At 34.6% G+C, this 67,425-nt stretch overlaps 1 long non-coding RNA gene across 1 annotated transcript; it reads left to right on the top strand.

Moving 5' to 3' along the window:
• Nucleotides 1–9,780: 9,780 nt before the first annotated feature.
• LOC143663653 (uncharacterized) lies at nt 9,781–29,572 on the top strand. The gene is made up of 4 exons (XR_013166093.1): nt 9,781–9,877; nt 12,034–12,118; nt 14,543–14,612; nt 29,393–29,572. It is a non-coding gene; the product is annotated as an uncharacterized LOC143663653 (long non-coding RNA).
• Nucleotides 29,573–67,425: the final 37,853 nt, after the last annotated feature.

Here is a 67,425-nt window from a genome sequence, read left to right as displayed (position 1 = left end):
TGAATACTGGCACAACCATTTACTTGCTGTAATTTTGGGCCGTAAGCATAAACTTTCTGGAACCCAGTTCTCACATCTGTGGGGAAAACACATGTTTATAATAATGACAATGGGTCTTGTGGGATTGTTCAGATGATAAATTCCTTCATAAATGTGCTTAGCTTCCTAGGGCTGCCATGACAAAGTATCACAAACTGGATGACTTGAAAAGCAGAAATTTATTGTGTCACAGTTCTGGAGGTTGAAAGTCCAAAATCTGTAGGGGAGAATCCTTCCTTGCCTCTGTCTAGCTTCTAGTGGTTTGCTGGTAATCCTTGGTTTCTGGCTGCATGGATTTTTGTGGTTCCATGGCTCTGTAATGGCTCTCTCCAAAATAGTTCCTCTTTTAAAGGAGTCCAGTAAATTAATCAAGAACCAACTGGAATGGGTGGAATTACATCTCCCTCTAATCAAAGGTTTATTTCCACAATTAGGCATTCACATCTCTGTGGAGATAATCTAATCAAGTTTCCAACCTACGGTGCTGAATATAGATTAGAAGAAATGGTTGCCTCCACAAAATGGATGAGGATTATAACCTGGTTTTTCTAGGGCACATAATCCTTTCAAAACAGCACGCATCCTTTTGGTCTTTCTTTTGCTAAAGATGACCTGGACTCATTTTCTTTGTGCTGTATTGTTTTGATCTTTCAGTGGTGTGTGACAAATATGAAACTGTGCTAAATACTGTATCCAAAAAAAAAATGGTAATAGTGAAAAAGGCCCAGTATTTGAACCATTGCTGCTGCTGAAGATAAGGTAAGACTCTGTCCAGAAAATATTAAAAAGGAATCTCACTGGGGAATCTAAAGTATGTGTGATTTTACTTGTGGAGATATGGCATTACATATTCAAAATCTAAGGTGAAAAAAAAAAAAACAGCCTAGGCCTGAGTTATTTCTTCTGGGGACCTAAAAATATTCATAAATGTAAAGAACTCATAATAGGGGAAAAATGGAAATCTTGCTATGCAAGACATTTCTCTTGTTATTTTTTAATTGCTCACATTTGGAAATTTTGCTAGTCTAAATGTGTATCACATGCATTCATCAGGCTTGTGTTTTGACAAACAGAAGCCATGAAATTCTATTTGTCTCATTCTTCAGTTTCAGGAATTTGAGTCTGGAATCTACTGGCTCTGTCTGGCAGTATGGAGGTTCTGATCTGTAGTGGTGGGCTAGGAAAATATTCATATATCTGCTGGGAAGCAGGATTTGAGCCAGAGCAACTGCTTGAAAGCAACTGACTTTTTTGTCAACACAGACCAACCAGTTATCTTGGCTCCCACACATAGAATTCTGTGAACAAAGGCAGAGAGGGGAGTATTGAGTGGCATGTGGCCTCTTATTTACCAGGAAGGGACTGTGCAATTTACTGGCATTTCCAAAAATCTAGCTGTGTTACTCTGCAGATGTATGAGCAGAAATGGGTATAAAACTGAGCTAATGGGCAACAATGTGAGAAAAGTAATTCCAACATCTTTCAGAGTTGGCTGAAGTAGATACAGAGGCCTCTATATGAAGCAGATGATAAGAGGATTCAGTAAAGGAAGAAAACTAGTGTCAAATCCAAAAAGTTCAAAAGGAATGTAATGTACAATCTTTGAATATGCTGATACATTTTTAAAGCAATAAGCTTCACAGAAGTGCTCCTAGTATGATTTCATCTGGAATAAAGTTTTCCTTTACATTATCTTGCAATCAAGTTGCTTGTTTTAACTGAAATCAGACTTAAATGCTTAATGTATACAGATTTACACTCTTAAATGAAAATTTTAGGATAATTTTTTGATTGCCAGACATGGTCCTATGTGAGTTACTTGTCAGTACATTAGCTAGTGGTAAGGAGTACTTTTACTTCAGCCTAAAAAAATAATGTAAATGTTGAAAAATTAAGTATTTAATGTTGGGGATAGAAAGGGCTTTAGAACCTTCCTATTCCTTTGGTTACATTTAAGAAGTTGAGGATCAAAATAGTGGGTTGAATTCATAATCCATTGTGTTGATAATACATTCAAAAACATTTGTTCAGTGATTCCTGTGTGTCAAATACTTTACTGGCTCTAGAATTACTGCTGCGTAATGTTTGGTGTTTTGCCTGGAAAATATTTTAAAACATGATTGGCGGAACCAACAATAAGCAAGTAATCATGAAAAATTATAGCTACTCAGCCTCTGGCAGAGGCATCAAGCATACATACACAGGCTGTCAGATGGCTGGGCCTCGAATTCGGCTCCCGATGCTTACAAGGTGCTTTGGTAAGTTTCCCCATCTTTAAACTTAAATTTCCTCTCTTTCAAATAGAAATAATATTAGTTCCTATTCCATGGTGTGGTTGTGTGCATCACATAAATCAATCCTTGTGAGATGTGTAACAGAATCTAGCACATAGTAAGCTCTTATTATGTATATATATATATATAATATATACATAAATATTTTAGATACCCATCTCAGTAGTTGGAAAATACCATAATAATCCTGATTTCCCACAAAATTCTGTGCATAATAACCCCACCCATGCATTTATCTCATTGAATTATCTAAGACATGGTAATGAAGCCTGTATTCGTTCCAAATATTCACCTATTCCATGCCTTTGAACAGCATTTCTGGGCTATTTATTATCTCCAGGCTCTAGCTTTGGCCTTAAATCCTGACTGGTATCTAACTTAAATACTCAACAGTTTTCCACTTACATGTTTTCTTTATAATTAGGATTAATTTGTCTCCCATGACAGAAAACCTCACATAAATACATAAACATGATAGAGTTTATTTTTCTTTGAAGTGAGACAAATGAAGGGGTAGGATACCCAAGGCTGGTATGATCAAGGAACCAGGCTCTTTTTGACATTTTCCTCTATTCTTAAGAGATAGCTTCCTTCCTCCTCCTCCAAGATGCCTCCTCATGCATCAGCTACATGTCTATATCCCAGCAATGGGGAAGGAGCAAGAGATTAAAAAGCATTTGGTGAGGAAATATCTCTCATCATAAGAATGGTTCTTATATTTTTTTGATGTTAGCTTAAGCACATGGCCATACCTAACTCCAAGAGAAGCTGGGGAGTGTGGTCATTATCCAAAGCATCCTCATATGAAATTAAGGGTGGAAGTCTTCTCTTAAGAAAGCAGTAGAGAAGGAGTATTGAGTAGATTTGATGCCTAAGAAGAAAAATCATGGATTCCAGAGTTGACTGTCACCTACTGGTTAGGCGACCTTAGGCAAGATGATTTATTTCTCTATAATTTGCTTATCAGGAACACGGGTATGTTTTGAGAACACAAGAATTAGTGTATGCAAGCACATTCTTAAATGCTATGTATATAGTAAGTATTTATTTCAGTGTACATAAATGATTGGAGAAGATTGAGTAGTAGGATATTGTCATCTGACCAAAGTATTAAAATAATCACTTCAGCTGATATTTGGAAAATATACCAAAAGAGAAATGCAGATGTAGGAAATAGAGTTATGAGACTACTGGAGTAGAATTAGTGATGATGCAACAGGATGACATCAGTGAAGTTGAAAGGAGTAGTTGTATTTAGGATAACTTTGATGGTGAGTCAACAGTATTTGTTGATGTGAGTTGTGAGTTAGGAGTCAAAGATACTACCAAAAAGTTTGACCTGAGCAGAAATTTTTAATTGTTTTTTTTCACTATGCTATAGTAATGTCATCTCTCCTCTTACACCATAATATATCACCACAGAATCTTCCATATCATAGGGGCTACATAAACGCAGTAATCAATTGAATTGGAAAGTTGATTCCCCTAATTATTTTGAGGTTTTCATATTCATTCTCAGACACATATTGATTTATACAATGATCACAAAATTATGATAATATAAAGTATAATGAAAGCCCGTCTAATGAATATACAAAAGAAATTAAGTGATCTAAATGAATCAAGTTTTAAATAAAGATACAATTACATCCAGGAGCTTAAAATCACTGTTTTAGTTTTTGTCTCGGTACCATGCTTTCAATACAAATTATAAGCAGATAATATTGCTGTTAATCTCAGAGTCAGTATGCTGGCAAGAATAAGATTTATAATTAGGTTGACTAAAATTCAAATACCAGCTCAAACATTACGGTTTTCAGAGTTTACTTTGAGTTTTCCTTCTAAATGTGTTTCAATTTCTGTTCTCCGAATGTGACATCCTCTGACAGCTGGTATGTCTGAGATTTGTTTTTTTGTGTGTGTGTGATTGTTGTTCCCTCCCTTTAAGTTATAATTAGGTTGAATATCAAATTATTAACTCAATATTATTTTCCTTTAAATGATTTAGAAATATTACACTGTCATCTTGTATCCAATGATGTAGATTTGTAGATGATTTACTCTTTCTGCAAGCTTATACAATTTTTTTCTTGTCTTTGGTGTTTTTATATTTTACCTTGACTATTAACTTTGTCAATTGATGAATTGTTTAAATTTGGGATTTTTCATGATTTATCTCTTTGTTTTGATGTTTTTTTCATTTCTTGGGACTCCTATTATTTGATATTGGCATATTTATATATTTCTGACATATCTATTTATTCCTTCATGAATTTGACCTTCTAACTCACTAATTTGCTTTGAAGCAGGTTCTATTCTATTGCTTATCCAATATATTGTGTTGTTTCAACTCATTTTTCTTCTTTTTGATTTGTTATTGTGATTTCTTTCTGATTTAATTTCACTCACTCATATATCTTCTAAGTATAAATGATACTTTTCAATCATTTATGTGTCTGTTTCAGTAGCGCTGCTTTGGATAATACATTGTTCATTTGATATTTTTCATCTGAGGTAGCTAAACAACTCAGGGGTCCAGTTACTTTGATTTGTTTGTATGTGCTCCTCTAGGGAGCGTAGTCTGTAATAGGTATTGGGCAGGCACTAGGGAGAAATGTACAGTGAATGAGAGAAGGAGGACCACAGGTCTACATGCCAAGGAACTTCCTGCTGCTCTAAACCCTTAAAGAGAAGTTTGGGGGAGCTAGTATTTTCAGGCTATAATCCAACCATCCTGTGGATGTGAAAAGGGAATAGTAGAAGAGTGAATTCTCATTGTCCCTTGGTTAGTTCTCTCCTCTCTCCCTCAGCTCTTCAACTCAGCTGGGAGCAGGGCTTTTGAGTACTTGATAATTCTCCCATGTATGCTTGTATTTGGTTCTAGACTGTTACTGCTTACTGCTGTGGTATAAGAGCTCAGTTTGCCTGAGGGATGTCTTAGGCGGGGCAAGAAAGGAATGTAGACTACTGTTCCAAACTTCTTCCTGCCACCTTTTTTTTTTTTTTTTTTAAGGGAGGAAGGGAAGGAAAGACAGAGAGAAGGAAGGAAGGATGGAAGGAAGGAAGGGAGGAAGAAAGGAAAACATCTTTAAACATTTTCTTGTTTTATTATATTTTGTTTGTTTGTTTGTTTTTTACATGGGCTGGGGCCGGGAATCGAACCGGGGTCCTCCGGCATAGCAGGCAAGCACTCTTGCCCGCTGAGCCACCGCGGCCCGCCCTTCCTGCCACCTTTGACTGCTCTAAATCCTAAATTTGATCAATTCTTCCTGCATCTAGCACACAACAGTTTGGATACATGGTTTGTTTTCCTAGGAGTTGTGATTCTGTCATTGCTGCTGTTTTGTTAATTTCTGAAATCCACGTTTCTCTCTGGCTTCTGTTGTTCTCCAAGTTGATTGCATAAGCATGTAGTTCACACCAGTTCATTAACTTTTATGATCCTTTAATCTTTGGCATATTCAGGGCATGCCTTCTAAATTGAACATGTCTGTTTGTAACAACGTAATCTTTCATTTTCATATATTTAGATTCTGATTTTATTTTTTCAATTTGGCAAAATACAACACAAAGTTTTTTCTCACTTTTAAAAAAATTATGGGTAGTCAGAAGTATGTGATGTTTGCTTATAAAACTGCCCATATTTTGACAGCTCTAAAAAAAAAGATGAACTTTCTAAATTATAAACTACATTTCTGTTGTCACAGTTGTGGGATGATAAAACAATAGTCCTACAATGTAATGCATTATATTTAGATTTTATTTGTCTTTATTGCCATAGTCTTGCAAAAACAAATACTTCACCAACACCTAAAGTACACAGAATAGATTGGTTACAGAAATATTGCAAATAAATTTAGATAATGACAGTTCTCTGCTTTTCCACTGTGAAAACAATTGCTATGAGAGGAAATTTTTTCCCTCTCTGTACATCTACTTTTTCCTCTTTCTTGAATTCAAAATGGGCTATTGCTTGGTTATGAAATGGCATATATTTCAGCAAACTAAAAAAACTGATGCAGAAGACCAGGCACTTAAAGATTCATTTAATGTGGGTTTTTTAGCTTCAGGAATCCAAATACATTCATTAATGCGCTTCTCTAGATGATGTTAATGGATATGTTTAATTAATATCTAAAGAAGTAAATTAAATAATAATGGGATTTCTTAAGTATTAGGAAACATCATGGATTCTATTAGAAAGAGAGAAACAAATCCATGTCAGCTTTGTAGGCTAGCTCCTTGCTCTGCTATATAATTTGGAAGTTAACCTGGCATATTCTGCAGTTGTTTAAAACAGCTTATCGAATGTTTTACAATTATGTGTTTTGCCTGTTTGCTTGAGTAGGTGACCTTTGGTTCAGTTTCTGTGTATGTACACAATTTAATTGAGGCTTTTAGAGAGTTCTAAGGGGATGGAATTAGTTTTCAAGATGTTGTCTCTTGGAGAAATCTAACCAGGAGGCGTGAAGGTTCTGAGGTTAAATAGCTGCCTATGTAATGGTAGGACTATATCATTTATTTTCTCTATTCTATTTTCTTTTATTATTTCCTCACACCATATACTATGTTTTTCTCTCATTGGTATATATGGATTGTGAGATAACTAAAAACCAGGATTAAAAGAAATGATTAGACAGTATGTCAATATTACCTCATCAAATCAGTTCGAGATTATTTGTATGTTAAGGCAAATATATTCATATTACATTTTACAGATAATACAAGCACAAGGTATGGTATAATCAAATAAAGCTGGTTTCAAAAAGTCGCAGAACAAAATATACATGTAGGAATTGTTTCCAAAGAAAATGTTATTTTTAAAAAAATCCTAACTTGGTGGATAATCATTTTTGTGATATGTATTGGAATTTTTTTAGAAATGCCAAAGTTATTCAAAATAAAACTTGATAATATAATGATGAAGATTTATTGTCTTATTGGCAATAACAATACTTAATATTATTTCTAATCGTTTTATAACCTCAGTAAAGAACAAGTAAATGTAAACTTAAAGAGAACGATTTTTGCAGTCTGTGTACTGGCTTTGACAGCAGTTCCTGAAAAGAAAAATTCCAGATGTTATTGAAAGTATATAGCATCACTAAAAAATACATAGACTTGAAAGATGACATTTTTGAATTTATATATTTATATCCTACTGTATTTAGAAAATAAATCAAGCTCATTCTTACAAAGTCACATTTGTGCACATATGCTATTAATATAAGTTACTGGTTATCTTTTCTTATATTGGGAGAAAAGATGAAAAAAGAGACTAAAAGAGGGAGAGGTGTTAAGTTTGGTTTATGTACAGTAAAACTCAGCCAGACTGCAGACTTCAAAAGAAAGAAATGCTATTCCAGGCAAAAACAATAGATTACCCAACAATTACAACTGATGCACAGAATTTGTCAGTTATCATATCATAAAATGTTTTCTCAAATTTTACTCACTATATGCTTTAGTTTGCCAAAGGTACCATAATTACTATGATGCAATATACCAGAAATGGATTGGCTGGGTTTTTTGTTTTTGTTTTTTTGTTTTTTGCATGGGCAAGCACTGGAAACCAAACTTGTACCTCTGGCATGGTAGATAAGAATTCTGCCTACTGAGCCACAGTGGCCCACCCTGGATTGGTTTTAACAATGGGGATTTATCTAGTTACAAGTTATAATTCTAAAGCTATGAAAATGTCTGAATTAAAGCAACAAGAAGATACCTTCTCTGAGGAAAGACTGCTGGCGTCGGGGGTTCCTCTGTCACATGGGAAGGCACATGGTGACATCTACTGATCCTTCTTTCCTGGGTCTTGGTTTTCAATGGCTTTCTCCAAATGTCTCTAGGCATTTCTTTCTCTAAGCTCTGTAGGCTTTTACTATCTTTTGTCCTCTCACAAAGGACTCCAGTAAAGGATTAAGGTCACCTTGAGTTGGGGGGTCACATCTCCAAGCAAACAACCTAAGCAAAAGGTCCCATCCATAGGGATGAACTAAAAGTACATATGCTATTCTGGAGTACAAAACAGATTCAAACTAGTACACTACATCTATCAAAAATCAGCTTTTTTTATTAAAGCCAAGACACACGAGGAAACTGAATAGGGTTAAATGACACAAGATACGAGAGAAGCACATACAGTCTTGTCTTTTTAAAACTTTGTCCACATGCAAAATGACAGAACTTGAATTTTAATTTTAATGAAAGCCTAACTGTGAGCTGGACCTAGGATTACATTATCTTGTAATGTAAAAGATAAGTAAGGCTTCCTTCCAATCTTCAGGATGCTTGCTGTTAACACATAACAATGGTATCTACTCATTTTATCTTCAAATAAAAAACAACAACACCAAAAAAAAAAACAGGAAATACTCTTTGGCATAAATAGCTGTACAGGACATTTGTCTCCTTCTTTCCTTCCTTCCTTCCTTCCTTCTTCCTTCCTTCCTTCCTTCCTTCCTTCCTTCCTTCCTTCCTTCCTTCCTTCCTTCCTTCCTTCCCTCCTTCCCTCCCTCCCTCCCTCCCTCCATCCTTCCTTCCTTCCTTCCTTCCTTCCTTCCTTCCCTCCCTCCCTCCTTCCTTCCTTCCTTCCTTCCTTCCCTCCCTCCCTCCCTCCTTCCCTCCTTCCCACCTTCCTTCCTTCCTTCCTTCCTTCCTTCCTTCCTTCCTTCCCTCCCTCCCCCCCCTCCCCTCCCTCCCTCCCTCCCTCCCTGCCTCCCTCCCTCCCTCCCTCCCTCCCTCCTTTCTTTCTTTCTTTCTTTCTTTCTTTCTTTCTTTCTTTCTTTCTTTCTTTCTTTCTTTCTTTCTTTCTTTCTTTCTTTCTTTCTTTCTTTCTTTCTTTCTTTCCTTCCTTCCTTCCTTCCTTCCTTCCTTCCTTCCTTCCTTCCTTCCTTCCTTCCCTCCCTCCCTCCTTCCTTCCTTCCTTCCTTCCTTCCCTCCCTCCCTCCCTCCTTCCCTCCTTCCCACCTTCCTTCCTTCCTTCCTTCCTTCCTTCCTTCCTTCCTTCCTTCCTTCCCTCCCTCCCCCCCCTCCCTCCCTCCCTCCCTCCCTGCCTCCCTCCCTCCCTCCCTCCCTCCCTCCCTCCCTTCTTTCTTTCTTTCTTTCTTTCTTTCTTTCTTTCTTTCTTTCTTTCTTTCTTTCTTTCTTTCTTTCTTTCTTTCTTTCTTTCCTTCCTTCCTTCCTTCCTTCCTTCCTTCCTTCCTTCCTTCCTTCCTTCCTTCCTTCCTTTCTTTCTTTCTTTCTTTCTCTGTTTCTCTTCCTTTCTCCTTTTCTCTCTTTCTTTCTAATTTTCTTGCCATCATCTGAATCTCCTTCTTATGTTGGGGAATTCTCTAATCTGTGGGTCTTGGTTGCTTACCTCCAATTAGAGAACTTGAGGAATACCTTTATGACATCTGAGGCATGAAAATTCTACCAGTCATCAATAATCAGGGCTTGGTATCAAGGCATGGTGGTGCACAGAAGCAAGGGCACTTGGGAATTCAACCCGGTCATTGACTGGAAAGCCACATGTTGTTCCCAGTGGCAGAAGTGGCTCTGGGGTGAGTGCCAACATCCAACGTCTGGTCGTGGGGAATGTAGAAACCAATATACAGGAGACAGAATACTTGTTATCTTCAGACAGGCAAATTTTTCATTTATTAATTTTAACATTTATTGAATCTGCACTGTTGCCTCAACATTTATCTAGATACTTTGCACAGACTAATCCCATTAAAACTTTATGAAAATTCTATGATGTAGGCACTGTTTTTATACCATGCACAGATGAAGTAACCAGGAATCAGAAAAGATAGGCAGTTTTGCCCCAAACTAAGTGGCAAAAATGGGATTCAAATCCAAGTAGCATGACCTCGGTATCCGTGTGCTTAGCGAATTGGCTACCTGGCCTCTCTTTACTCCTGCTTATTTCCCAAGCCTTATGCTTTAGTCTTCAAATAATTCTATGACTTATTTAATATTCTTTTAATATACTATTTTTTTAAAAATCTTAAAACATCAAGAGTCTTAGTTGCTTACAGTGAAGAGCACTACCTGATACCATATTATTCCTAAAATGAATTAGGTGAATGATCATAAGCAGACGAATTAATCTTTTGCGCTCCATACTAATATATTTCTGTATTTGTAAAATGAAAATAACATCACTTATTTTATCTGCTCTTTAAGTATTCTAAAAATCAAATAAAATGTTTGAAGAATTTATTATTATTGTTATTATTTGCATGGGCAGGCACCAGGAATTGAACCTGGGTCTCTGGCATGGCAGCTGAGAACTATGCCTGCTGAGCCACTGTGGCCTACCCTGAAGGATTATTTTTTAAACTAAAAGGATTGAATTCATTTAAATTCACATCCACAACCAATATTCTTAATGTTGTAGAAATAGACTTTATTATCATGGTGGATGACACCCACTGACCGCAACAGTACTTAGGTCACTGCCCAGTCAGAAGCACAGAAACTACACTAGATAGTCAAACAGAGAAGAATTTATTATAAGGAATTGATTACAAAGTAGTGGAAGAGTTTGAGAAGCAAGGACTGGGAGGAAGCTTTATATAGATTTCAATAATTACAGATTCCCCTACTGTTTCTATTGATAGAGGAATAATGTGAAAAGGAAGTATTATTCAGAGATAAGTAATTATAGAAATTCTATCGTCTCCCTGGGGCTGGAGGCTTGGTGTGGGGTCGTGTACTAAAAGATAATACCTGGCACATTATAATAAATCATAGAGCCATTTTAATGTATATCAATTAAAATATTATTTTACTTAGCAAGTTATTTTTAAACAAGTTTATTGAGTCATTATTTGTTGCAAACAAATTTTAACAGGAGTTGTACTAAGATAACCACCACACACTGTCTCATCTCAATGAGAAAGCTAATATTATTATTAGAAGTATTTGTTCATATTTATTCGGTTAAGCTTTATGGTCTTGGTAAAATTGCAATTATTCTTCAAATACAGTATAATAATACTACTGAGATTTAGAGTGGGAAAGAGGTCCTTGAGACATTATGTTTTAAGGTAGTGTGACAGAACTGGGTGATTTCTTAGTCTCTCTTTATAAGTTACATCTACATATGCTGACATAATTGCTAAAGGGCCACAAGTAACTCCTTACTGTAGTATGTAGAAAGGCATGGATACCTCTTTATGCTGGTGACATTTAATTAATAAGAACCAAATGTGGGCTTTAAATGTAGCTGTAGATGTTACATGATTACTATCAGAGACAAATTTCCATGTCAATTCCATTAAAATGAAAAATTTGGGGGCAGATATTCTTCAACATTTAAGTGCACTTCACTGAAAAATCATCAACCTTAAATGTTAATTCAGTCTGCCATTTGAGAGAGTATTTATAGCTAATTCACATTGATAGACATCTTCAGATAGAGTGCCATCTAAAATAAATTGATCACCTGATTATAGATAATAAAAGGAATAAAACTCTCATCTCTTCATTTTGGATTGAATCATTTCTTTTGAGATACGTATGTGTTTGCTCTCAATTTAAAGAAACAAAGTGATATTCACAATTTTTAATGTTAATTACACTATATTTGTTATTTGTTAATGTTTATGTACTAGGTAATAATTAATACTTTCACTCCTGTGGGGAGCATCTGCTGTATTAAAGGTTTTATATATAACATTTAATTTGATATTCACAAAAATATTTTCAGGTGACTATTATTAATGCACAATTTTTATACTTGAGAACACTTAATCTTGAGAAGATCAGTAAAAAGTCCACACTTTGCACAGTTGGTAAGTGACAGACCTAAGACTTTAACAAGAGCAATCTATCTTAAAACTTTGTTTTCAAATTTATAATGATGTGAAATGTATGAAAAACAAGGCTAGCTATTACCAATAAAAAAAAAAGATAGGCATTCATCAGATTTTGGATAAAAATTACAGACCAATGCTACTTGGTGCTGTATTTTAGTTCTCTTCTGTGGAAGATTGGGCTTAGCCCAGGTATGGGAGTTGTACTGATCCTGTGATGGAGGTCGGATAACCTAGTAAAAAAGAGACTTTTGTGGAGGGCCAGGAATAAGACATGAAACAATTTTAATGTCTTATTGGACATTATGGAATGGACTTATTGGAATGGAGATCACATCTGCCTTATTCTTTATGACTATATCCCTCACATACAGTGTTCACAATTTTTTTAAAATAAGTTAATGTATACTTAATGTCAACTGAATAAATTAACCGCATGTTCTTAGGCAATCCAATTTTCCTCTAATGGCCTCAGCTTCTTTAGTTGAAAAAGGGAAAAAGCAATGTCTGTAATCAGATTTTGTTAGGATAAAATGAGATGATGTAAGTGAACGTGTTTGGTAAGGTTGAAAAAGTGCTAAAATATTGGGTGATGCAACGGTGGCTCAGTGGCAGAATTCTCAACTGCCACGCAAAGAACTGGGTTTGATTCCCAGAGCCTGCCTATGCATCTCCCCACCCCCCAAAAAAGAGTACTAAAATATAGATATTGCTATTTTAACTATTTTATAGGATAAAATTCTAGGAAAATTTTAGCACTTGCCAAAATCTCTGTCCAAATATTTGCTATCTGAAAGAGAAAGTCTAAGAAATTTATCAACTATGCCATTCTCTTTGGAGAATAGCTTTTCTAGATACTTCATTTGTATCAATTTAGAGCATGATGATTAAAACACCTGCGTGATATTATTTAGTTGTTTATAAAAAGGCCTTATGTTATCATTTGGTTTCATATCCCTGGGTTTATCTAGAAAGGTTTACTGTACGACATGGCCTTTTAACGAATGGTTCCGTATATTTTAGAAAATCACATTTGAAAACATTGTTCATTATGACAATCTTACATTGGAAAGCATAGTCTAGGTGTTACCTAGACTTGAATTTAGAGAATGTGTTTTCTCTCAAAACCTACTTGGGCTGCTCCCATTGCTCAACAAAAAAATCTATATTATTAAATACTATTAAATGTTGTCTCTACTGCCTTTGCTGCTCGGACAAACGAACTAAATCCAGCGCTCACTTGCCATAAATAATTCATCCCATGTTCTACACCCCACCTTCCAAAATCAAATCAAATCACATCATTGTTAATTATTGTTCTTAGGTGTGTTCATTTTTCATAACCTTTCACAATCACTAAGTTACTCATAAAAAGCAAATATCTAACTCAATATCTGGTAGACAAAAAACTTTAGAGTGAAAGATTTAGACATTCCACTTCCACTTTGGTTCTCACAAGTCTCAAGTCTTTTTATTGTCTTGATTCATGTTTCATATTAATAAATTTAGCAGAAGTATAATATTGACCCATTTGTCATATGACATTGGAAGAAGATAATTTTATAAATTACAATACTCTAAAGAACAGAGGGCTTAAGTTCTAGGAGCAATATAAATAATACATTATACTAAAGTCCCAGTTAATTTCCATAGACACAGAAAATAGTGAATACACATAAGGGTTTTAAATTATTGTGTTTGAAGTAGAAGATTAAAAACACAGAATTCTGCTTTTGCGAGTACTCCAGAGGCAGATAATGTGGTTAATATGCTTATCTTGGTTATAGAAAGCAAAGAAAGAGATGCTAGGAGACGTTAAAACCCACTGTTTGAAGAAAGGGCAAAGTAGCTGTTTAGTAACACGCAAGGGTCCATTCTGCTAAGCTAGAGTAGCCAGCCCAGTTAGAAGATTTTCTAAATGACGATTTATACTTGGTGGACATTCCCTTTCATTTTGATTTATCACTAAACAAGCAATCATACAGTAAGGGAAATCAGCATTAGAGTTGGGAGCAGCTACCCACTGGCTGCCTTATTTCTCCTGAAGGCATGCTTTAAGTACACTGCAGTCCTTAAAGAGTAAGGAATGGATCAGATTAAAGGATCTCACAAGAGCAGTTTTACTGTTTGCTTATTTGTTTTTTGCCATTTTCCTGAGGGAAAGTTCCAAACCGTAATCAAGGTTTAACCAGTAAGGACATTCTAGCTTTGCCAATGTTACCTTCTTCGACATACTCTTTCTTAATGCTGTCATTTGGCTTAAGAAAGGCTGCTCTATGAACTAACACAAATATAATTATTGAAAAACAAAGAAAACATAAAATAAACCTCATGATTTTCAGAATTTACTACATAAATACCTTCTGGAAAATGGTGTAAATAAATATATTCTCTACCTTCCAGATAATGGTGTAAATAAACTACTATTTGGATATTTATTATCTTGGGTATCTCCTCCCAGAACTGAAACAAGGTATGTAATCCAATGATACAGGTGAATAACTTTCTCCAATGGATAAAGGCACTCAACACAGGTATTTCTTGCAACTAAAACTTAGTTTATTCAAGAAAATCTAGTGTCTGGCAAGAAAAAGTAAACATTAAAGGAGAAAATTATACTTCTAGTTTAAGAAAAAAAACAATTGTTATGCTACAAGTATTTGATTATCACTTCTTATGATACAAGTAAGCCCTTAGAGGCAGGAAAATTGATTCAATTATCTGCGTGTTACCCAACTCTTAAAACAGTGCTTGACAAAGTGAAGCTTCATAAATGTTTGTTGAAAAAAATTAAGACTCCATCATCAAATTTTGAAAGACAAATAAATTATTATTTGTCTCTGCAAAACTCAAGTTGCTCACTTAAGAGAATTAAAAAAAATAGATAGTCAATGACTATTGAGGTTCACATTAAATCTAAGAATACTTAAATTGGGTACTGTGATTTGCAAAGTGAACTATATGAGGTTATAATTTTGAATGTTTGCTCTGAGTGATTCCTTGTAGGATCTTGGACAACTTTTGGTTTTTTAAGACCCCTTCGAGCTTATGGCTATAAGAAATAATAGTAATTTTTAAAGCTACCAGTACATATTATGTATATATTCACAATATGGTTATAAAAAACTGATAAACATTCTTCTATGGTTAATATGATATAACAATTTATAAAATTCATAAAAAAACTTTAGCTATGGTAGACATTGAATGCTGTACTATAGTTCATCCTTTGGGTTATATTTTATAAAGTTTTCTTACATTTATTTTCTGCAAACACAATAAATAATGACTAGCAGTAAAAATAGGAAAATACATAAGGCCTTTCTAGAGAAGCTATGCACCCCACCAAACAATTCTCTAAATACAGAATTGATAAAGTAAATACAGGAGAGTTTAAAGAAGACTTAAGGAGTACAGATAACCATACAGCTGATTTGGAAAAAAAAATTAAATAGTTAAAAAAAAAGCCATATACTTTAAACAAATAATATTTTGAATCACTTCATACTTTCCTTCTAAGGCATTTACATAAAACCTACAACCCCCGCCCTGAACATGCATACCTCTTACATAGTTTGCTTGATTCAGTGAATTAACCCCACTTCTGGGAATATAGAGTAGATGTATTCCCCATTCCTCTCACTATATACAGCTAAAATCTTGGGAATCATTTAAAAACAAAGCTAAGAAAATTCTAGAATGGGGAAAGAAAATGGTAGATGAATTAGGGATCCTGGCAGCCTAGGAACAATATAGCATGAAGCCCTTGAGTTTTCTTTTGTATCACATAATGAGGATTGAATACTGGAAAAGCCAGAAATCCAAAACTGTCACTGACAAAAATAAAACATAAAAAGTTCTATGAACTCTTTTTTTTTCTCTAGGTAAAGGTAGGAAAGGTGAAGTCTAAGAGAACAAAAATCTTTTAGACAGCAGCTATCATAATCCAGCCAAACACTATGAAAAAAACAATGGCCTTATCCACAATAAGAAAAGACTGTTTAAATAGAGTGCAAGACTGCCCTTGCCAGGCTGTAATGGACCACCCTAATCCCCCTGTTGGGATAATCTCAGAGAAGGCTAAATTTGGAGAGGTACTTTCATTCTCGCCAGGTGGTATGGAGCTCTCCTACACTATGCTATCAGTGGAGATCTTATTGGGAACCCAGAACTCCAAACATCCTCACCCGGTACTAATGAGTACCCATCTCCTGTAGTGTTGTGAGAAGATGCCTACAGGAGAGCTACAACTTTCACTATGACTCAGCAGCAACAAGGCCACACCACACAGTGCCAGTTGAAGCAAAAGCAACGTTGGAAGTAGTAACGAGACAGTCCTGCTCTGACTGGCTGTGGAAGCTTAGTGAAGGCCTTCAGCCCCACCCTCTACCAACCCATTCAAAGGGAACTCATCTTTTATGTCAGGGGACAAAGGAAGCCAAATGGAGGATCTGGATTTCTACCTTCATTTGGAAATAATGAAGTGGTATCACCCCTTCTTCCCCTAGGATGATATATAAAGAGGACTGTTTAAAAAAAAGCAAAACACACACACAAAAGAAACAATTAAATAAGATACAGAAGCTTATATCATAATATCTAAATGTCCAGAAATTTTAATAGAAAATCATTAATCGTACCAAGAACTAAGAAGACCTAAAATTGGTTGAGAAAAGACAAATGACAGATATGAGCACAGAGATTAAGCAGATGTCAAAGTACTCTGACAAGGATTTTTGAACAACCATCATAAAAATGCTTTGATGGGCAGCTATGAAACACATGAAAAAAAAAGTCTTAGCAAAAAAAGATTTTAGAAAGAAGAATAAAGCTGTGCATTTGGAACTACAAAAATAAGTTAAATAAAATAACCTCAATGGATGGGCTTATAAGTATAAATGGAAAGGACTAGGGAAAGAATTAATGAATTTGAAGGCAGAACAATAGAAATCTGAAGAAGAGAAAATAATAGACTGAAAAAAATGAAATAGCTTCCAGGATCTTGGGACTAGAACTGAAGATCTAATATTCATGAGGTTTGAGTCTAGGAAGGAATAGAAACAGAGGGCAGGGCTGAAAAATCCTTGAAAAAAATATATAGCTGAAAACTTCCCATATTTGTTCAAAAGATATAAACATACAGAGTCAAGAAGCTGAGTGAACACCTAACAGGAGAAATCTTTAAAAATTCACACCAAATTACATAATAATCATACCTCTGAAAATTAAAGACAAATTAAAAACTGAAAAGTAACCAGAGGAAAATAGTAAATTACCTGTATGGGAAATCTATTTGAATGGATTTTACATCAGAAACCATGAAGGCTAGAAAGAAGTATCACAGTTTTTTCTTTCACATACTGAAAGTTAAAGCTTGTTGACAGAGAATCATACACCCAATGAACATATATTTAGGAGTGAGGAGAAATTAAAGACATTCTAAGATGAAGAAAATTAAGAGACTCTGTTTCAAGCAGAAATCCCTAAAATAATGTCTAGGAAATTCTCTAAATAGGATGCAAATTATAAGAGAGAATTTTGGAACATTAGGAAGAGAGAAAGAATGGAAAGATAGATATATGGGTAAATATAATATACATTCTATCTCTGAAGTTTTCTAAATTATATTTGATGAATGAAGCAACAATTATAACACTATCTGATGTGGTGGTCAATGTATGCAGAAGAAATATTTAAGAAATTAGAAATGGAGAAGTTCCAGGGAAGTAAAGTTTCTATACTTTATTTAAACTGGTAATATGTTGACAACGGTACATTTTGATAAGTTTATGTGTATATAATTTAATATCTAGGACAACTACAAAAAGTAAGATACTCAAAGAGATATATTCAAAAGATAAATCAAAAGGGAACCCTAAGAAAAGGTCGGTAAGCCCACAACAAGGCAGAAAAAGGAAACAGAGAAATGAAAAACAGAAAACAATCAGAAAATGAAATAAAATGGAAGAAAAGGCTAATATATTAATATTACCTTAAATGAAAATAGTCTAGAAATGCAAAGTAAAAGCCTGAAATTAGGAAAGTGAATAAAATAAATTGAAAACTATATGTGATCGCTATGAAATACTTCAAATATAATGGTAGAGATAAATTGAAATAAAGGATGGATAAAGATATAACATGAAATTTCTAGTCAAAAGAAAGCAGTCATAAGATAATGTAAGGAGCAAAGGAAATGATCAGGGACAGAAAGGGACATAATGTGATGATTTTAAGTTGTATGCGTCCCAAAGGAAAGAAGCTATTTTGGTTTGCTAAAGGTACTGGAATGCAACATGCCAAAAATGGATTGGCTTTTACAAAGCAATTAATTAAGTTAGAAGTTACAATTCTGAGCCTTTGGAAATGTTGAAATTAAGACATCAACAAGAGGATACCTTCACTGGAGAAAGGCTGGTGGCATCTGCGTTCCTCTGTCACATGGGAAAGCACATGGCAACATCTGCTGATCCTTCTCTCCTAGGTAGCTTTCAAAATGGCTCTCTGAGCTCCAGTAGGTCCTTCTGTTTTTGGCTGGGGCATTTTCTTTCTCTGAGCATTTGTGGATCCTTGCTTAGCTTCTCTGAAGCAAACTATGTTTTTGCTTTTTTTTTTTTTATCTCTTAGCTTAGCATCTCCAGGGGCGCTTTCTGTCTCCAAGTATCTGTCACTTGGTTTCATCTCTCTGCTTTCTGTGTTGACTTTCTGCTCTCACTATATTTTCTGCCTTTTATTTTCTTCATAGAGGACTCCAGTAAGAGGATTAAGACCCACCTTGAATTGGATGGGTCACACGCCAAAGGAAACAACTGAATCAAAACTTTCCCCCCACAATAGGTCTTTAAATCCACAAAATTGGATTTAAAGAATGAGGCTTTTCTGGGATACATAATAGTTTCAAACAGTACAGAAGAGAAGGGAGTATCCACAGAGGTCACAATGTGCCTTGCCATGTGGCAGAGGAACCAAGGATCACCAGCAACCATTCTTTGGGAAGAAAGCATCACCTTAATGGTGCCTTGATTTGGACATTTTATTGTCCTCAAAACTGTAAGCTAATAAATTTCCATTGTTTAAGCTGAATCATTTCATAGTATTTGCTTTAAGCAGCGTAGGAAACTAAAACAGATTTTAGTATCAGGAGAGAGTGCTGCTATTGTAAACAACAAAAATGTAGAAATGCCTTTATAAATGTGTAATTGTTTGAGGCTAGAAGAATTATTAGGAGCTTGATAGAAAAGGCCTAGATGGCTTTGAAAAGACTGTTCATAGAAATATGGATGCTAAAGGTACTTCTAATGAAACCTTAGGCTGAAATGATGAATATGACATTGGAAATTGGAAGAAAGGTGAACCTTGTTTCAAAGTGGCAGAGAACTTGTCAAAATTGAAATTTGGTGTCAGATGGAAGGCATAATTTGAGAATGATGAGCTTGGGTTTTTAGCTGAGGAGATTTCCAAACTAAGTGTGGAAAGTGCATCCTGGTTTCTTTTTGCAGCTTATAGTAAAGTGCGAGAGGAAAGGGATAAGCTGAGAACTGAATCCCTAGGCACTAAGAAACCAGAAATTTATGGTTTAGAAAATTCTGAACTAGAAAGAGAGTCCCCAGAAAATAGTGCACCATGTGCGGGTTTCTTTAAAAATGTTTTTATTGATAGAACTCAACATACAATCATTCTTAACATACAAACATTCCATACATGGTATACAATCAATGACTCACAATATCATCACACAGCTGTGCACCCATCACCATAATCACTTTTTTAACATTGGCATAACTTCAGAAAAAATAAACAAAAAAGAAAAAAGGAAAAACTCATGCATACCAACCTCCCACACCTCCCCTTCACAGACCACCAGCACCTCCATCTACCCAATTCATTTCAACCCTTGTTCCCCCCACTATTTGTTCATTCTCTATCCATAACCCCTACTCATCTGTCCATAGCATAAAAGGAGCAACAGACACAAGGCTTTCTCTACCACACAGTCACTGTAAAAGCTGAATCACTACACAATCATCTTCTGGAAACAAGGCCCTGGAACACAGCTCCACAGCCCCAGGAACTTCCCTCCAGGGATGGTTTAATTGAACATGGTACCAGCCAGCAATTTCACTGCAAGTTCGGAGGAAGGGTTTATGGAAAGTTCTTTGTCTGATGGCTTGGACCCCTCTGTTCTAAATGCAAAATAGCGATTTTTTCCTGTGTATGTGTGTGAGAGAGAGAGAGATCTGCATGAGTGGAATCACTGCCAACCTAGACTAAAGGGGACAGAAAATGGATAAATTAAAGGAAAAACCACTCCAAGGGTAGAACCATGAAACTGAGGTTTGAACTGAAAGCATCTCCTGGGACCCAAAGAGCAGGCCCACCTATGTATGTGAAAAGAGTGAGTCTGCCCCAGAGCTTGGACAGGGTGGAACTCCCACCCCATTGTTCAAGAAGGAAGAGTGCTACCACCCAACATTTCTCACATGGTGGAGCCTATTCCTGAGGGATTGTGGAACATCTGGCTGTCATCCCAGTGTTCTCAGACTATTTCTTTGTAATAGAATGACATACAGAGAGGGGTACACAGTATTTAATTTAAGGAGTCTGGGAAACTAAAGCACAAAATGTAAATGATAAAGTGGTCAATTCACCTAGAAGATATAGAAATCCAAATATATATGAACAAAACAATAAAGTTGCAGAATACTTGAAACAGAAATTGATGAAAGTAAAATATGAAATAAAAAATATCCAATTACAGTTGGAGACATCTACCCCCTCTCTCAATAATTGATAAATGAACTACAAAGAAAATCAGAAAAATTATAAAATAATTGTACAACACCATCAACCGGAATGATCTATTCAATATTTGTAGAATATGCCACGCAAAAGAAAATGCACCGTCTTTTAGAAGTGACCATAGATCATATACCAAGATATATCTTATCTTGTTCATTAAAAAAATCTTAAAAATTTGAATGTTAAAATCATACAGCATGTGTTCTTTCATCAAAATGGCATCGTTTAAAAGAAGTTTTTCATCAAATTCACCCTAAGCAAAGCTCTTTAGCTCATAAACATATGAGTTTCTCCCAGGAAGTGGAATGCCTTTAGGTAATTTTTTGTTTGGTTGGTATTGATTTTCTAATATTCCAGAGAAGTGTACGTAGAAGCAGCAATGTTCATGCATTAAAATAGAGTTCCCACTTTGGGTTGCTCTTAATAGATCTATTACTTCTCTCTTCTGTATTTCTGTCTTATCTAGACTATGCATCTAAACAATGCTACAGTGGTGGCACTGACCTTTCAACAGAGAAAACTTTTACTCAACCAAAGAATAAACAGATCATAACTAGTAGATAAGAATACTCCATACATGAGGTAGATGGATAGATTTCATCTGTCAGTGTTCAAAGTGTCCTTTATGGGGAGGGGCAAAACCAGGGAAGTCCTTGAAGGTCTTTTCCAGGTTGTGACTTTGGCAAGTATAGCACTGGTTACAAATATTCTGAGCTTTTCTTTTTCAGTTTCCCCACCAATGTCTGGACATGGCCTGAATCATTCTATCAGTCACATCATGGGTAGGAGCATGTAAAGTTCAGAAAAGAGGAATTTTGAGGTATTTAGGAGGAACCGAATGGCTTTCTGGGCTAATTGAGAATCCATTATCAGGATTTATTTCTCATTCCTGGTGACTTCAATCTGTTTTTTATAAATCTGAGGCTTCTAATTGACCTTTAGAAAGTACAGGAGGAGGGGTTTGAGGAAGTCGGGTTTTCCAGTATACATAATTGTTCAAGAGAAATTGACATCATATGCGTAATGATCAGCCAATACATTCAGGATTGGTCTTATGGGTATGCATGCCAATTTCAATTATACCTATTTTTTGCTAATATTAAAAATTTTTAAATTCTGCAAGCTGACGGCCATTTTTTTTTTTTTTGCATGGGCAGGCACCGGGAATCAAACCAGGGTCTCCTTCAGGACAGACGAAAATGCTGCCTGCTAAGTCACCGTGGCCCACCCTTGACAGCCGTTTTTTTTTTTTTTTTTAATTTTTAATTTTTTTTTAAATACAAAAAAAAATACCAAACAAACGCAAATATTCTTAACTTTTGATCATTCTGTTCTACATATATAATCAGTAATTCACAATACTATCACATAGTTGCATATTCATCATCACGATCGTTTCTTGGAACATTTGCATTCATTCAGAAAAGAAATAAAAAAAAAACAGAAAAAAATTCATACATTTCATACCCCCTCCCCCTTCCCCTCACCGATCACCAGCATTTCAATCTAAATTTATTTTAACATTTGTTCCCCCTATTATTCATCTTTATTCCATATGTTTTACTCTGACGGCTGTTTTTAGTATGAGTGCCTGATGTGGTCAGATATACTATTTTTATTTATTTATTTATTTATTTTTTTCATGGGCAGGGACCAGTTAACAAACCCGGGTCTCCAGCATGGCAGGCGAGAACTCTGCCAGTGAGTCACGATAGCCGGCCTTACTCTTTGATTTACAGCAGTCCAAAATTACGATCCACAGCAAAAGTATACCTACTATCATTATATATATTACCAGGTTTTCCCTGTCAGATGACAGATTGAGATTATACAAAGGTTTCTGTTGGTTGAAAAGATTTGCAATCAGCAGATTTCTTTTTCTTTTTTTTTTTTTTAAGCTTTCTATTTTTTGTTAGTTCAAATTGAGATGGTATTGCATATCCAGTCTGGAACTCTCCCTTCCTGGTTTTGAGATTAAAAACCATCAGCAGTTTGTAGGGGAGATACATTTAAGTCTTTTCTAGGCATATTTAATTCAGAGATAATGCTATGCAATCATGAGGGGTGCCTTCCATATCTAGAGGTAGGAGAGTAGCGGGGTTTGAAGTATTGCAATGTTAAATTTGAATATGAAATGGAGTTAACAGTAATATTTCACAAGAAGTAAGTCTACTGGCAGAAAAATGTTGCCTAAAACTGTGTGTAGTAATTTCCAGTGTATATGTGGACTGCAAGATATCATAATTAATACGTCTTTGTCTTTCACCATGTTTTTGAGTTAACATTCTAAAAGCCTGTCTTTCTCCTGTTACAAAGAGAAACAGAAATATTTTCTATGATTAAGAAATCCTGGAGTTGGGAGTTAGATTAAGGCTTATTTTAAGGTAGCAAAAGATTTTAACGAACCTTAGCCCATGATAAGGGTTCAGGTTGGTATATTAAGTCAGTTCATATAAAAAGGAAGCAGTATTGGGAAAGTTGAGAACCACTGATAGCAATAGCCAGTGAGTTACAGGAACCCTCTTTTAGTCTGAAGTTGAGGAAAACTTTGAAAGGTTTTAAGTCATTCTAGGGACAGAGAGACAACTGTGGTGGACAGACGATATTCTAAATAGTGGTAAGGGGCTTGAGAGAGCTATAATTTATCTTTAGACAGCTTGTGTACTCTCTTTGGCAGTTTCTATTGATACATGCAATTCTCAAATGAAGCCCTTTGATTAGGAGAGCAAAGCAACAAGATATCAATGCATTGGCTTGAAGTGGAATGATTGTAGAATTTGAGCCCCTCAAGATTTTGTTTCAATAGCTGAGAAAATTTAGAATGAGTTTCAGTAAACTCTTATCGCAAGCATATTGTTGATTTTGCCAAGTGAAAGCTATAAAAGTATCTAGATGTAGCAGGTTGCAAAAGAAAGCAAAACATAAATCCACAACTGTAAAGTGAGTAGCATCATTGGAGATATGGATAAAAGGGTGTAAGATATTTGGAAAACTAGGAAATAAGTATTTTATTTATGGCTTTTAGGTCTTGAACAAATATCCTTGACCTTTGAACTTTTTTGACAGGAATAATTGGAATGTCAGAAAGAATATAGGATGATTAAGCCATTTTCAAGAAAATTCTTAAAAATAGTTTCTAACCCTTCAATGACTTGGATTTGAAGGAACATTGGGCCAATTTAGAGAAAAATGTGTAGGGATCAGTTTGGATTTCAATTGTATCATCCCTGTAGATAAATTCCACAACAATAAAAGGAATTTCCTATAATTTGGCAGGAACTTTGGAAGGCCAATTTTCTATGTCCTCTGCTTTTAAGAGATATTTTGAGATAGGGCATTTTAATTGGGTTTATAGAGTGCAGAAGGTGTCAGGATTATCAGACAGTTTTAAAAGTACGCCCTCTGAAGTGTGTTTATTGAACAATTCTATTTAGAAAGTAAGTCTTACCCCAGGAATTTTAGAGAGGGGTAGTTCACTAAAGTTCATTAAAGGAAAGGACCCTTCGTTGAGAAGACCAAGGATAATACATAAAGGTTTAGGTCAAGGGAGGTTTGCGTTTGGTTTGAAATGTCAACCACTTGGAGACTTCAAATGCTTCGAGAGAGAGGATGCTAAATTTGGGTGGAATGTAAAATAGTTAAAGTTGTGGTAATGTTTATCAAAAAGTAGCAAATTTTCCCATTGACAGAAATTTGAATTTCACCATGGGAATTTACGGGAAAGAAGGTGGATTGAAAATATTTTTTTCCCCAGAACCTCATCAGTCTTGTAGAAAAAAGTTTGGGGGCCATTTGAACCCCTTTGTTTAGGAAGCGTGCAGTCCTTTTTCTGTTGTCCCTTAAGTTTGCAGCAGTGGTAAGTATCTTTATCTATTTGTGGAAGACTTTGGGGAGACCCTTGAGGTCACTGGGTCATGGGTTGTTGTCATTACTGAATTTTTAGGGCCATAAGATGAGTTGGTTTGAAATTTTCTTTTGTCTAGAGCTCTCTTAAAATGTTCAGCCAAATGTACTAATTTTGAAAAGGAGAAAATTCTAATTTAGGCATTTGTTTTACTCTCCATGTTCAAGTTTCAGGCTAGTAATGAAGTGAGTATATACAGGGCTGCATTGTCATCACCATAACCAACACTATTTTTAATTCTAGAATGTTGTCTTACTGTCTCTCCTAATCTAATTTTGTAATCACCGGAAGTTCCATCCTCTTTTTTGTTTGTTTACAGAGCTAGATAATCCAATCTATTTCTATTGTGAAAGTTTCAGAAAGTGTCAATCAATAATTGACCTATTTTTCAAGCTGTACTAATAATACCATCCTTAGTTGCATGGCCAGAGTATCCCTAAGTCCTTTTTGGAAGAATCCAAGCCACCTCTTCCAAATTCAGCTCTTGGCATCTGATCTTCTGACTAGTATATACTAGATGGTATAGATCGGGATCCCTGGATCATATGTTCACATTAAGATTCTCAATACCTCAACAAACTTATCTTGATCCCTTTTAGAGTGAGAAAAATGCTTAATAATTGCCCAGAGTTTGGCATAACTCCATGGTTCAGACTAGGCTGGAGCAGAAACTCTGACCTCAGTAGAAGTTCAGATTTTCGAGTGACTTCAGGGAATTAGGGGATGCGGTAGACAGAGTAACAGGAAAAAAGCTTTTGGATGTTTGACTGGATTTAGGTTTTAGGGTGGAGCAGTGTGGGCAGAGAAAGAAGTTATTTTTCAGTTAATCTTTCAAGTTTTTCATTTCTATTTTTTAAAGAGACCAATTTGGCCGAAAACTTTCATTTCTTCTGGATACCTCATTCTCCCAGTCCAAGAATGCACCCTGTTACTTTTGAGGAGTACAAGATCCTTTGTTTTCTAGTCTACCTCTTAGTGAGGTCAACCCATTTATGTAGAAAGTCCCAAGTATGAAGACCATAATGAAAACACATAAGAAGAAGAAGGATTCTGCACCAAAATTGGGGAATGAAGCTTAGAGCAATAAATTTCATACATTTCAAATGATACTGAATTCCATATTTCATCTAGTAGGTTACTGTGGGACTTGAAAAGAAACCAAAGTGCGGCCTACCTGAGATGATCTGGACTAGAATCTAAATTCAAATTCAAAGTAAAAATAAAATCCCAAACAAAAGCTAATCAATAAACCAGAGAGCACAGGTAAAGAATGAAGCTTGAATCTGGGAGTAGCTTGCTGGAAGCCTCTCAACTGAACAACAAGCTGTAGATGCACAAAGGGGACCCAGTGGGTACCTTACTTGGTATATTCCATTGGATATACCATGGGAAGGACCCTCATGATAGCTTTAGATCCTGCTTCTGAGACCAGAACATGGTTGAGACATTTGTAATCACATTACTTATGAGCAAATAAGGTTACTGAAAACCAACTATTCATGAATAAGGAGTCTTTTCTCCATAGAGATGAGTTCTGAGATTTAGAATTTTAATCAATTTATAAACACAATTCACAGGAGATTTTCAAAAGGGGAATGGTAGTGATAGCTGACGTTGGCTTAATCATCAAAAGGTGGGTCATCCAAAAGTGTGGTTTGACTTAAAATTAGTTGTTGAACTAGTGGGTTTTGATTTATGGTTAGTTTTAGGGTTTGGTTTATAGATTAGTTTAATCTTTTGTGGTTAGGTGTTTTTCCTGCAAAATCAGCCCTTTCATTAAAGTCTCCTGAACTTTCCCCAGACAGTCCTTATCAAAAGTTCCCAGTTTCTCTTTGAAGGCTAAAGTTAAATTTAAACTTGAGAGTCAACTTTCAACAACAATATCAATTTAGAAATGGCAGAAAGATACCAGGAAAGTCTCTAAACCTTTTAATAATTCATGGGTCCACGAGGACGTCTCAAGGGTAATAAAGAATGCATTGAACTAATTAAAAATGCACCATAAACATAATCTTTTAGGATACAGATAAAGCAGTGCTTAGAGGGAAATTCATAGCTGTAAATGCTTGCATTAGAAAAAAGTAATGCCTCAAGTCAATAATGTAGTATTTCATTCTGAGTAGAAAAGAAATATATGGAAAGAAATAATAGAGATTAACAAGGGAGACAATGGAATCGAATGCAGAAAAAAAACATAGGAATAAGTGAAACAAAAATTTTGTTCTTTGAACAGATCAGTAAAATTGATAAAGTTCTAACAAAATTGTCAATGAAATATTCGATGGAAAAAAAAACTAATATAAGGAATGAAATGAGGATAGCACTACAGACCATGAAGGTGTGAAACCAATAATAAGGAAACATTATGAACAATTTTATGCACATGCATTTATCAACTTGATGAAATGGACCAATTCCTTGAAAACCTAAGACGACAGAGCTCACTCAATATGAAATATATAATTCGAATAACCATGGTTATTAGATAAATTGAATTTTTAACTAGAAAATTTCCCGAAAAAAGGTTTCAAGGCCAGTGAAAATTTATAGAATCACAGAAAAATTCAACCAAACACTTAAAGTATAATTATCAACAATTCTTCACACTTTTCCAGAAAATATAAAAGGAGGGAATGCCTTTCAATTCATTCTATGAAGCTGATGTTACCCTGATATCAAAGTCAAAGACTGTACAAAAAGAAAACTATATACAAATATCTAATAAATGTTGCTAAAAAAATGTTTAACAAACATTAGCAAATAAAATTCAGCAGTACATAAAAAAGAATTATACACCATGACAAATTGTGGCTTATTTCATATATACAAGGCTTGTGCAATATTTGAAGATCAATAAGTATAATCCGGCATATTAATAAATTAAGAAGAAATCCACATGATGATACACATCACTACAGAAGAAGCATGCGTTAGTCTGCCAAAGCTGCCAGAATTCAACACATCGGAGACGGATTGGCTTTTAATAAGGGGATTTATTTATTTAAAAAATTTATAGTTCTTCAGAGGAAAGGCAGCTCTCTTTTTTCTGAGGTTCTCTGTTATATGGGAAGGTACATGGCGACTTCTAAATGACCTTCTCTCCTGGCTTCCGGGTTCCAACAGCTTTCCACTGCGCAATTCCTTTCTGCATCTCCAGATGTCCAGGCTGAGTTGTGAGTGCTGAGATGAGGTATCCTGAGCTGCTTGGGCTATGCTATATTGAGCTCTCTTCTGACCTCTCTCTTTTAAGCCTCTAGCTAATTAAATTAAACGCTGTCATTGTGGAAGGCAAAGCACTTAGCCAACTGCAAATTTCATCAGCCATAGATGAATTTCACATGCTGGTGGTTTAAAGTAACAGAAACAGAACAACAGTCATCATCACCTGGCCAATTTGAGATCTGAACCTAACCACCACAAAGTATTTGACAAAATTAAATACACATTCATAATTACAACTTTCCAAAGCTTAGGAATAAGGGCAACTTCTTCTACTTGGTAAGGGACAACTACAAAATACCTACAGCCAATATATAATTGTATGCATGTGCACAAAAAATCCAGTGCACAATTGTTCATGGCAGTTTTATTTGTAATAGCCCTAAAACTGGAAACGACCAGATTGTTTTTCAATGGGTGAGTGCTTAAACAATCTCTGCTACATGCAATACCATGGCATACTCTTATGTGATAAAAGGAATGCACTATTGATAACATGCAGTAACTTGGGTGGATCTCAAGCATTATGCTGAAGGTAAAAGGCCAATCTCAAAAGTTCAAATACTGTATGATTCCATTTTTATAACATTTTTTAATGACAAAATTAAAGAGAAGGAGAACAGATTAGTGATTTCCAGATATGGCGGAAAGGAAGGTGGTTGTGACTATAGAGGAATAGCATGAGTGAAATCTTTGTGGTGATGGAATAATTTTGTATCTTGATTGAGTTGATAGTTACATGATACCTACATGTGACATAATGATACAAAGTGATCACACACATCATGCTGATATCAAATTCCTGATTTTTATATTGTTCTGTAGTTAGGTAAAATGTTACTATTGGAGAAAACTAGGTGAAAGGTACATAGATCTTCTCCAAACTACCTTTACAACTTCTTGTGACTCTGTAGTTATTTTAAAATAAAGGGTTTAATATTTCTCAGACACTGGAAAAAATAACTACCAGTACATATTATGCTTATGGCTCATAGCATAGTGTATCGTAATTTATAAACATCCTCCAATGATCAATATAGTATAGCAATATAAATTCCATGAAACCTTTAGCTCTCATGGATCATGAATATGATACTATGATCCACTCTTCCATCACATTAAATTTTCTTATACTTGTGTCCTGTAAACACATGACTAGCAGCAAAATAGTCACCTTTAATGAAATTGTTTCCCAAAGAATTCTCTAAATACAAAACTGGTAGAATGAATGAAAGAGAATTTAGAAAAGATTTGAGGAGTATAGATAACCATAGAAATTATTTTGATTATTTTTCTTTCTTTTATTTATTTATTTATTTTTCACATGACAGGCACTGGAAATTGAACCCAGATCTCCAGCATGGCAGGCAAGAACTCTACCAGCTGAGCCGCAGTGGCCCACCCTATTTTGATTATTTTTGATTAGCAAGAACACAGCTATACATCTCAAACAGATATTCTGAATCACACAGATCTTTCTTTATAAAGTGTTTAAATATAAACTCCCTCCCCTAGCCACATGTATAATTTATTTGAATGACCTATGTGCACAAAATATAGGTACAATTCTAGAGCAAATCTTTATTATGAGACAGCTAATTATTTAGCTGTTTTTCTTAAATTACTTAAGTTATGGACTCATCATTTTCCAGTATTTATCTGACTATGTAAAACTAAAGTGGTTTTAAACTACAACAAATTTAGATAAATATAGCTTTTCATGTTGTTAGTTCTATTCTAGCAAACTTTCTGTGACATAAAATTCCTTGGTTTATAATGAATTTTTAAAAAGGGCTATGTTTCTATAAACCATATCAACTTTCTGAGGTCCTAGAAAAAGAAAGTATTATGATCATATTTAGTAGTGATCAATAAACATGATAGCAGTCAAAATAACATATATCAATTGTCTTTTCTAGTTTCTGAGCTTTCCTTTGTTATCGTCGGGCTTTTTTGAGTGATTTTGCATTTTATGTATTTATATATATTTGGTGTGAGATAAAAACTTGGGATAAGTAAACGTTAAGCATTATTACTACTTGTTGGCAAGAAACAAGAAATAATTTGTGAAATTGCAGCTGCACATTGCACCATTGTGTTTCCTACTACTCCATAACACATTGAGCAAACAGTTATTTATTTTATCAATTATCTTTATTTGTTCATAATTCTCTGAGTGCAGATCCTCTAGTCTGGATCAGCCAGGTTATTTCTGTGGTCAGCAAGTGATTAACTGTGGCTGATTATTCTAAGGATGGTCTCGACTTTAATGTTTGGCAGATTTCAGGTCTAGGAAGCCTCTGCTAATTTGGATTATCTCTGCTTCATTTGGTTTCTTAATCTTTGTAGGCTAGGTTGGGCTTTTTCAAATGGTGACAAAAGGTTCCCAGCTGCAAGAGAGGGCAAGCCATAATGCAAAAGAGCTTTTTATGCCTCTGCTTGCATCCTGCTTACCAATGTCCAATTGGTTAAAATAAGTCAGGTGGGCAAATGCAGATGCAAAAGATGGAGACAAAGTCATAGCTCTTGATGGGAGGCATTGCAAAGATGTATCAGAAAGAAGCACATATAGAGAGGTGGGAGGAATTTGTGATCTTTTTGTTTGTTTGTTTTGCATCTACCAATACATAGTTAACAAAATAGGAATCTTTCGTTCTTTAAAATTGTTTAAAAAATTATTTGCAAAACCCACAACTCTGCATTTTTATGGATAATTGCTAGGACCTGTGCCTAGTTTTATTAGACAATGCATTTGTTTGTAATTTTAGGCATTGTACTGAAACTTTCCCTGTGATTTAATCTATATTGGTGAGTGGAAGTATAAGAATGAAGCATGATGATACTAAAAGAGTTACAATAAAGCTTAGCTTTTGGATCTATTGCAAATGAGCTGCTAAATAGTATATTTTGATTGGATTAAAAAGAAATACTATGTTGCTGTATCTAGAGGAAGAAAGTGGCAAAAGTTGAATGGACTTAAGTGCTTTTCTGCCAAAATTGGAGCCTCATCACATAAAACCAATAATGAAAACTGATGGAGACAAAGCAAAGATAATTGGAAGAAAATATGCCAGCAGCACTAAAATGCTTAAGCAAACTGTCAATATCCTATAGTAGAAAATGGGATTTTTAGTATGCAGGAGAAAGAAAAAGCTGAATAACATAAAATGAAGAAAAAATTCAATAAATGTGCTGACAACTGACAGGGCAATTGGACTTTTGGGTTTTTGCCACTTTGATGCAAAATATGAGTGCCCAAGATGATTGTCGCATTCTGAGTTGTGATTTGCTTTGTAGCTCTGTTCATGCTGTTCTTTTACATTACTGCTATCCAGATGGTTATTATCATTTTCTGTTTAAGACAAGAAATGTACATGATGAACCAATCCTAGACGAATAACAGGTTGCTGCCCCAGAGAGCTTGTGGTTAAGAGACATGAGCACATATAATGTAGAACAAAATAAGGCAAGAATACTGACTGTCCCCTGCAGCTTAAGCATTTAATGAGGCTGGGAAACTTTTTTGGAGATTAGTGAAAGAAAAGAGTCAAGAATCTTGGAAAATTATATTAAGGGCTATCATTAACCCTTCCCAGTATCTATAACTTGCAGTGATGCAAAAAATGCTGAACTATCACGCCTCTTAAGTTAAAGGGACAACAATCTAAAACGGTCAAATTCAGACGTAGGAAACAAAAAAGGGTGAACGATAAGCATATGAAAATTTGTGGGTTTTAGGAAGAGATATAGCTAGCAAATCTGCTGATAATGTTAAAAACATGAGAAATTTATCTTTTTATATTTTTAGTAGGTAAATCATGGATATATTATATTTTATACATAGTGTGTATCATATTTTATAACAAACTTTTGGAAATATTTATAGTTTCTTTTGAGGGCTGTAAAGTCTTTGAAATTTAGGTATTCTTGATCTAAAAGATTATTAGAGGGACAGATTTAAAGAAGACTTAAACATATATCTTGCAAGTATTCCAGTGTTATTAAAGGATTTTAAATGGGGTAAAAGCCAATCAAATTTGCATTCTAGGAATATTTCTGAGTTAACGGTGAGGTGGAAGTAAGTAAAATTAAGAGGCTCTGGCTATAACCCATCTGATAAGGAATGAGAGAATGGTTGACAAAACAACAAAGGTAAAATGATTTCAAGGGATTTAGAAAAGAAAATCTGTAAGTCTTAGTAATTGATGATGGAAGTCAGTAATTGAGATAGAATAAATCTAGCATGATCAAAAGTTAATGACATTGATTGAGATGTTGTCATTTACTAATATAAGAAGCATAGAGAAGGAATATATTTTGAAATTTTGCATTGAGATGCCTTTTAGACATCCAAGTAAATAATTCTCAAGAGGTATTGAATATATAGATTTGGAGATCAACAGAGATTTCTGAATTAAGTACATGTGTTATAAACAACATATACATTTATTCACAGATATTTGTCAAAGTTGAAACTTATAGTGTGCCACAGTACTGAGCTAGCTGATGATGAGGCAATGGAGAACAAGACACTATGCCAAAAGCTTAGAGTATTCTGTACAATAAAAGTATCTAGAGTTACACTGGAAATTGGTGCACATGACAATTTGCTTGAATTGATTGAGTAGAAAACGACCATCTACAGTCACCTGTTTTGCAAATATCAGAAATTTGAGGCACTATAGGATTAGTTTAAAACAAAAAAAGTACTATCGTTTCCTTTTAAGCTTTGTGTCTTTTCTTTTCAGTGCAAAAGTAATTCATACTCATTGTAGAAGCATCAGAATAGACAAATAAGTAAAATGAAATAATTTATTCAGAAAATACTTGCAATGAGTCTAATATATGTCAGGTATTCTGCTGTTTTCTGTCAATGAACTGCTTGCGCTTTCTTCTCCAACCCGAGATGTGTGCCTGCTTGCTATCAAGTCCATACCAGTGCATATGCAGTATCATCTCCTTTTCTTCTTCTCTGTTTTTATCTTGTTTATTACCGTTTGCTTTTCCTATTTCTGCCTTAGTACCCTTACAGTTGGGAAGCTTGCTTTGATCCATGATATCTCCTAGACAGATTAGATTATGTGCTTTCACAGCATCTTATACTTGCCCAGATCTTGGCATATTTCCCAACATGTTGCTATTTTGTGTTCACTAGCATCAGGGGACGTGTCCAAAAATAAATTAACTAAAATCATACTGGTCAACTTGACAGTATATCTAAATGACAAATTGAAAATAAATATTTCCGGTCACAGAACATTGTTTGACATTGATGCTTTTGCTATTCTTAATGGTCATTTTTTGAGCCCAAAGATCATCGTACATTTTTGTCCATTATTTTACTAATTATTTCTAACTTTCTTCCTTTAAATAAAAATTTTTCAAATCATTTTTAGCCTATAATCTTGCTTTATAATTTTCACAATAGTCAAAATTGATATAACCTATGGGAACAAATTAAATGATCAAAAACAATAACTCAGATGAGAGGCTGGAAATCTTAGTAGGTCTTGCAAGCCACTTGACAAATGCATTTCAAAAGATGACCTTGGGCGGGCCGCGGTGGCTCAGCGGGCAAAGTGCTTGCCTGCTATGCCGGAGGACCTCGGTTCGATTCCCGGCCCCAGCCCATGTAACAAAAACGGAGAAACAGAATACAATAAAAACAAGAAAATGTTTAAAAATGTTTCCCTTTCTTCCTTCCTTCCTTCCTTCTATCCTTCCTTCCTTCTCTCTGTCTTTCCTTAAAAAAAAAAAAAAAAAAAAAAAAAAAAAAAAAAAAAAAAGATGACCTGATGATCTCATCAACTTCTAGCACTTGAAGATCACTGTTAGTAGTGACAATTGCTTCTTGATTCTAATCGACTCTTATCACACACCTGGTGACATAAAAAAAAAAGGCTCAATGCATACTAGATATTTATTACTAGCCTTCATTACAGACACAACCAACATCAGGTCACATTTAGCAACTGACTCATCTAAAATAGAGCTATGATTGAGGGTCTTTCTTTTAAAGTCAAATGGCCTAGGTATACAAAGGTACCATGGCCAGAGAACCAAAACAGTATATTTCAAAGTTTCATCACACCCACTCTGTGGTCACATTCCTAGAATATGATTTAATAATGGGCAAATATCTTTGGCTTTTTTGCTTGATTCAGGGTCAGAGAGGAGAGGACAGAATGGTTTGGTTCTTTAGACTACATCAGGACCTCACTAGATTTTATTTAATTATGTTTCAATGTTTATCTCCACATTATACTTAACTTTCCATCACTCTGTTGAAAAACTTCAGGAGGGAATACAGTCTTTTGCATATCTAGAGAACCCCAATTTTGTCTATGATGGCAGCAAACATACCTGAAACACACCCTCACAATCAAGCCAGGGCTGATGCCACTTTCTGCCTCCCTTCTATGAGCTCCATGCTGAGCTTTATTGCCAGCTGCTGAGCTACTGAGCCATGGTCTGTGAATTCAGGGTTCAGAGAGATCATCATGCCTGGATCCTACCAATAGCCCAGGATCTTTCTTTCAGTTCTAAATATATTCCAGAACATTGGGATTATCTCTTTCTAATAGAAACAAATGACTTTGGATATAACTAGGGCTTTCTCTTCAGTTAAGATGTTCATGGAAAGAAGACACCTTGGGTTCTACATTGCATGTTCAGAGAAAAGCAAGACCAAAACCTGGTTTAGAGTTTAGGGCTTCCTCCAGATAGATAGTGCCTTGAAGTCCAAACTAGTGTTTTACCTGCATCATGAAGAATAACACAGTATCTGAAACTTTTGAAATGTAAGTATGAACATTTTCCTTGGTGCCCCCATAACAGAACATTCACAACATCATTTACTTATTAATTAAAAATTTTTTTTGAACCTCGAGTGTATGTCAGGCACTCTTCTATGCAGAGAACATATAGCTGTGACAAAAATAGAAAATTTTCCTGCCCTCATGGAGCTTATAGTTTGCTTTATTTTATTTAGAAATAAGCACTTATAGGCTCTTTTAATGCTTTATTAAAGCATATGGCATTCACTCAATGGGATTACTTCAAGGACAGGAACATCATTAACAGTCACACTTCCCTTTTTGGCCTGGACATCAACTGTGGGGCAAAAGTCATCTAACCTCAGAATATAAATTGCGTACAGGTGTTGGTAAAATAGAAGGACTTAAACCATGCTTCCAATTCTTTGTTAATGTCACTAGATGATAACAATGAGTTAGGATCAGGGACTGACTGTCACCAAATTAAAGCTTCTTTAATGGTGGTAAAGTTCTAGAACTTGATGCTCAGGCCATCTGCTGACATGTTTGTCTCACAGTCACTGCTGACAGGATGGGAGGGCTATGATAAAGATATTCACTCCTATGATCAGATTTCCATTCAGCACAGTGACTGGTAGTGATGTCACTGTGAAAACGTGTTGAGTTTCTTTCCTTTATCTTTTAGGTTTTATTACTTCAGGCTTCTTTTTTAATCCCCTACAGTAATCTTCCATAATTTTAACAATTCTGTGGTTGGTGGTAATGGTGAGGATGAGAGAATAAGCCACTTTCTGTTATGGGAATATTTGCTCTCCTAATTTTTCCCTGTGTATCCAGGCTGTCCAGGTAAGCAAACCATAGCTAATGATTCTGTAATAAATGAAGCTAGAAACTGTACTTCCATAGGCTATTTGGTAGAATTTTAGTGCATAATTCTCCATAAAAGGTGGTGACTGAACATCTTCTTTGTGCCCAGTGGTTGAATTACAGAAAATATGTCATTCTTTTGAGCTCACCCTGGCACACCTGGGGTTCCAGGCATGCTAGGAGGAAGGGAGAGAATGAGAGAAAGATTATAAGATTATCTGGAATGTCTGGAACCAGAGTCAAATGACAACGTTCTCCAATATGCAAAAAGAAAGACCACTGGGATAAATAGCCAAGAGGTGTAAATGAGAGATTCTTCTGAGATTTTGAGGTTGGTGATTCGATACCACTGAGCATCAAGCTGTGAATGTGCAAAGGGGACCCAGCGGGTACCCTACTTCACATCAGACATAAAATGGAAAGGGCCTCAGGTAAGCTCTAGATCCTGCTTCTGACACCAGAACATTGTTGGAAATTTTTTATTCAAATTGTTTATGAACAAATAAGGTTTGCTGAAAAGCAACTATAAAGGAATAAGGAGTCTGAACTTCAAAGAGATGAACGCTGAGATTTAGAATTTTAGTCAGTTTACATATGCAATTCATAGTTAGATTTCCAAAAGGGAAATTGCAGTGATTAATTGACTTTGGCTTATTTATTAGAAGATAGGACCTCCAAAAGTAGGGTTTGGATTGAAATTAGTTGTTGGGTGAGTGGGTTTTGATTTATATTTTAAAACTTTATTAATATTATTATTATATTTACAAATTATAGCTGTCTTTTATTTAGTGCATGATTATCTACACAATAGAGCTTTTGGTATCTTAATCTATTTTGCTGTGATACCATTAAATTTAGTGAGAGTACATCAGCTTTAGTCTCACCACTATTTAAAAGAATCAATCTAAAGATCGTCATGCTTTTAAAAATGGCCTATGGCGTCCCAGACTCATCTATATTGTATCAGATACTAATTCAGCAATGTGCTGCTTTTCTGTTTATCTAATAATATGAACAAAGGGTTTGAAATAAGTGTATGGTGCTTATTTAAGGATTAAGATTAGATATATTTCTAAGGAGTTTCTTTACTTCTATTTTCTCAGCACACTGATCAATTTAGTTCAATGAACATTATGAAGGGCTTGCTATATGCCTGATAATGTGTCAAATGTTGGTGATACAAAGTTGGGAAGACATAAGAGCTGGGTGAGATATGAGTCTTCAAGTAGTTTGTGGTACTATAATATAGATATTGGAGAATATTTCAATATAGAGTAGAAGTAAATATTCATTCATTAAACACATATAAACTGGGTACCTACTATGTGCCAGGCTTATACACATTGTGCAGTCTCAGAATAGTGAAGTAATTAACCTTGAGAAGGGTGAGTTTTCTTGAAGGAGTTGACATTTACACTAAGTGGTACTGTATTTAAGGAAGCAGCATATATAGAGTTATAGAAATGTGAAATAGCAAACGTTGGCACTAGTAATTTGGCATTGTTGGAGTAGGGAGGATGAAAGGCAGTAGTAAGACTATGAGGGATTATGAAATGTGCAAAAGACTTGAATGGATATTTCTCAAAAGAAAATAAACGAATGTCCAGAAAGCACATGAAAAATGTTCAGTATCATTAGCAATTGGAGACATGCAAATCAAAACCAGAATGAGATATCATTTCATACCCAATAGAATGAATGCTATTAAAAAATGGAAAATTTAAGTGTTGGAGAAGATGTAGAGAAATAGGAATTCACATTCATTGTCGGTTCCACTGTGGAAGTCAATTTAGTGGTTCCTCAGAAAGCTGAGTATAGGATTTCCATGTGACCCAGCAATCCTACTACTAGGTATGTACCCAAAAGTTTTTAAAGCAGGGTCTTGAACAGATATTTGCATACCAGCGTACATGGTGGCATTATTCATAATTGTCAAAGAATGCTGGCAACTCACGTGTCCATCAACAGACGAATGGAGAAATGAAATATGGTATATACATGCACTGAAATATTATTCAGCCATAAAAAGGAATGAAGTTCTGATACATGTGATAAAACTTGAAGACATTATGTTAGTGAACTAAGCCAGACAAAAAAGGACAAATATTGTATAATCTCACTGATAATTAGAATAAGCAAACTCATAGAGTTAGAATCTAGAATACAGATTACCAGGGGATGGGGTGGGAATAGGGAATGGGAAGTTAGGCTTAAAGTATACAAGATTCCTATTTGGAATGATGTAAATTTCTTGGCAATGGTTGGTGGTGATGGTTGCACAACACTGTGAATATAATTAAAGCTTTGAAATGGATATCTGAATGTGTATAGTTCTGAATATAGTAATAGAACAAAAGGTTTTTTTAAAAATCCATGGATTTATACTACAGTGAACCCTAAGTTTATGGACTATGGTTAATAAAAATGTGCTGTCATCAATTGTAACAAATTGTTCTTCACCAATGCAAGGCATTAATGATACAGTAGTATGTGAGAATCTCGTATTTTACGCACAACTGTTCTGTAAATCCACAATGTCTCTAATGAGAAAAATAAATAGGAGTAATAGGTATAGTATTGAGGCATATTTAGATTCCACAGTGTTGAACGTTAACAGGCTTCTAATAAATAGTTGTTGAATAAAAAAATTCCTTAATTTTATCCATACTTTTAATCTTCGGCTTTTGTAACTTCAGGTGTTCCCCATTCCATATCAAATAAATATTGAATATTTAAATTTGGAAAAATGAAAATAAGGATCTTTTTCAACATCTAACACTAGCCTACCTTTTCCATCATTGATAATTCTCATTCCAGGCAATTTTAGTATTTGCTGTTCTCGTAAAATATTTGAACTTTTCCACTTGTGCCTCTTTATCCATGTTACTCCCGTGCCTGGGTAGCTTCATATTCTTGTGATGACTTCACTATTCCTTGAAGGTGCAGTTGAAGAGCCACAATCACAAATAATTTTCAATGATTTTTCAACCTAGCATTGTCTCTTTTCTTCCTGGGGACATCTGAATTCCTATAATTTGAGATATTTTTCTCTTTACAAACTTTTTACAGCATTGAGCTTTTAAGTTGTGTGTGTACCTCAGTCTCTTCATTAACCTATAAGCTACTTTAATCAGTGTGTTTCATTTACCTTTTTATTTCTTGTATTAGTTACAGAACCATCGCTACAGTAAAGAAAATATCGAAAAATGTAATGACTCTACAAACAGAAGATTAATGCTCAGGATGAATCTTGTGCAACTAGTCAAATGATCTATGTATGTTTCCTTTACACACTCATGAACTTGGGCTAACAGAGACTACTATTTTGTCAGTTATCTTCCAAGGCTGTCATTGGCATCAACAGCTCAACAAACTAGAAGGAGGAATGAGAGCATGGGAAGGTAAGGAAGCTTTTATGAGCCAAGCTTGGGAGTGACATATCTCATTTCGTCACATATTTCCTTAACTTTGCTTTAATCACATGGCCACACTTAACAGAAGCGGGGCACATTTTAGTCCAGGTAAGTTGGATGTGCAGCTACCAAACACTGCTATCTCGAATTGATATAAAATATTGCGTATAATAATATTAAATAACATTTACAGTAGCACTTACTATACTCCAAAATTTTTTTCTAAGTAAACTTTTTAGAACAGCTCTGTAAATGCAGGTGCTCTCCTAGCTGCATTTTAAAGATGAATCTACCGAAACAGAAGAAGGTTAAAAACCTCTGCCAAGATCATAGAGTTAGTACATGGTAAAGAAGGGATTTGACTTCAGAGTCCATGCTCTAACCCACTAAGCAATTTGGCTTTAGGAAAGTAAACTCTTAATAGATGTTCATTGGATTAATACAATGTAAATATTTCAAGCAGCTTATCATTTCTAGGACTCTAAGTTGAAGATCAACACTCACATTTTAGTTTCTGAATAAACAGAACAAAGCAGTGGTTTATCTAAGCTATCATCAAGAAAAATTTGAGCTATCTACCTGCAAAATGTTTATGAAACACTTATAAAAAGACATTGGGAAATGCTTTTCTAATGTTATATTGAAAGTCTCATTGCCAGCATATTACATGGAAAAATTAGGCAATGGGCAATTTTTCCTCATATTTCACTATTTAATATGTCTTAATCAGTAGATGAAAATCCACAATAAACAGAAAGGCTGTTTACCTACCCTTCATTTAAAACACTGCTTAGAGGTGACTGGCGTGCCAGACATCCTGGAGGCTCTGTATTGATAGCTGAGCCTCTGAGAAAATCAATGGATTAGTACCTTGAAACCAGTTCAAAAGACATTTTTACCATACATTGAGGAATACTGAAAGTAAACTTGTAATGGAAAGGCCTTCAGTGAGTGGGGTCATCTTCCTTTCTATTTTGTTCTTTACTTTCCAATAAAAAGGTAACAAATATGTATTAACAGGTCATCATTTTTTCAGTCTTGCTTTAGATTTATGCTCTTTCCTATTTGCCTTCCCTCCAACAAGAAATGCATTTATTGATTTCACTTTGAGCTGTCAACTGCAAACTTGGAGTCTCTTGGTTCAATCAACCACACCCAAAGCATTTTGCAAAACATTAACCCTGAATGTTTCTATGGGATGTTTCTTAAATCTTCCTTTTATAAATGAGGGAATTATATTCATTGCTTCACAGGAATAACATAATAGGATTGAGTTTATGTGTGATGTTTAAGACATATGCACTTTAAAAATGCCATATTTTGGATTCCTAACATCTATTCAATATTCTTTTGGTAACAATACTTCAGTTTTCCTCTGTGGCATGACCCACTTCTCCGTCCATTTTTTAAGTAGGTCAGTTATTCATAGAGGTTGGCATGTGCCTCAAGTCTGGATAGAAGATCACAATTTTTAGTTCAGAGATGGACCAACCAGACATGTTGGGTTGGAGCTACTGATAAAGGTAGAGGCACTCTAATGCTGGATTGATGCTGGGAAAATAAGGAATTGAAGTTACTGCAGCCATTTCACTTTCATCCATTCATTTATTTATTCACTCAACAAATAGTTATGGAATACCTACCATGTGCCTAGTGCTGTTATAAGCACTTGGGATACAGAAATGAACAAAATGGATTAAAATGCTGGACAATTACAGATATAAATCAGTCTGAGAATGTAGTCAATACAAATGAAAAAGATCCGAGAAATGGAGATATTGGAGAAATGAGGTTTTGATGACATTTTGTCAGAAGATCAACACTGCCATGAAAAGTTTGCTTTCATGAACTCTTACATTTCCTTCTTAAGCTAGTGCAGCTTAAATCTTCTGTCACTTGTTTTCAAAGGTATCTTAGTTAATAGACATGCAGTTATTTGCACTATAAAAATTAGTTTGAATTTTAATATGACAGGCACAATTTGTCTTATTGTTATTCTTGATACTGTGGGCTTATATGTTTGGTCTATTTTGGTTGTGTAAGAACCCTGTGAAAAATAGAAATATTGCATTATAATGGCCATTTTGTGGTAGAGAACACTGAATATCAAGCTTGCCCTCACTGTGAAAATATAAATGTCTTTTGTGTTCACAGTCAAAAAGAAAAGACCTGGCATATGCACATATAGTTAGCTCTGTTTAGCAACACAGCTACTCTATATTGATCAAAGGTATAATATATAATATACTCTCAACAGGAAATGTTTTCCTTAGTTCTTAATTGCAATGTCTACTTTGTTAGATTTTACATTTTTAATGATATTTTATACATTAATCATATTATTTAAGCAAAAGTATCATGCTCTGGCAAAGTGCTTTTACATTAAAAATGTAATTGAAATGATGTTTTACTAATTCTGGTTACAATATCCCCTTCAGTTTTCATTAAAGTATTTGATTTTTGGTACAATATTACATTTGTTTCTAATGTGGGAAACAAGTATAAGTAACCCACAGAGGTAAAATATCACTTATTTTGCTTGATTATGTAATTAAAACAGAAACTGAGAAAATATAGAGGGGCAAATAATAAGAAAATGATTCCCAATGCTGCAATAAATAGATATTTTGTGCATTTCTCCTGGATTATATTTAAATATTTAAATAAAGAATGAATGAATAAATAGTTTCTATATAACTAAGTTACTCAAAATTTTATCTCCTAATTTTATCAACTGCTCCCATGTTTTGAGTATCCTCTATCCTCATTAAATGTTATAAGGTATTACTTTGAATGACCCTATATTAATTCATGTTACAGGCTTAGCAAAATTCATTCATATGTTTTGTGGAAATTTAGAAACAGTCTAAATTTCCACATTTAGACTGTTTCTAAATTTTCACAATTTTAAACAATACTATGATTCACTCTCATACTATTTTTCTGCATCTATTTTATAATGGAAATTTTTCATTTGTAATATCTGAAAGGTAATATTTTGTTTTAATTGTCTTTCTTTGTCTGATTCTGTTAATTGTCTTTTAAGGTTCTTTCCCTGTATTTCCAATGATATACTTTCTTTATTGTTAGTATACCTGTATAAGTAAATTAACCATTTGTCTCTGATATTCACTGCCAATATTTCTCTTCATTTTTCATTTGTTTTCAATCTGATTTAAGAAGTTGTTGGCATAAAGGGGATTTATGCTTGTAGAATGACAAATGTTTTCTTTTTTTCATTGGTGATTTATTGCAATGCTTTTTTTTTCTCCAAAAAGTTCATACCCATTCTTATGTCATTTACATAAACTTTAAATAGACTTGCAATTACTTTTTTAGCATATATGATAATTTGAAGGTTTAGTTTGTTAATCAATCCAGAGCTAATTTTGATTTATGGTTTGGGGACAACTTGCACTTTTATTGTTTTTATTTGAATAAAGTAAATCGTGGGTTCCTTAATCTGTTTATTCCTCACTTGTTTGGATGACTTCCTCATCGCATAGCAAATTAAATATGGTGCTTGGATTTACGTAGACCAGAAAAACATATTCTTAACCACAACCCATTCCTGTGGATGCGAGCCTATGCAGTTAGGACCTTTGGATGAGGTTACTTCGGTTAAGGTGCGGCACAGGTGAATCAAGATGGGTCTTAATTCTGTTACAGGGTCCTTATAGAGAAGCTGCAAAGACAGAAGCCATGGAGACCATCCAGAAACTGGAAGTCAATGGGACCTGAAAGAGAAAATAGAAGACACCGCCGTGTGAATGGCCGTACAGAAGAAAAGCCAAGGTACCCCGTGTTTGCTAGGAAGCCAGAAGATACCAGCCACAGGAAGAAGCAAGCCTTCTAGCCTCGGGCACTGTGAGACAATAAATTCCTGTTGTTAAGACACCCTACTGCAAAATGTTTGTTTCAGCAGCCTGGAAATGAACACACACAAAATAATGTTTCTGTATGCATTGATTATGGAATTTTGGGATTAATTTACACTTTTTCTATGGTATCATACTGTATTAATTTCCATAGTTTTGTTTTAGCTAATATCTGGTATAATAGCTACATCATTTTTCCCTTTGTATCTGTTCATGTCTGCGGGTAAACTTTAGAATTGCATTTTTAAACTTCCATAAGAATCCCTTAGGATTTTGGTTGGGTATATGTTAATTAAGAAAAATTTATTTGACTGTTTTCACACCTTTCCTGAAATATAATGCACGTCCCCACATATTTGCATCTTCTGTAATATCTTTATTTTACATATATATTTGCATGTTTCATAGATTTGTTTAGCTATGGTTTTTAAAAAGTGATTTCAAGTCTTTTCTTTTTTCCTTACCAGCCATTGCAGAATGCAGGAAACATAAAGCTCTTAGTTATTTCAATTATTAATCAATTTTATTTAGGAAATTAGTTGCTTAAAGCATGATTGGAGTGGTTAGAAGATGAAGAGTCAGGGGAGACCTGTGTCATTGATTTCAAGAGAATTCCCATGCTTACAATCCAGAGATTAGAAAGTTGCCTCTGCATTGTCTACAACTGTCTCTGCTCCTTGTTAAGCTTTACTTGGCCACCAGATTTGAAGTCTGGAGACCCTGACTCCCTCAGCAATTACATCACCATGAGCTTGCTTGTGGTCAGAAAGAGCAACTGGCAGAAGGCTTTTGCTTAACTTATGTCTTCCAAGTTTAGCAGGAATGCAGCTAATAAGTGAAATATATTTTGCATCCACAAACCTACCTTCAAAATAGTATGGAAAATGGGGGTTGCAAGGGTAGCTCAGTGTTAGCATCCTCACCTGCCATCCAGGAAACCAGGGTTCAATTCCTGGTCCATGCACTTCCCCAAAAATGAACAAACAACCAAAACAAAAAAATCCAATTAATAGTACTGCAATACTGGGATACCCACATGGAAAAATAATGAAATATGATCCCACCATGCAAAAAAAAGTATTGAAAATAGTATGGAAAATGTAGTTTTTTGATTGTCATTCTCCAGAGCAGAAGGTGAGAAAAATATAATCTAAATGAAGCATGCAAAATTATACCATTAAAAACATCAAAGTGAAGAAAAGATGAGATTCTTGACTTTATCCTCTTCCTCTTTTCTTTTTTTTCTTGATGAAAAATCTTGTTACTCATGTTCTTGACTGTATAGTATGCACATTAATATATATTTTATTGTTGTTGTTATTGTTGTTGTTTTCTGCTTTCCTATCTGGTTTATTTTATTAACTATGGATTTTGTAAGACATCAATAATTAATTTGATGGCATTTTTCCATATACTTTGATTTACATGCCAGAAACCATATTATTTCTCATCATCAATATAACAAATATGTAAATGTGACAAGGTTTCATAAATTCTGTGTCAGAAAATAATAAAGATTGACTTGTAGACTATTTATGCATGTAAGTGCTAAAATGTTTTAAATGACGAATTTAATTAAAAACAGATTCAATTTTAATATATATTATTTTTTGTTAATGTTATATTCCAAGCTGTTATATAATAGAAAATTTACAAATAAATTCTTGTGATAGAGCACTGCTGTCATTACTTTCATATTTAACTTTAAAAATGCATTGAGTGTGATAAAAGAAACACTCCATCCTGATTTTCTATTGCTCATTCTTTTATAATGGAGAGGAGATTTTAAACATAGAATTATCAATAATTTCACTGGTCACATGTTCTCTATCATGCTTGCTTCAAGCTTACTCTATATCAACAACAACAACAAAAAAAACAGTGTTACCAATTGGTATTAGAAACTTAAAAAAATCCTTTTATGAAAATGCTTTTCTCTAATCTTAGTGCCTGTGCTGGTTTGAAAGGAGGCATGTCCCCTAGAAAAGCCATGTTTTAATCAAAATCCCATTTTGTAAAAACAGAATAATCCATATTCAATAATGTATATTTGAATCTGTAATTAGATCATCTCCCTGGAGGTGTAACTCAATCAAGAGTGTCTGTTAAGCTGTATTAGGTGGAGATGTGTCTCCACCCATTCCAGGTGGATCTTGATTAGTTTACTGGAATCCTATAAAAGAGGAAACATTTTGGAGAATGTGAGAGACTTCTGAGAGAGCAGAGAATGACATAGCCACAAGAAGCAGAGAGTCTACCAGCCAAGACCTTTGGGGATGAAGAAGGAAAATGCCTCCTGGGGAGCTTCATGAAACAGGGAGCCAGGAGAGAAAGCTGGCAGATGATGCCATGTTTGCCATGTGCGAACTAACCCTGAACTTCATCGGCCTTCTTGAACCAAGGTATCTTTCCCTGGATGCCTTAGAATGGACATTTCGATAGACTTGTTTTAATTGGGACATTTTCTCAGTTTTAGAACTGTAAACTAGCAATTTATTAAATTCTTCCTTTTAAAAATTGTTCCATTCCTAGTATATTGCATTCGGCAGCTAGCAAACTAAAACAGTGTCATTTTATTTTTAAATATTTATTTGAGTAATGCCTGTAATATTTGGATACCATTCAGACTTGTCTATTATTTCAGCATAATTCAGTACAAAATCCTTACATACAGTAATATTTGATGAGGTTTGCTGATTTAATGTTTCTAATTTTACTATCAGATGGAGATGTTTGCCAGTGGAAGACTTCTCATTTATTAATGATGTCCTCATTTATTGTATTTATTATATATGATGTTTGTCCATTTTTATGTACAGTTGCATGGATAGATCTATAACTATAATCCTTTATCCCAGCCTTGACTTTATTTATTACCATTAACCTTCTCTAGCTCCTAAGAGTAGTCTTCTGTGGCTTATTTTAGTCTTTTCTAAATCAAGTGCACTGCAGCGTCAAACAACAGTATCACAAAAACAGGGTCTATAGAGTTGAAGTGTAAACCAAACAAAAATTTTATAAATCAAATCCCCACCCAAATACATCCCTTCGACTGTTTTGTTTCCCCTTCTTGCCTTTTGTCTGCACCCTCTAAATTTGAAGAAGCCTGCACACATGTTGATTTGTGACTATGAATGTTAGAACTTTTATAGATACAGCAGCTAAAGTTCACTCAGTGGTGTTATGTTTGTAATAGAGAGAAAACTGAACTGGGAATCAGGAAATTGGATTTCTACCCTCCTCTGATGTGTTGAACTGAAAGAAGCTGTGTTTTCTTTTCTACCCCTTTTACTGAAAAGGCAGTTAGAGCTAGAGTGAGAAGACTGTTGAGATTATACTGTGATTGAAAATGGCAATTATATATAAACTGAAGACAAAGGGGTTTTCTAAAGAAGAAGAAAATTGTAGAGTCAGGCTTCATGATGGAAAATATAAATGGAGCCCTAGAGGTTTCCTATGTGGATAGAAAACAATTAAATAATGCACATACCACAAACCCGTTCCATCTGCTATATAATCATTGTTTCTAGAGAAAGCCAATTCTTTGAAGAACTAATGCTTTAATATAGATTCCTTTGTTAAAATCACAGCTTGACATATACCTCTCTTACCATATATAGTTTAATATGATGAGAAGGTTTATATTCCTCCCTTCCTTCATTCATTCAATATTTTCTGAACATCCAATAGCTGAAACACTCATCTAGTGTTTCAAAAAGAACACTTATCTTCTTTATAAGAAAAAAGGCAAATGAAAACTATTGACTTCATGAAACTTATATTCTATTGGATTTTGGGCACCATATATTGAGATTGCCAGGGTCAAAGATTCTGGGACTCTGCAGCCTGACAATACAATAGAAAATTGGGAAAAAATCTTGAATACATCATATAATAATACAGGAAATCCAAATACCAATAAACATATGGAAAGGTATGCATCTTCAATAGTCATCTTGGATATATATATATATATATATATATATACACATTAAATGTGATACTATTCTATAGGCCCCATGGAAATGAAAATGACAGAAAAATATCAAGTGATTGAAGGGAATTAGAGCAACCAAGTTTATGCATTGCTAGCAGGAAAGGAAAAGGTTACAAACATATTAGAAAACTGCTTGGCAATGTCTATTAAAGGTAAATATATGTATTTCTAAGAACCAGAATTTCCACTATTAAACACACACACACACAACATAAATAGGCTCAGCAAAAAGCATAACACTGTTCATGTCAGCACCATTTGTAACAGCTCCAAATTGGAAACTAGCAAAATTTTGGTAAACCATACAATGAAAAATAAGTAAATTATGGTATCACACAATAGAACAAGTTTCACAAACATAAAGTTGGGCAAAATAAGCCAATCACAAAAGGCATATAATAGCTATGGTTTTAGCTATTGGTTTTAATATGCATTGAGTGGCCCTACTGTGTACACAACAAAAAATTAGTCTCAAAATATGCAGAAGCAAACAAGTATATATATATCTATACAGACAAAGCTAATCTCTGCTGTTAAAAATCAGAATACCAAATGCTTAGGTATGAGGATGCTATGACTAGAAGGGAACATGAGGTGCACCTACTGGGGTGTGGGTAATATTCTAGATTTTTATTTTCAAGCCTGTTATATAGGTCTTTACAGTTTGTGAAAATTCATTGAGTTGCACAATTATGGGCTGTTTATTTTTCTATTTGCATACTTAAGTTCAATAAAACATAAAATAAACTTATTTCTCTGACTATCCCATATTGAATTGAATTGAATTTAGTCCATTCAATTAGCACTTTACAATAACTTCTTGCTCCATTAAAAATGGAGATAACTCAAGAGCCAGTGCTAGTCCACAAAAGGCATATATATCTACATTGTTTCGTGAGCATGTATAATCATTCTTCCAAATATAATGAAGGACTCGAGAGCTCTTAGGGAAAACTTTCCCCTCTAAATATTAGTCATGTGAAAGACAAGTAGTAATAATGGAAAAAAATTTGTAACTTCATAGAATTTATATATATTCACCATCCTTTTAATGGTGTCAATGCTAGAAATAATTTTCTATACTATACAAATTGTATGAAATTAATAATGAAAATGTGTATAAATATCCGTGGATTCTTTAGAAAAATTTATATATATATATATATATATATATATATATATATATATATAAGTCTTTGAAATTATACAGACCTGGTTCTACTCTGATTGTAACTACAGGAAGCTGTGTAGTCCTTGACAAGCTATTATATTGTCTTAATCTTAACTTACTATAAACTATGGAGTAGAATCACTAGATCATAAGGAAGATATGGCAATTTGTAAGAGTTATAAGGTTGTATTGCACTTGTTTGCTTCTGCATATTTTGAGACTAATTTTTTGTTGTGTACACAGTAGGGCCACTCAATGCATATTTGAGAAATAAGTGAAAGATATTGCCTTGTAGATTTTCAATAAATGGCTAATTTCATGATCTGTTTATGCTTAATTTATATTATATTCTAGAATGTACATGATATTTTACTTAATATTCAGTTACCATTCTCTGGAGGATGTTTTATCACTTCCAAACGATTAATATCCTGTCCAATTTCTTAAAATTGGTATGCAGAATCAGATTTCAAGCTAAAGATATCTCATATCAAATATAATGTTTCATAACCATAGAATAGAAAACTAGATGGTTGCTGTAAATAAGTGGAAAGAAGCATAGCCTCGTGGATTTTTAGAGTTACAAATGGTCTTGTGGATATTTAATCAAGTCTCCAACTTTGCAAGAATCCCTGTAAAAGAGACATTGAATATGTCCAGTACAAGGAAGTCCACCTCCCCTACTATGTACTTACTCTATAAATCAACAGCAATAGTGGTTAAATATTCCTTATGTTGATTTCAAAACTTCCTCAAAATAAGTTGAACTTCTAGAGCAACAAAATCATATTCTCATCGGCAGGGCAATATTTCAAAACCACAAATGCAACTAAATCTTCATATTTCAGTTTTTCTAGAGGCTTCACTAAACTATCTAGTTTGGGTTTTTGCATTTCTTAGAAAAGTGGATTCTGGTTTGTAAGTACCAGAGAATGCAATGAGACTACTAAAAATGCCATACCTGAAAATAGCCTTGTTTTCTCATTTAGCTTAAACATTTGTTGACGTATTTTGCAAGCCCATAAAAATATGGATCAATATTATTTGCATTATAGGATTTATCTTTTTCAAACCTTGCCAAGAAGCACTTCACATATGTTCTGTAAGGATTATAGTTCTACAATATAATAATGAAAAATATGACAATTCTTGTTTGTACTTTTTTTGTTTAAGTCATCATGGTTCCATTCATTCATTAAATGTGTATACTAAGTGACTATTATATTGACATACTTTTCTGGCACTGAGGAACCAGCAATGATTAAAACAAAGATCCTTTCCTTCAAGGAACTTATGTTCTTATTCAGAAAAACATCAGCCACAGCATAAAATGGTGAAATGTTATCATCTACTTTTTCATTAATTTTTTATGAATAAGTTTAGGGCTCCATACTCCAATTACTGGCTATAACAGTTAATAAGAATGCTCTAGTTTTTAACTAACATTAAATCATAACTTCAGTGAGCAGAGTCCAATGAGTTAATAGGTTTCTGTTGTGCTTAGTAAATGAACTTTTTAATATAATTTCATTATTCTTTGAGAAGAGCTTTAATTAAAACTCCGATCTGCAAATCCTCCAAAAAATGTTGATTCTGGAGTGGGTGGCAATGCCTCCAGAAATCCATTCTCTAAAGTCAAATGGAAAATTACTTCAATGAGTCTGTGGAATTAAGTCAAAATAAGGAGGGCAGGCATTTCACGTTTTTAATGAGAAAAATGGCAATACTATGCCTGTGAACATCATTATGTGAATTTGCACCCAGCAAAGCTATTATATTTTAATTTAATATTAACTGCCATTCTGGCTGTTGCTCTGCTTAGCATGTAACTTCTGGTAAATGGAAAATGTGAATAAAATATATGGTGCTGGTTGTAAGATATCATATTTCAAGACAATATCAACCTAGACCAAAATGTTAAGAAAAAGGAGAGACTTATAGTACAATGGTATAGGAACATGGGTGTATTTCCTTCTTTAGAGAAATAGTTAAATCACAAGTGGGATAATTTTTTCATCTTTAAATTAAGCAGATTATCAAGGTTAATGAAAATTGGCTCAATCTATTACTAACTTTAACCACTACAATATTTAAAAATAATAACGTCACTTGTTTGAATGAAGCAATATGCCAGATACAACCCTTAATAAGATGAAATGCTAAAAACATACAGCAAGCATTAAATTCTGGGTCAATTACACTCCCATTTGCTGCTAAAGCACCATTTATTTTCTCTCCATACTACGCTTGTTCTTCCTTCAAACTCAGTTCCTTGACAACAGGCACATGTGTCCTAATTTTATTTCAATTCCACATCAAATAATACATGCAGTAATATCCTCAGAGTCTATTCACATTTAATGAATTTATTTTTTAATTTCAGGTCCTCCCCAAATTTACTTTGGCATCTCTTTCCAAATGCCGTGTGCTCAAATTATATCATGGATCATGATTGTTTAAATAATATTTAAGATTTACAAAAATTGTGAAGATAGTATAAAACATTCCCAGATGCCCCACACCCAATTTCTCCTATATTTAACATCTTACATTAACTGGTTCATTTATTAAAATTGACAAATACATATAGTTATATTATTATTAACCAAAATCCATATATTATTCAGATTCCTTTAGTTTTTCAAAAAAAAAAAAACTTTTTTTTTTGTTCCAGGATTCCATTCATTTAATTGTTCAAAGCCAGTATACATGTATAGTGATATCAGAATTGTTGACCAAAAGCTCCCTAAATAAAAACTTTATCAATTACAATATAGTGCTTTTGTACAGATCATTTTGCCTTCAGTCTTACAGATTCTACTGGTTTCTAAAGTTACTGTTGGGGATGAAGTCATGTCCCCCACAAAACCCTGTTCAAGTCTTAACTGCTACCCTGTGGATGTGAACCCATGTGTAAGCAGGAACTTTGAAGATGATATTAGCTAAGAAGTGGACAAATTGAATGAAGGTGGACCTTAAGCCATAGGACTGAAGTTTTATAAACATAGAAAATTGGATGTAGTAGTGAGTAGAAGCCGAAATCAGAAGTCAAAAATGATGCAGATTGGGCGGGCCATGGTAGCTCAGTGGCAGAGTTCTTGCCTGCCATGCCTGAGACATGGGTTCATTTTCCAGTGCCTGTCCATGTTAAAACAAAACAAAACAAAACAAAAGATGATGCAGATTACCTTGTGATGAAGGCAGAGATATCAAGGAACTCCAAGCCAGCACCGCAATGCTACAGACTGCTAGAGAAAGTGTGGCCTTGATTTTGGACTTCTGGCTTCCAAAATAGTAAGACAATAAATCCTTATTGCTTAACCCAATCAGTGTATGACATTTATCATAGCTGCTCTGGCAAATTAAGAAAGTTACTTATGTCAGCATATTTTTTTACCTACTGCCTTCAGTGAGTCGTTTCAGACGTTTATAGTGTGGCTAAATTGTTTTGTCACATTTTGCATTCCATCTGCAATTTTCTCCTAAATGAATTATTTAAAATGTGTATTCATTCAGGTTCACCTTTTGTACTTTAAGACTCTATGGGTTTTGATAGACAAATAATAGCATGTATCCTTCATTAAAGCATTATATAGAATAGCTTTGATGCCATAAAAAATCCCTTGAATTTATCCATTCAACCTCTGCTAACCACAGATCATTTCACCATCTCAATAATCTTACCTTTTCCAGAATGTCATAGAATTGCAATCATCCAATATTGAACCATTTAAAAAGGCTCTTTCTATGTAACAATATGTAGTTATGATTCATTCATGTCTTTTAATTGCCTGATAGTTCATTTCCTTTTATTGCTGAATAATATTACATTGAATGAATAGGTATATGACCTTCATATTTGATATTGATAATTTTTGTGTTCTCTCATTATTTCTTCATTGGTTTGGCTAGAGGTTCACTGATTTCTTCATCTTTTCCAAAGATAAGCTTTCTGTTTGATTAATTTTCTCCACTATTTTCTTGTTTTCAATTTTATTGATTTCTGCTCTAATTTTTGTAATTTCTTCTTTTCTACTTGCTATAAGCTTAAATTGCTCTTAATTCTCTAGTTTCCTAAAGTGGTATCTTAGGTTTTTGATTTTATATCTTTCTTCATTTTTTAATGTATAGCATTTAATGCTGTATATTTTCCTCTAAGCACTGCTTTTGCTGCAGCCCACAAATTTTGATGTTTCATTTTTGTTTTATTCAAAATATTTTTGAAATACTCTTAAAGGTCCTGCTTTGAATCATGTCATATTTAAAAGTGTCTTGTTATCCAAGTATTGGTGTATTTTCTAGCTCTTTCTTTGTTATTTGTTTTTAATTTAATTTCACCATGATTTGAGAATACACTTTATATGATTTTTATTCTTTTCAATTTGCTGATATGTTTTTCTGTGGCCTAGAATGTGGTCTATCTTGGTGAATTCACCTCTACATGATTCCCAAGATGTTAGAAGGTTGGGGCCACCAATCAAAGGAGTGGGATGCTGGAAGTGGGCGTAGAACTCATTGACACACATGGGGTGACAATCCAGTGGGCGTGAACCATGGTGTCACCCACATACTGAAGGCTAGTGCACAATGCCTATCCTTGTTGGAGACACAAGTCCTTTAGGGAACAGTTATGGGACACCTTTTGAAGAATCTTGGCAACTCTCCTCTATCAGGACAACAGAAGGGAGCCAGAAGATAACAGTAAGACAGTCAGATGAATGCAAATGTTCAAAGTTATAGCTCAGAGCAAGGGGCAAACAAACACTCTTAGGAAAAAGATAAATTACTGCCAATAGCCAAAAAAGGTTTCTCCTATGGGAAGAGATTTCATGACCACCTTGTCAGGACCAGTTATTGCTCTCCACTTCGTCCCCCTACCCCCACCCCCCATTTTCTACAGATTTGACCCAACAGCAACCTGGAAGTTAATTCCTTCATCCACCTGATGAATTAGAATCACAATGGCAGGGTACCTGACTGACTGTTAGATCTGCCACCACAACTCTGGACAATTTGAGATGCAACAATTACCCATGTAATGGCCTGTGACTTTCTAGGGGTGGGCTGTGCAACACCAGGGTCTTTGAGAAGAAACAAAACCTCCAATGTTCAGGCCATTCCCTACTTCACCTATGGGTAAAGCTTTCCTACTGTGATGCAGTTTTTGTTGTTCCCAGACTTTTACTGTCAACATTGTTGAGAGTCACAAGCACATGGGTCTGACTTGTTTCTGCCTTCATGTCATAGGTGAGAGGTGGGCTCATGCTGCAGAAGCTAGTGCTTGGCAGAGAGACCAAAGGTTGGACTGCAGGGGTAGTCACAGACACATTCAGCAGGCATCTCCCAGGCCTCACCTACCCCCCACATCCTTTATTTATTATGCCGGATGTTTCAGTGGTCCATTCCACCTTCCCAGCGGAGATGTTAGGTCTAATAAAAGACCTGGAACCCAGTTAACTTGAAACAAGTAAGACCAGATGCTTCTCAGGGCTGGAACTCTTAGTGGCAAGATCCCCTTCCCCCATGATAGATAAATACTGCATACCCAAATACTACCGGGTCTCTTCTCTCCGTGAAGTGGGATATGCAGAGTGGCTATCCACTGATCCTGACCTGAGCAACTTGGCCTTCCTGGGAGATGGAACATAATGGGGTCTCTACTCCTGCCCTCTGGGAGCCTTTGGGCTATGTAAATAATAAGGCATTTATTTGCTGAATTCTGTGCCTGAGGTTGTGTTCCCACTATGCACCATGTAACTCACTCCAACCACATTCTGAACTGGCAAATGAGGGGGCCACATGGGAAGAGCTTGCTCTCTAAGCCTGAGAGCATTCCCAACACCTGACAGGCAAACAGGGATTTAGGTCCTACAATTGTAAGGAACTGAGCTTCCGATGAGAGGGTGGATCTGGCTGACATCTTGATTTCAGCTTGTGAGACTCTGGAGCAGAGTTCCTAGCTAACTAAGAACTGGAATTTTGAGCCACAGAAACAATGAGATGAATAATGCATGTTATTTTGCACTGCTGTGTTTGCGGTAATTTGTTATACAGCCAAACAACCAAATTAAAAAAAGAAAAAGAAAAAGTTGAAAAAGCCACAATTTAAAAGTATTTGCATATTGTATTAACATTAACCTTGGCGCAAACATAAATGCATTTTATTTTCCATTTTTATTCTTCACAGTTAAGAAACATGAGACAATAAAAATGTATTGACTTGATACCATGCGTGGATGTGTTATCCCCTTCATCTGGGAGTGGTTTCCAGCCAACCATCATGCAAACATCCAACAGCCCCACAATACCTATGCATGTTAAATTATCAGTTTGACACTAGCTAGTGGCAGATAGATAATAAAGGCTTGTGAGAGCTATATGTGGTTCAGAGTGTTTGTTTATCTAATTCCAATTTTAGGAAGAGTAAATATGAGTGAGGTCTGGTTACTTAAATATCATACAAACATACTAGTGACTTAAGAACAAATCAAATAATGAACATAAAAATTCTATTTCAAAGGAAAAAGGAAAAAGAAAATACTTAAGAAGCAGTAATGAGAATAAAAGTTAAACACTGTAAGATGAATGAAATGGAACAATTCTACGTGAAGAATTAATAGGTTAAGATACAAAGAACAACAGAGGGAATAAATGTTAAACTGTGAGATCTATTTTATAGTGTTCTCCTTTGCTCTGCCTACCACTTTGGTGATTTGATTTTCCTTCCAATAATTTTCATATAGTGTGCATGAATTTTAGTTTTCATATTTAAAAGAAGCCATTATTTTATTTGTTTAGCTTTCAATAACTTGCCAGAATCTGTTTACATCTTTCAAAATCTGATTTAAAGTTCTTCAAATTTGAGTCTTCACTTCATTATGTGTTGCATCTGAGAATGAGATTAATTATGTTTCCAATGAATGAAATGAATGTTTTACTATTTTATGACTAATCAAAACAATCTGTTAAATTGTCACACTACCCTATAATACACAAAATATACATAAGTTGTGGATCTTTTATTAAATTACTAAAATAACCAAAAGACACTTTACTTGTTGTTGTTGTTCCTAATTATACTGCATTAGGAAAAGTTTCTAAATTGGTCAGTGACTAAAAATGATTTTTCGGTTATTTTTATTTAATATTTATATTGTAAGTAACAGTTTAATTTAACAAGGATATTAACTTGTGAGTAAAAGAACTGTTTTGATTACTACAGGTTCAGTTTTAAGTTCCTAACGTTGAAGAGGGGAAATCAGAAACAAAGGGACAGTTATCTATCTTGGCAGGTAAAGACTAATTATTATAAAGAAAATTCTCATGAATACCCCTACTCAAAATCGTCCTTCAGCACAATTAACTTATATCATTTAAAATTTTTGTTTTTATTTCTGTTTTCTTAATGTATCTCCCAAATCATTAAAATTTCCTCTATCGTTCTTTCCCCTTGTAGCTTAAGACTCCTGAAGTTTCAAAAAAAGCATCGCTTGGAGTCTTTGATTATAACCTCTGCATTGCTTGTGAATTGTTCCTTTGACAATGCCGCCACAAAGTGTCACCTGAATTGTTCCTTATCCTCTTCCTGATTAAAATGTACAATCTACTAATCTGGCTCTTTTCTCTGACTGCACCCTCAATGTTGCCTTTAAATTCTCCACCTCTGATAACTGTATATCTATGGCCTCCTTTAGATTGTTTGGGAATTCTTTGGGTTTTACTTGTTTTAGCCTCCCTTTCTCAGCTACTTCTGTCTTCTTAAGACCATTCTGTGGCAACCAAAGATTTACTGTATCCCACCAAGATGAAAGAATAACAACAGCGTTCTATCTGACCAGATTCTATTGTCTAGTGGATACTATTTAAGATGGACAGTTTTAGTATTTTCTATAACAAGTTGAGTTTTTCAGTGTGATTTTGGTTACTGTTGTTGACGTATGTTCCTATATGCCTCATAAATAAAAACATTGTCTGAATACACACAAAAGCAGGAACTTAAAATAGAAAGACTGTATAGAATATAACAAAAAGAAAAATGAGAAAAAAAAAAAAACCAACAGCAAACTCTCTGACTCTTCTCTTCATCTCATAATTTGGCTCAGTTAGAAATACTCCCAAATATGTTCTTTAATAGAAAAAAGCAAATGAGCAAAAAATGCTGATGTCTCTTGAGTCTTTTAAAGCAAGGGAGAGCCACTTTGTATGATATCTGTAAATCATCATTTTTGTACATTTAAGTACATTTTCACCACTGCCCTCCCAAATATGTAAAATGTTTCAGTCTAGAACTATATTACAAAAGCTCTTAAACTGCTTTTCCATGTCACAGTCTTTTCTTCTTTATATGGAACTTGGCTTGTAATAAAAGAATTGGATTAATTTTGCACCCAGAGAAATTATTAGTTTTTCATTGCTGGTAGATAATATAAACGAAAATAATTTTATAGAGGGACTCTATTTTGAAATCTTCCATTTATAACTTTGAAATTTCATCTCTACTCTACAGATTATCTTGATAGTAAGGTTGGTGTGGTGCATAAGTATCTGTTTTGAAGACCCATTTACAGCATCCTAAAACTAAGTCAATACATGAGTCTTCTGAAATGGCTTGTGTCAGTAAGCATAATCAGTAAGATAAAAGTTGAATTAGTTTAATGCTTTATTTTTTCAAATAAAATGTCTAATCTATGCTTTAATGTAAACATTCTTTTCTGTCATTATTCAAAAATGAGATTGTAACCCAGAGAGAAGTTGGTTGTATGCATTATTATTATATCAGAGATAATATCTTAGATATCTAACTTAATATTAAAGCTGTGTTCAGGTTTACTTGATTTTGATACAATTAAGTATACATACTGCATTATTTTGTTATGTTATATTAAATTTGATTACATTGCATTATACCCATTTGATGCAGTTCTGTGTTTTGCAAATATTTCTGACTTGATAATATAGCCTCTAAATGCAAAGTGATGTCAGTAGGGAGCATGGGCATTATCATCTCTTTGAGTGAACCAACAAGAAGATATACAGGGATTCTATAATCTTCAAAGAGCAATGAAATGAGTGAAATGCATCTACTCATAGAAGAGTTGTCTTATCTAAATGTTATAACTATTGTTAATAGTGGTTGAGTACATCAATTTTTAGGAATAATGACATTTTTGATTGCTTATATGTGTTCTAAAAAAATAAAAGAACTGATAGATTTGTAACCTGAAAAACAAAAAAGCAGAATGCAACACAATAACAGTAAATGTATAATAATGATATAATAGCAATATTATTCCACAATAGGAGCAATAATAGCTATTTCATGAACACTCCAAATGCATATTATTGAATACTTTTGATGACCTGGGTACTGTTCTAATCATTTTCCAAGCATTAACTCATTTATCTTTCACATTTTTATGATGCAGTAGTTGGTATAATTAACCTGCTTTGAGTAGTTGAAGAAGCTGAAACAAAAAACAATCGAGCAACATATGCAAGACAGCTCTTAATACCAGGCCTGAGTCAGTTTAGATTGACATTTCCTTTCTCCTATGCAAAACAGACGCTAGCAGGGCCCTAACTGAGAGTTCTGTGTTCTGTGCAAACATTCTAGCATGGCTTGGGCTTGAGGAAGATGACCAACAAAGATCTATGTGGATAACTTAAAGGTAATATTCTAAAGTTCTTTTTCTGCAGAAAAGACAAGGTCAAGTGAGGAAACAACTGACGACTCTATTTTGGGAACCTAGAAGAGTAGAAACTAGGTCCACATCTCATTGTTCTCTTGACCCAATCCCTCCAGATCAGGTCAACAAAATGTGTCAACTCCCACGCAGATTCCTGTAGTCATTTCTTCTGTTTCAGAGAACTTCTGTCCTGTTACAGGACCCACATAAATCCTCATTTATTATTTAAGCTCAGTGGGCAACTGCCACCAGGTGGCACCAAATTGCAGGAAGGATTTGGATGGAGTTGGATCTCAGGGATTGTCAGATTTCCTGGCTAGCAAGCTCTGCAGGTTTATCCTATTCATTTCATTCATTTAACAATAATGAGATCCAGCATTTTACAGCTGAATTTTCAGACTCTACCAATCACATTATGGTAAGGCTTTTTCTGTGTTTCCAATTAAGAGAAGGAACTCTAAGTATAGACAACTATACAATAATTTGAAATGCTGACTCACCACTATACAAAGTGGTTAGATTGATGGGGAGGTTAGAGTACTGGGTTTATAACAGAAGGAAGGATGGAATCCTGAACTTCAACATTTTAAATAGAAAAGTTTATCTGAGTGAGACTGAAAGTCATCCTACTGGTTTATCTCATATGCAATGCACAAAGAAGTGGTGGCATCGTCAACAGGAAAAACTAGCTTTTGACTTTATTTGTTCTTCTTATTTTGCTTTGTATTGTTGCCCAGTTTTAGGAATAAGGTAGTTTGGGCATATATATAATCATTTCTACTTGCTTATCTTTCAGAGAGAGGCATTTAAATAACTTCTACCTTCTGATAAGCGTCAGAAATTTGCAATGTTGGCAGTGCCAATACTAATCCAGAGTAGTTCAAAATGCTTGCTTTTCATTTCCCTTGAGTCCTTCTGTCTCTCTCTTCCCAGTGCTGCACTGACAGTGATCTCTGCCTAGAGACGTAGCTTCTTCATTCTTTATGATTGGATAGTCTCTGCCTTCTGCCAATTGGCTGATGCTGTCGCTTCTTGCAATGGATTGCTCATGCTTGTGAAATGTCCCTGTTAGAAAAATTTTACCCCCGGTCCTTATTATTATGTCTGCTGTAGAATTATCCTTAGATACTTTGTAAAATGAAGTTGTGTTGGGGTCTAGCAATGGATAGTAGCTTTATCATGTGTGCCTCAAGACACTGTCTTTTCTCAGTTTTTGGATAAGTTGGACCTTGAGTAACATTCCTATCCCTATCATTACGTAGCCTTAGTGTGGTACTTCTGAACTCTGACTACACATAGGGATCCCCAGGGGAATACATTAAAAGAATCTCATAAACCCTACTCCTCTGAATTTCAATTCAATACATTTAAGTCAGGACAAGCCCATGACTCTTGTGCAGCCAGTATTGAGAACATTTCCCTATTCCTTTAGAAAGAATTAAAATATTCTTCTTAACAGATTAAATTTAGCTTCATCCTTTTGGTTTTCTAATACACAAGATTGCTATTGTTTGCTGGAATTAAATTCCCACCCTTGTTTTACTGTTTTGTGTTTCTTTATTAGAATTGGGTTTTTTGTTTTGTTTTTGCTTTAATGGAAAAATTAGTAAATAGGTGGAGAAAGAGTAGAGTGTATCTCTAATGGCAGATTCTATTATATGGAAAGCAGCATTAAGAAGGGAAGACATGTTCTTCTGTAATGCTTAGAACTAAGTCAAAGAGGTTCCTTCTGAATGACTAGGATGTGGAGTGCAGAGAGGGATCAGCAGTGGGGACAATAGTACACCATAATATTAAATGCCTAAAAGCTATTCTATAAATTCACTTGGAGGACCACTTTGACAGAGACTAACGCCAGGAGGAGACACAGTATATGACTGTTGGCTAATTAGATTCTTATTCAACCCTACAGCTCATAGTTCTCTCAGTTGTGGTCATAAGAAGGAATGATAGCAAAGTCATGTGTTTGTGGAAAATGATATTTTTTTACAAATATATTATATTTTGGTTATTTTATTTTAGATTATAGAACAGTAAATTTACCAGAAAATGTTTACAAATAGAAAAGTGCAACCATATAAAAAACAACTAGAAATAATGTATATGCCCAAAGTTCTCATTTACAAGATACAGTTAAAAAATTATACTATTTCTTTACTGTAACATTAACCATCCAGAAATATGATACCATTAATATCAGCATCCATAAATTCGATATTGTAATTAATTGATACAATCTAATTTAAATAGAGAAATGAATAAAGAAAATAAAGACATAAAGAAATGAACAGGAAGGAATATCATCATAAATTATTCTAAACTACTTAAATAAATTAACCTGAAAGTAGGTGTAAATTCAAAATTCTTGTTGAATTTACTTGAGAAACTTGAGGAATTTTATTTAAATTTTATATAGAATAATAAATGTCCCAGAGTAGCTGGGTTATCTCTGAAAACGAAGAGTAGATACTAAAGCATACTAAAACTGCAGTAATAAAAACAGTATGGAAGCAGTGAAAGAACAAACAGATATGCTAATGTGACAGAGAGCAAAATTAGAGATTGCAGACTCAGTCTCATAATATAGATACTTAATATTTATTAAATGTGGCACCAAAAACCATGAGGATAAGATAGACTATTTAGTATGTTATAATGAGAAATTTAATTTACTTTTTTGAAAACAATAACGCTATCTAACATTAAAAAAGGCAGAGTCTAGATGTAATAAAGATCAAACTGTAGGCATTAATGCTATATTAATTGATGGAAGATAATGAAATTTATGAACAATGAGGACATATTTCGGTGTAAAACAACTTCACAGATTTTTACCTTGCTCTTTTTCTACTGCTAATTTTTACATTAATTTAGTTCTACCCAGGTTTTAGAAAGTTGAACATCAGGATAGTTTTTCTAACCTCAGAAGGGCTTCATCTTATTTTTTTTTTCATGTAGTTTATAAAAAAGCAAAATCATGCCAGCTTATTTTCTCAGATATTCTGAGTCTCTTTTTCCACTTTTATCTGGACCTTCTCTTTCATTTGTCTTTATTGTTCCTATGATGCTTAAAAAAGAACTTCCATTTTTTTTTCCTTAAAAATTGAGTGTTCTAAGGCTCAGACAGTTCCAGCTCCCTTCAGACCTTATTTGCTAGTACTTCAGACAATCTATTGTAGCAGGGCATATGCGCTCTTTTCAACTACGAATTTTGAATTAGTCCTCTGAGGTTTACAGTATCTGTAGGAAATTTTGAAATTCACATGTTTGCAGTATGACCCATGATTTCTCTTTTCTTCCTCCTGCATAGTTGCTGATACCACGTAAGTCTCATAATTGTTAGTAAGTTGTCTTTTCCCACTAACGGACTTGGGTTCATGGTGATACATTATAATCAACATTCATGTAGATATCAGCTATGGATGTTGTTGTCCCAGCTGCTCTCTATTTATTGACATTTGAGAGATTAATAAAGGAAATCTGTGGCATTGGTCCCATAAGCTTCTTGGATATCTGCTGAATAACACAACTTTACATTCATTCAATTGACCAGCATTTGAAAAATAGTTTTCAACAGATTTGGAAGAATCTAGGGATATAGGAAATCATTTTGTGCAGTTGTTCAGAGAGTAGTCTGGTGTAGCCATTCAGGAAGATGATCTGACAATACTTTAAAATTATACACACTCGTATACACATATGCACACATATAGATGAATTCTGCTATTTTGTGTATTTACAATGGAATTCTCACTGAAATAAGAATCTTCATTCCAGCATAGTTTCATTGTTGAATGCTATGCAATAGTTAGAAGAAGTAAAAAGATGTACAGAAAGCAAACTGGCTAGTTATTCAAAGCATATTGTGGTGAAAAGTGTAAAGGCAGATTTACTTCTATAGCACATACACATTAAACAAATGTACATAAGCTAAGAGCATATGTTTTGGAAGGTTTGACTGAGGAGTAGGAGATGAATGAGAGAGAAGGAGGTGGAATAAAATGGTACATGTAAATGTAAGCTAAAAGAGGTCTCTTAAGCTAAGAATAGCAATTAATGTAAAAATATGCATGATTAATGTGATTTTCTTTACCAGAGTTCACGGAAAGAAGGAAGGTATCATGGTCAGGTTCATGTATCACTTGGCCAGGTGGTGGTACCTGTTTGTCTGGTTGGGCAAGTGCTGGCCTATCTTTTGCTATGAGGACATTTCATAGAATTAAATCATGATCACATTGGCTACATCCACAGCTGATTCCATTTATATATATAATCATCCAAAGGGAATGTCTTCTTTAGTGAGTGGTGCTTATCTAATGACTGGAAGCCTTTTAAGGAAGATTCAGAAGAGATAGGCTCTCTTCTTGCTTTGGCTGGCGAGCCTCTCCTGTGGAGTTCATCCAGACCCTCCATCGGAATCACCAGCTTCACAACTTGCCTTACAGAGTTTGGACTCTGTGTTCCTATGGTTACTGGAGACACATTTATAAATTTTATATTTATGAATATTTCTTATTGATTCTGTTTCTCTAGAGAACCCTAACTAATACAGAAAGGAAGAAAGGAAAAAAGAAAAGAAGAAAGGGGAAGAGAGAGAGAGAGAGAGAGAGAGAGAGAGAGAGAGAGAGATGGAAGGAAGGAGGGAGGAAGAAAAAATAAAATAAATTTTAAACATACATTTCCTTTATTTACATTTAGTTTTCCATTTTGAAACGAATAAATGATTTAATTGAAAATAAATGACAATTGTAAGGTATTGAGATTCTAAAAATAAAACTGCTCTTCCCCACCTCTTTACAAAGAAAGATATTACACAAATTTGGTATATTTTCCACTCAGGTTTTCTTATAGATGATGTCATTTTATTTTTTGTTTTCCTCATAATATTGTTGGTTAAGTACCCTCCAAGATTAAAAAAGAAAAGTTCTCCAGCACTATGCATTTCAGTGGTTGCCTGGTTCCATGATGTCAATGACATGTCTCAGGCTGACACTTACACAGCAGCATAAATGGAAGACACCTGTTAATTTTTTCTAAGAAACTATTGATTTGTAATTTTAACTTGTGGTTTCCATATGATCAGTTATCTGTGATAGATACAGATAAATTTTATAATTTCTAAAGTGTTTTGCATATAGAAAAGCCTTGGAAACAAGTGCAATTGAAGCAGCCATGGCAACTGAATTCTGCTCTTTCCAGGATGGTCAGCAAGTGAGAATACCTGGAGTCTCACCATTTCTACTCCTTTCCCTGAAATTGTCCACCTTTGTTGAAACAGAAGGTACAAAAAAATGCAGGAACTCATTTTTAGCTGTTGAGATATTAATTTAAAGACTGGATATACTGATTAGCTTATAACCCAGATATACCTAATATTTAAACTAGTGGAAACATTGTTACTGACAAGAAAGTGATTACTAAAAAGGTAAGTCCGTTTTTATGGGTGGGAAACAACACAAAGAAATTGAAAGATTTTTTAAAAGGTGATTTGTGAATTATCTAGTTAGTAGTAACCACTGAAAAAATAGAATCAATGACTCATAGAGGAAATCTTGAGAAAGAAAAGATAGTAGAGAGTGGATAAGAACTTTGATGGGCAATAGGGGCCCATCAAAATTACACATCGAGGGAGAGGAAATGAAGGGTTAAAAAGAAAAAAAAGAAAGACCTAGTTACACCTGGAAGAGATTCAAGAGTGTGTAGCTACAGAACACCAAAAAATGTTGTCAGATATCAAGAGGAGAAATCAGAGAGAAGGGGAACTTAAGAAATGACATTGTATTTTAACATCAGTTTTAGATATGCAGAGATTTTGGCACTAAAGCTTTAGACTAGAGGAAGCTGCATTATACTGGGAATTAGGAACTGGATTCCAAATGTGAAATATCCTAGACTTCTGAGAGCTGGGAAAAAATCACACGCCTTACTCTATATCTGCTAGGCAAGTCATGCTAGAGCTATCTCACAGTCCTCACCTAACCCCTTTATCCGTGAAGTCCCTCCCCTTTACTTTTTGTGCAGATGTTTCAATATGTTTCATTCTGCAGTCTGCAGGAAGACTCATGGAAGTACTTGACAAACTTTGAACCCCAAACGGTGAACAAGTGTTCTCATTTACTTGCCAGGGTGGGAATTCTGCACAAAGTTAGCTTGATGCCATCTTTTTTGCTCATTGTCAGGCCCCCTGGGTGTATAATTACCCTGCCCTCTGGCAGCACAAATGTGCCTCTCCTCTTCAACTCCAAATGGGAAATGCTGAGCCACCATCCACCAATCTTGACCTAAACATTGGCCTTGCAAGGAACTGACCATAAATCTTATTCCCTGCTCTTTCAGATTCTTTGTGCTGTGTAAACAATAAAGCAAATCATTTGCTGAAAGTTTCTGTTCTACCTGATAATTGTGATCCCATGGCATACCATAGAGCAACTTGCTCCACAATATCTTAAACTGTCTATTTTTAAAATAAAGTGTTTGACCTCTTGATTTCCAAGATTCTTTCAGTTGCAAAAGATGAGAATTCTTAGTTCAAAAATTCAAATGAACAAAAATTACATATAATAATATAACTGAAATAGTTGTACTTGCCATACATATTAGATTGAGAAATGCAACATTTAGTTTTGATAATATTAATAATCCAATTTCATATATAAATAGTGAACCTATACATGTTAGAAAATTATCTCTTTAAATGTTTTTATATCTTCTGTTTGTATTAATAGAATATCTTAAAACATAGGTTAAACAAAAAGATAAGGAAAAACAAGACTTTGAGTTATGATGGTCATAAAACTTTGTCCATTGCAGAAGCTACAGTTACCTGAACGAGGGACATAGTCCCGGGTGAAGCCAGGAGACTCCACAATGAAGGGTCCTGTACATCTCTCCTTTCAGCATTTAAATTCCACTTTAAGGAGTATTCAGGGACACAGGTGGACAGCTGAGAAATCTGAGTGACAATGATTTTTCTTAGTAAAATAGATCATTGTCTAAATGGACTCTTTATCATTGAGTTGGATTTAAATTCCTTAAATTATTAAATAAGTTTTTTAAATTTGTTAATTGGATTAAGTTTTAAACCAAAGTATAGAAGGGGGAATTTTTTCCTGTAAAGAGTGCATGGAAACTTGGGGTCTAATAGTCATTGTTTACAGGTAAACTAAATTCCACATATTTCTCTCTGTATATCTAAAGTATCATGAGTTACATTTTAGTACTCATATATGACATTTTATAAATCAGAAATCTCAGGCTGTAATCTGATCTTGTTGTGTTCAGGTATATTGTTGCTTTCTAGAATACAGTTTACGTCACAAGAAATAGCTTCTCACATTTGTTCAAGCTGTAACGTTCAAGGCAAGAGACCTCAAAGAGATCAAAAATAATTTCATTAGTTGAGATCCACAAACAGGCAGTTTGAAGAACATGACAGTGCACTTTAATAGCTTATATAGTTGTTTTATTTTATGATGAAGTATAAATTCTTTTTAAACCCCTTCCTTATTTTATTCTTAAAAGAATGCCCTCCATTTCCTAGGAATAGCTCTGTTATTAAAAGAGAGCAAATCCAAAGAGTTGACGATAGATTAGATTACAAAATATAAGTAGGGCACGTATGTAACTGAGAAGTTAGGATTTAAGAAATGATTATGAATACTAAATCGTGATATAGATATTATTTTTAATTTCTGGTATGTTAGAGGAGACAGAGGGAAATACCTGAAATCTCTGAACTGTAATCCAGCTGCCTTGATCTCTGATAATGATTGTATAGCCTTTATTTTGTGCCCTTGTGATTGTAACCTTCACTTGCATCCATTTTATCCTTTTTGTTTGTTTATTTGTTTTTAGAGTCTTATGATCACTGAAGACAGACTCTAATGTTTATTAATAAAGAGTCTTGGGTCAACCCAGAACTAACCCACCCCAAGTCCAAAGTTATCCTGATAGCTAAGACTGGGTCTAACCAAAATGGGCCCACCTGATACCCACAGTAGCTTAGACTTTAACCTACAAGTCACCTATACCTCATTCTGCCACTTTCTTAAATATCTCCTGTGAATAAGCATGTAATCAATCTGCACATGCTCAATAATTAGATCACCTCTAATTACATCATCTTGAGCCATTGTGCTCATTATCCTGAAACCTGCCCATCTATTGATGCTATACAGCTATCAGAATTGTTGCAGTACGGGGAGACAGATTTTGGAGCTGATAGGCTGTTTGCTCTCCTGTTTTGTGCCTGGCAATAAGCTCTTTCTCTCTTTGAAAACCTGGTGTCTCAAGAATTGGTCATTTGGGCACACTGGGCAAAGAATCCACTGCCTTTGCCCAGTAACATATATGGCCCTTAGTTTATTCAATAAATAATTATTGATTTGTACCATAATAACTTAAAAGATGGACATGAAATGACTTAAAAGAATAAATGACTTAAAAGATGGACATGAAACAGACATCCCAATAAGGGGAGATGGAGACAATAAAACAAAAATAGGATCAATTTAGATACCAAAAAGTACTAAGAAGAAAGTAAAATAAGAATTCATATGTCTGAGAGTCTTTGGGGCATGTAAATGTCTTACAAACAGATGGTGAGGAACAGACTCTGTGAAAAGGAACAATTTTAATAAAAATCAGAATCATACAATGGAGTGGATTATATGACAATAGGGAGCCGAGATTTCAGGCAAAGGGAATAGGCACCAAAGATTAAATTTAGTTGAGTAAAGTAAGACAATGTATAGCTCAATTTGAATTTGTTGAGTAAGAAAGTGAAATGAGATGAAGTTGCAGAAATTGGGTTAAATCACACAAGGCATGATGAGTAGTTTGAATTCCTTCCTAAGAGTGATTTTTAAGGGATAATCACATCATTCTACCCACAATACTGGGGAGACATATGACTATTTTTGTGCATATTTCAACTTCAGTTTGCTTTGCTTTCAACACAGAGTGCCTGTGACTCTTTTTTTTTTTTTTTTTGAAAGAATACAGTCAAGTTACTGGACACTGCTTTGCACATACTACAGAGAAGGACCTGAGAATTTATGTCAATGTCCTGTCAGCCAATAATTAAAAAAATAATGGGAGTGGGCAGCCTTGAGTTGGGAAAACGCTGAGCTTAATTTTCCTCAAGTTTCTCTGTAGGATAAGACTGAAGCCACCCTCTGTCCATCTTTGTGATTAATCCTTGCTTAAATTTCTTCTCTCTTTCTCTGGAGACTTTGGAAGTGTCTAAAGAGGAGAACAATAACTGACATATCCTAAAACATCACTGTGACTTCTGTAAGAAGAATGGATAATGGGGGTGGGGGAGAATAAGGAATGAGATACAAATATAAGATGCTGTCAGTTATCTGAACTGGATAGCTATTGTAGTCTAGAATAAAGATCTCTAAAGAGAGGTATAGGCATCTGAGGTTCTGTCATAAATGATGCACTAAGGTATAAAATGAAATACATTTCTATTTTGTTTTGTTAATGTGGAAATAAGTAAATACATCATGATTAACTACCACTTAATTTATAGATCCACAAAGGTAACTCACACATTTATTTTATTTTATT

Source organism: Tamandua tetradactyla, chromosome 19, assembly GCF_023851605.1.
Source record: "Tamandua tetradactyla isolate mTamTet1 chromosome 19, mTamTet1.pri, whole genome shotgun sequence".
Lineage (NCBI taxonomy): Eukaryota > Metazoa > Chordata > Mammalia > Pilosa > Myrmecophagidae > Tamandua > Tamandua tetradactyla.
The sequence above is the reverse complement of the archived record's forward strand: the minus strand, read 5'-3'. Positions and strand labels throughout refer to the sequence as shown.